At 49.5% G+C, this 70,790-nt stretch overlaps 3 protein-coding genes across 3 annotated transcripts; all 3 read left to right on the forward strand.

Annotated features, from left to right (window-relative positions):
- The first annotated feature begins 41,204 nt into the window (after positions 1–41,204).
- LOC135890961 (C-C motif chemokine 3-like 1) lies at positions 41,205–43,569 on the forward strand. The gene is made up of 4 exons (XM_065418442.1): positions 41,205–41,289; positions 41,411–41,416; positions 41,770–41,878; positions 43,488–43,569. The coding sequence occupies exons 1-4, from the start codon at positions 41,205–41,207 to the stop codon at positions 43,567–43,569; spliced, it is 282 nt and encodes a 93-aa protein (XP_065274514.1).
- Positions 43,570–45,032: 1,463 nt separating this feature from the next.
- LOC135891037 (uncharacterized protein T26G10.4-like) lies at positions 45,033–46,070 on the forward strand. The gene has a single exon (XM_065418526.1). The coding sequence runs from the start codon at positions 45,033–45,035 to the stop codon at positions 46,068–46,070; it is 1,038 nt and encodes a 345-aa protein (XP_065274598.1).
- A 6,062-nt stretch (positions 46,071–52,132) lies between these two features.
- Positions 52,133–56,245, forward strand: LOC135890957 (C-C motif chemokine 3-like). Its single transcript, XM_065418438.1, has 3 exons — positions 52,133–52,217; positions 52,698–52,812; positions 56,164–56,245. The coding sequence occupies exons 1-3, from the start codon at positions 52,133–52,135 to the stop codon at positions 56,243–56,245; spliced, it is 282 nt and encodes a 93-aa protein (XP_065274510.1).
- Positions 56,246–70,790: the final 14,545 nt, after the last annotated feature.

The raw sequence follows: 70,790 nt of genomic DNA on the forward strand, positions 1-70,790 counted from the left end.
AAATCATCCCAGCCCGGGCTTTGTCAAGCCTGACCTTAAAAACCTCTAAAGAAGGAGATTCCACCACCTCCCTAGGTAACCCATTCCAGTGCTTCACCACCCTCCTCGTGAAATAGTGTTTCCTAATATCCAACCTAAACCTCCCCCACTGCAACTTGAGACCATTACTCCTTGTTCTGTCATGAGGTACCACTGAGAACAGTCTAGATCCATCTTCTTTGGAACCCCCTTTCAGGTAGTTGAAAGCAGCTATCAAATCCCCCCTCATTCTTCTCTTCTGCAGACTAAACAATCCCAGTTCCCTCAGCCTCTCCTCATAAGTCATGTGCTCCAGCCCCCTAATCATTTTTGTTGCCCTCCGCTGGACTCTTTCCAATTTTTCCACATCCTTCTTGTAGTGGGGGGCCCAAAACTGGACACAGTACTCCAGATGAGGCCTCACCAATGTCGAATAGAGGGGAATGATCAGGTCCCTCAATCTGCCGGCAATGCTCCTACTTATACAGCCCAAAATACCGTTCGCCTTCTTGGCAACAAGGGCACACTATCGACTCATATCCAGCTTCTCATCCACTGTAACCCCTAGGTCCTTTTCTGCAGAACTGCTGCCTAGCCACTCGGTCCCCAGCCTGTAGCAGTGCATGGGATTCTTCCATCCTAAGTGCAGGACTCTGCACTTGTCCTTGTTGAACCTCATCAGATTTCTTTTGGCCCAATCCCCTAGATGGGATCCAATCAGGGGTCCCGCTAGCTCGGTATCCAATCTCCCACAGGGGGCAGCACCAGAGCCTTCAGAGACAGATGTAAGCCCAGCCCACCCTCATTGGCAATTGTGTAAGAACCTGCCCCAGGGGAAATTCTTTCCCGACCCTGGCAGTTAGAACGTAAGAACATAAGAACGGCCGTACCGGGTCAGACCAAAGGTCCGTCCAGCCCAGTATCCTGTCTGCCAACAGTGGCCAATGCCAGGTGCCCCAGAGGGAGTGAACCTAACAGGTAATGATCAAGTGATCTCTCTCCTGCCATCCATCTCCACCCTCTGACAAACAGAGGCTAGGGATACCATTCCTTACCCATCCTGGCTAATAGCCATTAATGGACTTAACCTCCATGAATTTATCTAGTTCTCTTTTAAACCCTGTTATAGTCCTAGCCTTCACCACCTCCTCGGGCAAGGAGTTCCACAGGTTGACTGTGCACTGGGTGAAGAAGAACTTCCTTTTATTTGTTTTAAATCTGCTGCCCATTAATTTCATTTGGTGGCCCCTAGTTCTTATATTATGGGGACAAGTAAATATCTTTTCCTTATTCACTTTCTCCACGCCACTCATGATTTTATAGACCTCTATCATATCCCCCCTTAGTCTCCTCTTTTCCAAGCTGAAAAGTCCTAGCCTTTTTAATCTCTCCTCATATGGGACCCGTTCCAAATGGGTTAGTGGCTGGTTTCTGCCCGGAAGCAGGAGGGTTTATCCTGTTTAAAAAATAAAATAAGCATTCGCCTACTTTAGGTAAGTGGGGCTAGTCTTATTATCCATGTAAATGTCTATGTGTTAAGTTCTTGCCTTCAGTTGATAGCTTGTGGCAAGAAGTTCTGCAAGCTACTTATGCCCCATGTACAAAACTTATGTCTTTCTATCTGTTTTAAATGTGTTGGCTTTAAGTTTCATTGACTGCTCCTTTGCTCTATTATTACATGGAAGGAAAAAATGGAGGGCCTCATTTACCTTCACGACGCTCTTCATTGTTTGAATTACCGCTACCATTTCCCTACTCGTCTGCTCTGTAAACTAAGCAGCGCCTGTCTTTTCAGTCTTTCCTCTCATGGAAATCACTAATCACTTTCACTGCCTGTCCCTGACCCCGTCTCTCTCTCGCTGCACCAGCCTTTCCTGAGACGGGGGGACCGGAGCTAGACACCATGGTCAGAGAACGTCACGCTGATTGACGGAATGGCATTATGATATTGTCAGTATTATTTTCTCTCCCATTCTTTATGCCACCTCGTAATCTGTTTCCTCTTCCGACCACTGCCGCACACTGAGGGAAGGTTTTCGCTGAGCTGCCCACGGTGATGCTCAGGGGTAACATGCCTCAGTGACTCGGGACTCTAAGCCCCTGGGGCAGGCCACTCGTTGCCATGGCACCCCCTTGCGTGTGGGTGCAGCGATGCAGCGAGTCATTTGCCTGCTGGTGGGTTCAATCCTTGCATGAGGGAAGCTAGTTCCAGAGGGTCAGATAGTGCCTTACCCCTCTCGGGAGAAGCAAAGAGCCAGCAGTCAACAGACCTAGGATCAGCCAAGGGGGTCTCCTGGCTTCCCGTGAGTCCATGTCTCGAGGTCCCTACTCAGCTTAGAGGTTGGTAGGGGAGTCCGGGCTCACCCTCTCCACTGGGTTCCAACCCCATGCCCTGTGGCAGACAAAGTGCTTTACCACCGCTTCCTCCCAGTCCCCTTCTCCAACACAGCCAGGGAAGGCATTAAAATAAATCAAAGGTAAATCACAGACCTTCTGAGTGTCCTGAGCCCTTTCTCCACAGCAGGCCTGGTACAGTCCCCGGAGCCACAGGTCCCAGGCAGCTGGATCTTCCATAGTGCTCCCTCCAAGGAACTAAGGGCGTAGGTCTACTCCTCTGCACTGGCTGCCTTCTGAGGAGTTCTGGTCCCCTTTCCACCTCCTTCTCCAGCCCCTACATGCTTTGCAGGTGCAGCGGGGTGGGGCTGCCTGAGCCCAAAGTCACTATTTAACCCCTTCCTTTCCAGTGCAGGGTTTTTACTCTCCATCACAGATCTGTTTTCTAGAGTGACCAGGGACAATTTTCAAAAATGCCTGAGTGCTTTAGTATCGTATGCCCCATTCTCTAAAGTAACACATAGGAACCTAAATGTCATTGAACATCAATGGGACGTAGGCACCCAAATCACTTAGGCTCAGCTCTACCAAGGTATTTAGGTGCCTAACACCCATGGGATCTGAGCCTTACGCTCTTTTGAAAATATTACTCCAGCTTTTTTCCTGAGCAGTGATAGTTCATTTACTATACAGCTGAGTAGTTCAAATATTTCCTTCCAGTGTGTACTTGCCAGCACTGGATTTCATCGACTATAGTGCTGCCCGTTCACCTAGCTCAGTTAGATCTCTCTGAACTTCTTCAGTCTTCTCCAGCCTTTATTAACCTAAATAATTTTGTGTCACTGGCAGATCTTTGCCCTTCACCATTCACTCTCTTTTTCAGATCACTGATAAATGTATCAAACCACAGGGGTCCTAGCATGGATTCTAGTGGCACCTGCTGTTAACCTTGTGCCATGTTAAAAATTATGATTTATTCCTAATCTTTGTTTTCTGTCTCCTAGCCAGTTTCTGATTTACAAATGAACTTTACCTCTCCCCTTCCCATGGCTACATTGTTCCCTTGTGAGCCTCTGCTGTACCCTGTTCTATGTAGGTGCTTATCCCGCATTCGTCACCAGAGTATCTGAGTGCCTTTCAGTCGCACATGAAGTGACATGGCTCACAACTGTCACATGTTTGTTCTCTTGGGAGGCCACTTGTCAAAGTCTTTCAAAAGTCCATTAAAGTATGTCTGCTCATTCCCCTGTATTCGCTGTTTTGTTGGCATGCTCAAAGAACCCTAGCAGATTAGAGAGGTGTGATTTTCCTTTTCAGAAGCCCAGCTAGTTAGTCCTTACAGTAGCATGTTCACACGGGTCCTTTAGAGTGCTACTTTCTAATGTTTCACCCAGTTTTCCTGGTAATGTACCAAGACTCACTGTTCTGTAATTCATGACATCACCCAAGCCCCTTTTTACAAGCTAGATTTAAACAGAAAGCTGGTTTTAACCTTAACTATACCAAACCCGGCACTCTGCTGTAATATAACATTTGCTGCCCTCCACTATGAAGAGGTGTGGTGACAGTGTGGTTAAGGTGCTTACCTACCTTCCTGAAGATTGTGGGGTTCAATCTCACACTGACAAAGGCCATGGCCAGTTCACCCAGCTGTAAAATGGACTCCTGGTCCCCCAGGCTAGGGCAGTTGAAAGCAGGCAGATGTGACGCTGGCCACAATACTCCCTTGTGTATGTTGGCTATGGAACTGATGAGCCATTGGCTGGGGGAACTTTGAATATAATAGCTGGGTTTAATGACTGCATGTTTTTGATACCTGCTCAGCCACTTAGTTCTGAAAGTCCTTCAAAACACTTGGGTGACCCCTTCAGTTTTGGGGACCTGTTGCTCTGTAGCTTATCGGTTTCCTCCACAACCTCACTCTCCGATAGCTTCTCTTCTTTACTACCAGAAAAGAGCAAGTCTCAGGAAGGTGTCTCCCAATGTCCTCCATGGTGAAGACAGATGGGAATAAATCACTCGTCTCTTTCGCAATGTGCGGACAATACTGCCTCCTAGCTCAGGGACCCACTGATTCTCTTGTGAAACTTTCTGCTTCTGATCTATATAAATCATTTCTGATTTGTTTTTGTGTCCTTGGCTCTTTGCTCTTCAAATTCCATCAGCCTTCCATATTTCCATCTCACATCTGACCAGTCACACTTTATTTTCCTTTCTATTGACTCCACTAGAGTAGGATCTCCATTTTTGAAGAGATACCTGGTTAGCTCGAATAATTTCTTGAATCCCCTTGCCTTCCTATTTCCTCTGTGTCAAGGCTCGCCTTGTGTGAGGCTGTCATGGTTGCTGTGGAGAACTTCAGGGATGTCTATATTCTTTTTATGAAGAATATGCGTGACTCAGTTTACCCACTCACCTTTGCATTGTGACCTACTAGGACTGGAAGGGTTAATTTAATCTCTACCTGCAGGAATGAGAGGTAGGTGCAGAAATGGCTGGGTTGGTATGAGTGAACTAGCAAGAACTGGCAATATATGGATGGAGCTACCTTAGAACACAATGAAGGATCAACGATCAGACAGTAACTGTAACACCTGGCAGCCAAGGGAGGGTGAACACAGTGGGAACAGAGGACTGAGGTGTCAGAACAGGTAATAGGAATTTGGCTGCCCAAGGCAGGGGGGATGGAATCCTGGACACTTTGGGTGAGAGAGGCGGGTACTGCTACCAGCATGGACATGTGGATAAGTTTTGCTTTTCCAGTGTAAGCTAACGACCTTACCCACTGCATCCCAGTTGGCTAAAAAATGCTGACTTGGTTTGGAAAGTCTGCCCTGGGGTCACTGCAAATGTCTGCTGGCTGCATTGCTCCCAGGAGAGGTAAGTCTCCACCGGAGGTTCTTTCTCTTTTGGACCCAGCTGAAGGAGCCATGCTGAGAAGCAGGGGGGCTAACGCCAGGGACCCAGTCTCAGAGCTCACCCTTATAAAGAGCGGAGCCCAGGGCCTAGCACTAAAGGGGTCCCCTCCCAAGGAGACTGTGTAAAGACGGGAGGCACAGCATGCCCTGTGGATCCATGCCAGCTGCCTAAGAAACGTCCATGCCGATTCTAATGTCATCACTTCACTTTAGGGTCTTTTGAATTAACTTCCTCCTTTTCTTGGAATCTCCCCTTCTGAATTTACTGACACAGTTCTGTGGTTTGGTATCCTTCCTCCAGCCGGGATGCTGAGCTGAATTATATTTTTGGTTCAGTATTACATACTGGTTCAACTGCAGTTTTTCCTGTGTTGCATGGGTCACTTTCAGTAATAGCCCTTCTCTTGTGAGCTAAACTTCCAAGAAGCGATCATTAAGCTGTTGCATAATTGCGTCTCTAAACCTTCCCCTTTTGTGAGATTATCCGTTTGTACACAGGCCGTTGATGTCCCCCCAGGATTATTGTGTTATTAGACTAAATTCCCCCTTTGATCTCTCTCAATATTGTTGTCTCTTTGGCACAAGCGTGTTAGCCAATATTTGGGGCCTTGAAGTGTTCTTTCCATTAGCGGAGAAATTGATGAGACGAGTCAGGTCTTGCCTTGGTGGAATCTTGTCCATTTACAAAGAATGTATCCAGAGCCCTGTTTCCACGGGCACAGTAGAAACAAATAGCAACAGGCAGTTTCTGTGCTCAGAACTCCTCAAGTCTAGCCCTACAGCCAGCTCTGTGCCCAAGAAGCCCAGTCTCTCTGCGTCTTCTCAGGGTTCTACTCACAACTTCTTCGGGCGTTCTGCTTCCAACACTCAGAGCCTGCAATCCCAAACTCCTAGCCCCTGCCCACATGGCTTAGCTCTGACCTGCCATACAGCCTGTCAAGGCTGTATCCCTACTTTGAACTTTAGGGTACAAATGTAGGGGCCTGCATGAAAACTGCTAAGCTTATCTACCAGCTTAGCTCTGGTCCCGCTGCCACCATTCTCGATGGATTCCCTCCCTGGGAAGCCTTGAGAAACCTTTCACCAATTCCCTGGTGAATGCAGATCCAAACTTCTTGGATCTTAAACAAGGAGAAATTGACCCTTCCCCCCTCCTTCCTTTCACCAACTCCTGGTGAATACAGATCCAAACCCCCTTTGGATCTTAAAACAAGGAGAAATCAATCAGGTTCTTAAAAAGAAGGCTTTTAATTAAAGAAAAAGGTAAAAATCATCTCTGCAAAATCAGTATGGAAAATAACTTTACAGGGTAATTAAACTTAAAGAGCTCAGAGGAATCCCCTCTGTCTTAGGTTCAAAGTATAGCAAAACAAGATAAGCACTCTGGTAAAAGGTACATTTACAAGTTGAGAAAACAAAGTAAATCTAAGACGCCTTGCCTGGCTTTTACTTACAATTTTGAAATAAGAGAGACTTGTTTAGAAAGATGGGGAGAACCTGGATTGATGTCTGGTCCCTCTCAGTCCCAAGAGCGAACAACCCCTTAAACAAAGGACACACACAAAAGCCTTTCCCCCCCCAAGATTTGAAAGTATCTTGTCCCCTTATTGGTCTTCTGGGTCAGGTGTCAGCCAGGTTACCCGAGCTTCTTAACCCTTTACAGGTAAAAGGATTTTAGAGTCTCTGACCAGGAGGGATTCCATAGCACTGTACACAGGGGAGCTGTCACCCTTCCCTTTATAGTTATGACACGCCCCCCAAATCACAGATAGTGTTGGACGTCCGGTTCCACACTGGCTGTGATTTCTTCCTGGAGCTTTAGGAGAAAACAGAGTTAATAAAACACATGTACCTTTAGACATACTACTGATTATATAAAAACTAACAATATGTTTCATTACAAGAACAAGTGTTAACCAGTTAACTCTGGGAAACTTTCCCGGGAGAGTGCATCAGCCACTTTGTTAGAAGCTCCCGAAATGTGTTGTATTTCAAAATCAAAATCTTGGAGAGCTAAACTCCACCGAAGAAGTTTTTTGTTATTTCCCTTGGCGGTATGAAGCCACTGTAGCGCAGCATGGTCTGTTTGTAGTTGGAACCGCCGTCCCCAAACATATGGGCGTAGCTTTTCCAGCGCGTACACAATGGCGTAGCATTCCTTTTCGCTGATTGACCAGTGGCTTTCCCTCTCAGACAGTTTCTTGCTGAGAAACACGACAGGATGGAATTCTTGATCCGGTCCTTCCTGCATTAAAACTGCTCCCATGCCTCGCTCGGAAGCATCTGTGGTTACTAGGAACGGTTTGTCAAAGTCTGGGGCCCTTAGCACAGGGTCAGACATGAGTGTTGCCTTAAGCTGGTTAAAGGCCTTTTGACACTTATCAGTCCACTGAACTGCATTTGGCTGTTTCTTTCTGGTTAGGTCTGTCAGCGGGGCGGCGATTTGGCTGTAGTGTGGTACAAATCGCCTATAATATCCGGCCAAGCCTAAGAAGGATTGGACCTGTTTCTTTGACTTTGGAACCGGCCACTTTTGGATAGCATCCACTTTGGCCTGTAGGGGATTTATAGTTCCTTGACCCACCTGGTGCCCCAGGTACGTCACTCTGTTTTGGCCTATTTGACACTTTTTAGCCTTAACAGTTAGTCCTGCCTGCCGGATGCGCTCGAAGACTTTTTTCAGGTGCTCCAGGTGTTCTGTCCATGAATCAGAAAAAATGGCCACATCATCGAGATAGGCAACGGCAGATTCTCCCAATCCCGCTAAGAGACCATCTACAAGTCTTTGGAAGGTGGCGGGTGCATTTCGCAACCCGAAAGGGAGTACATTGAATTCATACACTCCTGCCTGGGTGACGAAGGCGGACCTTTCCTTAGCGGGTTCATCTAGTGGTACTTGCCAGTACCCCTTGGTTAAGTCTAAAGTAGAGATGAATTGGGCATGTCCCAATTTCTCCAATAGCTCATCTGTGCGTGGCATTGGATAGTTGTCAGGACGAGTTACAGCATTTAGCTTACGGTAGTCCACGCAAAAGCGTATTTCCCCATCTGGTTTGGGAACTAGAACCACTGGAGATGCCCATGCACTGCTAGAGGGGCGGATTATACCCATCTGTAGCATGTCCTGGATCTCCCTTTGTATAGCCGCTTGGGCATGAGGTGACTCCCGGTAGGGTGGGGTTCTAATTGGGTGAGCATTACCTGTGTCAATGGAGTGGTATGCCCGTTCGGTCCGTCCTGGAGTGGCTGAGAAAATCGGTGCAAAGCTTGTGCACAGCTCCTTTATCTGCTGTCGCTGCAGACGTCCCAGGGTCGTGGAGAGGTTCACCTCTTCCACGCCACCATTCCTTTTTCCTTCATAGTAGACACCTGCAGGCCACTCCGCGTCATCAGTTTCCTGGGCTGTAAACTGGCAAACGTTTAATTCTCTAGAATAAAAGGGCTTAAGAGAATTAACATGGTATACCTTAGGCTTTATGTTGGAGGTGGGGGAGGCTATGAGATAGTTAACAGCTCCTAGGCGCTCCTGGACCGTGAATGGTCCTTCCCACGACGCTTCCATTTTATGGGCCTGGAGCGCCTTTAAGACCATGACTTGGTCTCCTACTTTGAAGGACCGTTCTCTGGAATGTTTATCATACCAGGCCTTTTGCTCTTCCTGAGCATCCTTTAGGTTTTCTTTAGCAAGGGCTAAAGAGTGTCGGAGGGTGTTTTGTAGGTTGCTTACAAAGTCTAGAATGTTAGTTCCTGGAGAAGGCGTAAACCCCTCCCATTGCTGCTTCACCAACTGTAATGGCCCCTTAACCTCGCGGCCATACACAAGTTCAAATGGTGAAAACCCTAAACTGGGATGTGGTACAGCCCTGTAGGCAAAAAGCAACTGCTGCAACACTAGGTCCCAATCATTGGAGTGTTCATTTACGAATTTACGTATCATGGCCCCCAAAGTTCCATTAAACCTCTCCACCAGACCATTGGTTTGATGGTGATGAGGGGTGGCAACCAAGTGATTCACCCCATGAGCTTTCCACAGGTTTTTCATGTTCCCTGCCAGGAAATTAGTTCCCGAATCTGTAAGTATGTCGGAGGGCCACCCTACCCTGGCAAAAATGTCTGCTAATGCCTGGCACACACTTTTAGTCTTGGTGTTGCTTAAGGGTACAGCTTCCGGCCATCGGGTAGCAAAATCCATGAAAGTCAGTACGTACTGCTTTCCTCTGGGTGTCTTCTTTGGGAAAGGACCCAGAATATCCACAGCTACTCGCTGAAATGGGACCTCAATTATGGGTAGTGGCTGGAGAGGGGCTTTAACCTGGTCTTGGGGCTTTCCCACTCGTTGGCACACCTCACAAGACCGGACATAATTAGCAACGTCCTTGCCCATTCCCTCCCAGTGGAAGGACTTCCCCAACCGGTCTTTGGTTCTGTTCACCCCAGAATGGCCACTGGGATGATCATGGGCTAAGCTCAAGAGTTTTACCCGATACTTAGTGGGAACTACCAGCTGTCTTTGAGGATGCCAGTCTTCTTGGTGCCCACCAGAAAGAGTCTCCTTGTATAAAAGTCCTTGTTCTACAACAAACCGGGATCGGTTAGAAGAGCTGAGAGGCGGTGGGGTGCTCCGTGCCGCCGCCCAAGCTTTTTGAAGGCTGTCATCTGCTTCCTGCTCGGCCTGGAACTGTTCCCTTGATGCTGGAGACATCAGTTCCTCCTTGGACTGTGGACTGGGGCTTGGTCCCTCTGGAAGCGATGCAGGTGCTGGGGCTTTTTCCATTGACTGTGAACCGCTGTCCGCTGGTGCACTATGTGGTATTTCAGGCTCTGGCTGAGCCTCTTGGGTAGGGTTATCTGCTGCTTCCGCCAGTTTAGGCTCGCTGGTGCCCTCTGGCATTGGAGTTGTAGACGGGGCTGCAAGCGCTGGACTCAGTGCTGGCAATGGTTCTGGTGCTGGTTGCGTTGCCAGTTCCGGTTCCGGGACGGGCTTTGGCTGGGTCTCTGGGATTGGATCCACTACGGCTGTTGCAGTCGTTGGCAGGGGATCCGGTTCCACCACCTGGTTTTGGGTCTCCGGTAACACAGACGGGGCCCTGGTGAACGGCTCAGGAACAGGGATGGGGGTGAAAGCTTGCTTAGCCTGGCTGCGGGTGACTATTCCCACCCTCTTGGCTAGCTTCACATGGTTAGCCAAGTCTTCCCCCAGTAGCATGGGAATGGGATAATTGTCATAGACTGCAAAAGTCCACATTCCTGACCAGCCCTTGTACTGGACATGCAACTTGGCTGTAGGCAAGGTTACAGACTGTGACACGAAGGGTTGAATTGTCACTGTAGCCTCCGGGTTGATGAGTTTGGGGTCCACTAGGGATTGGTGAATAGTTGACACTTGTGCCCCAGTGTCCCTCCAAGCGATAACCTTCTTTCCGCCCACTCTCAAGGTTTCCCTTCGCTCCGAGGGTATGAGAGAGGCATCTGGGTCTGGGGTTCTTTGGTGTGATTGGGGTGTAATGAACTGTAATCGGTTGGGGTTCTTGGGGCAGTGAGCCTTTATATGCCCCAGTTCATTACATTTAAAACATCGCCCTGCTAAGGTATCACCGGGGCGATGTTGGTTGATGGAGACTGGTGTGGTGGGGTGAGAAGGCGTCTGGGGTTTCCCTTGGGATGTGGGTGGGGCCTTGGGTTGTCCCCGGTGATAAGGTTTTGTTTCGGTTTGCCCCTTCTGATATTCGCTCCAACTGCTACTAGCTTTTTTCTTTTCTGTCACCTCCACCCATTTGGCTCCAATCTCCCCCGCCTCGGTTACAGTTTTGGGCTTCCCATCTAGGATGTACCTTTCTATTTCCTCAGGAACACCCTCTAAAAACTGCTCCATTTGCAATAGGAAGGGCAACTCTTCCGTAGATTTAACATTTGCTCCTGATATCCAGGCATCCCAATTTTTCCCAATGTGGTAGGCATGTCGGGTAAATGACACATCAGGTTTCCACCTTAGGGCTCGGAACCGCCGACGGGCATGCTCAGGTGTTAGCCCCATTCTGATTCTGGCCTTGTTTTTAAAAAGTTCATAACTGTTCATGTGTTCCTTAGGCATTTCAGCCGCCACCTCTGCTAAGGGTCCACTGAGCTGCGGCCTCAGCTCTACCATGTACTGGGTTGGAGGGATGTCGTATCCAAGGCAGGCCCTTTCAAAATTTTCTAAGAAGGCCTCAGTATCATCGCCTGCCTTGTAGGTGGGGAATTTCCTGGGATGGGAAGTGGTACCTGGAGAGGAGTTGTTAGGATGGTCTGATGCACCCTGCCTAGTCCTTGCTGCTTCCAGTTCCATCTCTTTTTCTTTCAGCTCCATCTCTCTTTTATGGGCCTCCTGTTTGGCTTTTTCTTCTCTTTCTCTCAGCTCCATCTCTCTTTTATGGGCCTCCTGTTTGGCTTTTTCCAGCTCCATTTCTCTCTTGTGGGCCTCCTCTTTGGCTTTCTCTTCTCTGTCTCTCAGCTCCATCTCTCTCTTGTGGGCCCCCTCTTTGGCTTTCTCTTCTCTGTCTCTCAGCTCTATCTCTTTTTCTTTCAGCTCCATAGCTCTCTTGTGGGCCTCCTCTTTAGCTTTTTCTTCTTTGGTAGTCATTTTCCTGGTTTTCTTGTGCTGGGTCACACCCCTCTGCAGTTGACTGAAACTGGGATGTACTTAGCTCAGGCTCCTGCTGAGTGCTGCTGAGTTAACAGAGACTTTCTAACAAGCTACTCCCGAGGATGTAAAAAGAAAAAAAAAAACAATTCACCTTGTAAATTCCTTTTACCAGTCGTTTGCTCATTAATTGAACCCTTCTCTTAACAAAGGACCTTGTTAAAAAAAACTTAACACCTCTGCCTTCAGGCAAGGAGAGATAAGATATGCATCTACCTTCAGCTCTGCTTTCCAAGCAGCTAGAAGGAAAAAAAAATCTTACTGGCTTTTGGGTTTAAAACGATCCCACCGCTGTGCCACCATGTCAAGGCTGTATCCCTACTTTGAACTTTAGGGTACAAATGTAGGGGCCTGCATGAAAACTGCTAAGCTTATCTACCAGCTTAGCTCTGGTCCCGCTGCCACCATTCTCGATGGATTCCCTCCCTGGGAAGCCTTGAGAAACCTTTCACCAATTCCCTGGTGAATGCAGATCCAAACTTCTTGGATCTTAAACAAGGAGAAATTGACCCTTCCCCCCTCCTTCCTTTCACCAACTCCTGGTGAATACAGATCCAAACCCCCTTTGGATCTTAAAACAAGGAGAAATCAATCAGGTTCTTAAAAAGAAGGCTTTTAATTAAAGAAAAAGGTAAAAATCATCTCTGCAAAATCAGTATGGAAAATAACTTTACAGGGTAATTAAACTTAAAGAGCTCAGAGGAATCCCCTCTGTCTTAGGTTCAAAGTATAGCAAAACAAGATAAGCACTCTGGTAAAAGGTACATTTACAAGTTGAGAAAACAAAGTAAATCTAAGACGCCTTGCCTGGCTTTTACTTACAATTTTGAAATAAGAGAGACTTGTTTAGAAAGATGGGGGGAACCTGGATTGATGTCTGGTCCCTCTCAGTCCCAAGAGCGAACAACCCCTTAAACAAAGGACACACACAAAAGCCTTTCCCCCCCCAAGATTTGAAAGTATCTTGTCCCCTTATTGGTCTTCTGGGTCAGGTGTCAGCCAGGTTACCCGAGCTTCTTAACCCTTTACAGGTAAAAGGATTTTAGAGTCTCTGACCAGGAGGGATTCCATAGCACTGTACACAGGGGAGCTGTCACCCTTCCCTTTATAGTTATGACACAGCCCTGTTGCCTTGGGCGATCGCACCCCGTTGTTTCCAACTACACCTCTACCTCAATATAACGCTGTCCTCGGGAGCCAAAAAATCTTACCGCGTTATAGGTGAAACCGCGTTATATTGAACTTGCTATGATCCACCGGAGTGCGCCGCACACCCCCCCCCCCCCTGAGCACTGCTTTACCGCGTTATATCCGAATTCGTGTTATATCGGGTCGCGTTATAGCGAGGTAGCGGTGTATCTTTACAAGACAAAGGAGCTTAATTGCTCCTTCCACTCAGCCTGAAAGAGAGCACCCTGCACAGCTTTGGCTTTAACGAGTTCTGTGTTTGGTTTGGATCAAAGACTCATTTGATGGCAGCCACCAGCACCTTCCGGCATAACGCTGTTGTACTCAGTAGCCAGTTCCTGATGTGGAGGCCAGTAGCATAACCCCACTTGTACACTGGGATTTCTTATGGCTCAGGATTTGTAACCATACAGATATTACAGTATGGGCCTTTCCGCCCCACATTATCCCCGCCATTTGAAGCTGCTCATATACTCAGCCCCCAACGTTTCCAGTAGTGCCTGCAAGGGAAGGAGGAGCGTGTGCGTGCTATTGAGGTGTTGGGCATCACTCACAGAGGGCAGAGGGGAGGGTGTGTAGTGGGGGTGGCATGTACCTCACCTCTTCATGCCCTGATTTTCAGAGGGTTACATGGAGCCATTCTCCACCTTCGGAAAGTGCAACCCGAGCTCTGCATTAACGATGTTTTGGAGCATTTAACATACTCGCATGGAGGCTAGGTGGGCTGCTGCAGGATTACTTGCAGCAGGTACCCATAGCTCATACTGCGATACGAGGCGAGGGACCTGCCCCCAAAGGACTCTGGGCCCCGCTGGCTCTGTCTGAGTTATGTGGGTAGTGCCGGCCGGGTGGGCGTAGCAGTCTGGTAGCAGACATGACAATGCCCTACAGGGCAGGGGGACGTGGGTGATGTCCCAGGGGGCTCCTTAGGACAAGGCTCCTGGGGTGATAACATCTGGTCACTCAGGGGTGGATGGAGCAGAGCAGATGAACTGGTTGTCTAGCCAGGCGTAGCCAGCTACCCTACATGGGACTAACTAAACCTACCCTACATGGGACTCTGCCTTAGTGAGGACGTGGCCTGAGAGTTTCTCCTGCTGTCCCCATGGGCTGTGTCCCAGCCGGGCTCTGAATCATCTAGGAGAGAGTGCTAGCATGTCTGTCAGGGGGCCAGGCTGGCATGTCACTCACAGCAAGCAGAGGGCAGGGTGTGGGTTAGGGCTGGCGTGAACCTTACCTCCATGATCCCCGGTTGTCAGAATACAGGTGTATTCGACGTTCTGGAAGGGCATAGGACAGCCCTGGGCAACTTTATCTCTGTGAGAACAAAGCTTTTGGGCAGTGAATAACCTGCGACCCAGAGGCAGGGACAGAGTCAAGGGACTCAAGCAGGGAGTTATGGGGGTGTGGGGAAAGAGGGCCGGGCCATGGCAATAATCATAAAGGACCCAGCATGTAACTGTGGGTATGTCCACACTGCAGTAAAACACCCGCAACTGGCCCATGGCAGCTGCCTCAGGCAACAGGGCTATCACATTGTAATGTAGACTTGGAGGCTCAGGTGAGCGGCTGGGCTCTGGATCCCCCAAGGGGGAGGGTCCCGGAGCCCGGCCGCCAGCCTGAGCCCAGACATCTCCGTTGCAATTCTATAGCCTTGCAGCCTGAGCCCTGTGAGCCCGAGTCAGCTGACATGGGCCAGTTGCGGGTGCTTTACTGCAGCGAAGCCTTATTGAGGGCGCAGGAACAAGCCATCCCGATGTGCAGAAAGAAGAGCAAATATGGCAGGCGACCAGACAGTGAAATCTTCGGTGAGCTTAAACTCAAAAAGGAAGCTTACAAGAAGTGGAAATATGGACAGATGATTAGGGAGGAGTATAAAAATATTGCTAGAGCGTGCAGGGGTGTAATCAGGAAGGCCAAAGCACAATTGGAGTTGCAGCTAGCAAGGGATGTGAAGAGTAATAAGAAGGGTTTCTACAGGTATGTTAGCAACAAGAAGGTCAGGGAAAGTGTGGGACTCTTACTGAATGAGGGAGGCAACCTAGTGAGAGATGATGTGGAAAAAGCTGAAGTACGCAATGCTTTTTTTGCCTCGGTCTTCACAGACAAGGTCAGCTCCCAGACTGCTGCACTGGGCAGCACAGTATGGGGAGGAGGTGAGAAGCCCTCAGTGGTGAAAGAACAGGTTAAGGACTATTTAGAAAAGCTGGACATGCACAGGTCCATGGGTCCAGATCTAATGCATATGAGGGTGCTGGTCCAAGGGGCCGGATGCAATGCTTCCAAGGGATGGTGAGGGAGTTGGCGGATGTGATTGCAGAGCCATTGGCCATTATCTTTGAAAATTCATGGCGATCAGGGGAGGTCCCGGACGATTGGAAAAAAGCAAATATAGTGCCCATATTTTAAAAAGGGAAGAAGGAGAACCCGGGGAACTACAGACCGGTCAGCTCACTTCAGTCCCGGGGAAATTCATGGAGCAGGTCCTCAAGAAATCCATTTTGAATCATTTGGAGGAGAGGAAGGTGATCAGGAACAGTCAACATGGATTCACCAAGGGCAAGTCATGCCTGTCCAATCTGATTGCCTTCTATGATAAGATAACTGGCATTGTGGATATGGGGAAAGTGGTGGATGTGATATATCTTGACTTTAGCAAAGCTTTTGATACAGTCTCCCACAGTATTCTTTTCAGCAAGTTAAAGAAGTATGGATTGGATGAATGGACTATAAGGTGGATAGAAAGCTGGCTAGATTGTCGGGCTCAATGGGTAGTGATCAACGGCTCCATGTCTAGTTGGCAGCCAGCATCAAGCGGAGTGCCTCAGAGGTCGGTCCTGGGGCCGGTTTTGTTCAACATCTTCATTAATAATCTGGATGATGGGATGGATTGCACCCTCAGCAAGTTCGCAGATGACACTAAGCTGGGGGGAGAGGTAGATACGCTGGAGGGTAGGGATAGGATCCAGAGTGACCTAGACAAATTGGAGGACTGGGCCAAAAGAAATCTGATGAGGTTCAACAAGGACAAGTGCAGAGTCCTGCACTTAGGAAGGAAGAATCCCATGCACTGCTACAGGCTGGGGACCGAGTGGCTAGGCAGCAGTTTAGCAGAAAAGGACCTGGGGATTACAGTGGACGAGAAGCTGGATATGAGTCAGCAGTGTGCCCTTGTTGCCAAGAAGGCCAACAGCATATTGGGCTGTATTAGTAGGAGTATTGCCAGCAGATCGAGGGAAGTGATTATTCCCCTCTATTCGGCACTGGTGAGGGCACATCTGGAGTATTGCATCCAGTTTTGGGCCCCCCACTACAGAAAGGATGTGGACAAATTGGAGAGAGTCCAGCGGAGGGCAAGAAAAATTATTAGGGGGCTGGAGCACATGACTTATGAGGAGAGGCTGAGGGAACTGGGATTGTTTAGTCTGCAGAAGAGAAGAGTGAGGTGCATGGATTCCTTTGTGCGTTCAGAGTTAGCCTGGACTGACTCTCTCCTGAGGCCTTGCCTTACATTAGCGCTTTAGCCACCCAGGCAGCTACATCACCGCAGCTATGCTGATCCAAACCCCTACTACTGATGGAAAAAGTGCCTTGCATCAGTGCTGCTTACCCTTGTTTTAAGCCCTACATGTACAGCCCACATGTGTCCTGTGACCGTATAGCTCTCTCTCCATGCTACATATATTTACACCGGGCTCTGTGATCCTGGAAGGACTGTAGTTGTAGGGGCCCCATGGAGCAAGGCACGCATATCGTCACTCTGTCACCAGCAGGCCCCTACGCTCATCCCGTGCACTGGTTATTCTGTTTATTAGCCGGTTGCTTCCACTGCAGGGGGTTGTGCCTTTCAGAGACCCAGCAGTGGCACACAGCAGGGGCACACACCTGTGCCACTCCCATTGTCTTGATGTTCTGTCCTCAGTCACACCTGTGGTGCCCTGAGAGCCGCGGGGTCAGTGTTTCCCCCAGAGATTGAAATTAGGGGGGTGTTCAAAAATATGGGGAAGGGGGGTGAGGACCAATGAGGGGTGAGACCGTGAGGGCGAAGGGGGGTGGTGTACGGCACCATCGAAACAACTAAAAAATGTTTCACAACCACTTGATTAGTTTTAACTCATGTTTGTAAATCATCACAGATATTAAAGTTGGCTACACAAGCCTACTATGAAGCACTATATCTACATCTTTCTTGTTGTAATTTTGCACAACTCTGTTAATGAACTTCTTGAATGCAGTGCGTTCATTTTTGGTGGCTTCTCATGCATCCGATACTTCCAGTCCTTCATGACATGCTCATGATCAGGCAGAAGGCGACTTCTTTCAGAACATAAAATTCTATTCAATGAGGAAAAAGAACACTCAACTGTAGCTGTTGTGACTGAGTCTAGAAAGAGATGAATTCCTACTTCTTTCATCCCAGGAGATATAGCACAAAAATTGGGTCAAACCACTAGTGATGATAAAGAAGAAGTTGAAGTCAAATCTTCATTCGTTCATCATATGATATTCCATTCTGTGTTCAAATTCTCTATTCTGTCCAGATCACATGGCAGCCCCAATGCTGGTAGTGCCTCACTCCACTCAACTGTAGGTGTGACGTTGCACCCCATAATGCTTTATGGAAATATGATTATGAATGTATATATGACATAACTGGAATATGATTTATGCTACATATGCCATGTAACATATCTCTGCAAAGGTTATGATCTACTGAATGGATTCATCCTATTTGTATGCATGTGTCATTTTTGTACTAAAAGTTATGAATATTGGCTGTATACTCGTTTAATTTTAAATAGCCTCAGTGAAGCAGTTGGTCAGCTTCCTGAGAAAAGACTATTCTCAGTAAGTGCCCAATCAAGAAGCCCTTAAGCCAACAATGAACTTTGTGATGCCAATCCACATCTGAGCTTTCCCAGGAATGTGGCTTGGCTGGTAAGGAACTCAGGCATGCATGGACAGGTGACTTGCCCATGTGACTCCAAAACTCCATTTTGTAGCTGGATTCTACACAGGGGTAGGGAGGGGTGTCCACCCACAAGAGAAAGTCTATTTAAACCCCTGGGAGACCCCTCCATTTTGGTCTTCAGCTGGCTCAAGAAATAGCCTCTCCACTCCCCAAGGATATCTGAAAGAAACTGGAACAAAGGACAGTAACTACAGGGGGTGTGAGTGATTGCTGGACCCAGACTAGAAGGAGACTAGTCTGTAAAAGGAAGCTTCCTGGAACACCTCTGAGGGTGAGGTTTTATCTGTATTCAGTTTTCTTACTGTATTAGGCATAGATTTGCGTGTTCTATTTTATTTTGCTTGGTAATTCACTTTGTTCTGTCTGTTATTACTCGGAACCACTTAAATCCCACTTTTTGCATTTAATAAAATCACTTTTTACTTATTATTTAACCCAGAGTATGTATTAATACCTGGGGGGCAAATAGCTGTGCATTTCTCTCTATCACTGTTATAGAGGGTGAACAATTTATGAGTTTACCCTGCATAAACTTTATACAGGGTAAAACAGATTTATTTGGGGTTTGGACCCCATTGGGAGTTGGGCATCTGAGTGTTAGAGACAGGAACACTTCTTAAACTGCTTTCAGTTAAGCTCGCAGTTTGTGGGATGTGGTTCAGACCTGGGACTGTGTTTGTGGCCGGCAAGCGTGTCTGGCACAACCAGGCAGGGTTCTGGAGTCCCAAGCTTAGAGAAAGTATTATGTGATAGCCATGTTTGTTTTAATAAACTGTGTTGTGTCTCCAGCATTTGTAAAAGCCTCTTTTAAAATTGGCTTTGACAATGACTGGCTTATAAGGCTTTCTGCATGTCTATGCAGTCCAGAGGATTAGTGTTTTGCAGCCTTTTTACATAGTTTGTCAGTACAGTAACTCCTCACTTAAAGTCGACCCGGTTAACGTTGTTTCGTTGTTATGTTGCTGATCAATTAGAGAACATGCTCGTTTAAAGTTGTGCAATGCTCCCTTATAATGTTGTTTGGCAGCCGTCTGCTTTGTCCACTGCTTGCAGAAAGAGCAGCCCGTTGGAGCTAGCTGGTGGGGGCTAGGAACCAGGGTGGGCCGGCAGCCCCCTATCAGCTCCCCGCTCCCCTAAGTTCCCTGTGCAGCAGCCGCCCAGCAGGCTATCAATTGCCGGCAGTTCAGATATCCCCCCCCCCCCCCCCACTGCCATGTGCTGCTCCTGCCCTCTGCCTTGGAACTGCTCCCGGGAGCCTCCTGCTTGCTGTGTGTGGGGGGAAAGGGGTGCTAATGTCAGGGTGTCCTCCTCCACCCTGTTCCTGCCCCCCACTTACCCCATCTCCATAGAGCAGGGTGGGGGGGGACACGACAGGGCTCAGGATGGAGGGAGCTCGTTGGCAACAGCTGCTGTCTCAACTTGCTGATCTACTTAAAAAGGCAATGTACTTAGAGAGGGGTCAGCGTACTTAAAGGGGCAATGCGCATCTCTCTCTCTCTCTCACACACACACACACACACACACACGGTGTGTGTCTCTGTCTGCCATACTATCTCCCCTCCCTCCATTTGTGGTGCCTTGTAGAGTGTGAGGCTACATTAACAATGTGTTAATCCTGGAGGGCTCAGCTGATAACTAGTTCATCATTTAGCAGTAAGGCATTCCCTGGGAAATATCCCTCCCTCTAACTTCACCACCTCAACCAAGCTTCACAATCATCATTGCTGTGTACAGTATTAAATTGTTTGTTTAAAACGTATACTGTGTGTGTGTGTATGTATATATATAATATTGTCTTTTGTCTGGTGAAAAAAATTTCCCTGGAATCTAACCCCCCCTATTTACATTAATTCTTATGGGGAAATTGGATTCGCTTAACATCGTTATGCTTAAAGTCACATTTTTCAGGAACATAACTACAACGTTAAGCGAGGAGTTACTGTATTGGCTTTGCTGATCTGTCTGGCAAACCAAGCTCCTCCACTTTTACTATATAAATCCATGGTACGCTCACGTCTTGAATACTGTGTGCAATTCTGGTCGCCCCATCTCAAAAAAGATATATTGGAGTTGGAAAAGGTTCAGAAAAGGGCAACTAAAATGACTAGGGGTATGGAACAGCTTCCATATGAGGAAAGATTAAAAAGACTGGGACTTTTCAGCTTAGAAAAGAGAGGACTAAGAGGGGATAGGATAGAGGTCTGTTAGGATATAGATATTCAGGCCTGTCTGCAAAGGCCTATGCTTTAAGAATGTAGGTGTATTCTTATTACTTAGCTAGTTATAGAGGTATAAAAGAAAGAATCAAAATCACTGTCTGTCTGTGTAAGGGCCTTCTCTCACTGTGACAGTCTGGGGCCCTGTTCTTTGGCTAAGTAGCAGAGGCAGCCATAAGCTGGGAAGTGTAGGGTCACATCCTCACATCCCAAACTAGTCACATGGAAATAAGGTGCTATTGGGCTGTTAGGAATACAATCCTGTCCTGATATTGCTATCACCTCCAGAGAAAGGGAAGAGCCTAGAAGATGTAAAAGGAAACTTAGTTTGATAGCATCCTGTCTGGCAAGAACTCACTTATCAATAGCTGGGATGTGAAATCCTCATTTCTGTATTGTTCTATCACTGTAGTCTTCACTTCCCTGTTGTTTTGTCTGTATAATCTCTGTCTGGTTCTGTAATTGTCTTTGTCTGCTGTATAATTAATTTTGTTGGGTGTAAACCAATTAAGGTGGTGGGACACTGAGGAAGGAAACTGGAATCATGCTTGCTGGAAGTTCACCCCAATAAACATCGAATTGTTTGTGCCTTTGGATTTTGGGTATTGTTGCTCTCTGTTCATTGTGAGAAGGACCAGGGAAGTGAGAGGGCAAAGGAATAAGCCCCCTAACAAGGTCTATAAAATCTTGACTGGTGTGGAGAAAGTGAATATGCTCCTTCACATAACACAAGAACTAGGGGTCACCCAATGAAATTAATAGGCAGCAGGTTTAAAACAAACAAAAGGAAGTGTTTCTTCACACAATGCACTGTCAATCTGTGGAAATTTTTGCCAGGGGATGTTGTGAAGGCCAAACTATAACAGGGTTCAAAAAAGAACTAGATAAGTTCATGGAGGATAGGTCCATCAATGGCTATTAGCCAGGATGGGCAGGGATGCAACACCATGCTCTGAGAGCCTCTGCCTGCCAGAAGCTGGGAATGGGCAACAGGGGATGGATCACTTGATGGTTACCTGTTCTGTTCATTCCCTCTGGGGCACCTGGCACTGGCCACTGTCAGAGGACAGGACACTGGGCTAGATGGACCATTGGTCTGACCCAATATGGCCATTCTTATGTTCTTATGTAAAAATTAATTATAATATAATAAAAATGTTTAGTACAGAAACTCCCCAATGACCTCTTGAGATAGCAACAATGTGAGATAATGACCTTGGCAGATAATGAGTTTTTAAAATCTTGGCCTATTAGGAAATGTATATTTTTATAAGTTTCTTAGTCACAAATCTAGCATTCTGGAGCAAAGTCACTAAAATGTAGTCCAACAAACACATGTTCCTTTAATGTGCCCCTCCCTTCTCCCTCCACTGCACCCCACTCATAGTTGTTGGCCTTGGTCAGTGAAGACACAGAGTTCAAAGGTGCTTTTGCATGAGTTCACCTTCCACCCTGGGGGCGTGGGGGAGAAGGCACCTTGCTCATTTCTCCAGCTGCTTGCCACTCGCTCCAGCCGCACTCTCTGGCCACTGTTGTTTGTCGTGCCACCATTCACTCCACAACTCCATCGCCGATGGCCCTGCACCATCACCTTCTGCTGCCACCTGCCACTGTGACCTCTGCGAGTCGGTCTCTTGAGGTTCCACCAGCTCCCAGTGATTTCAGCTTGCAGTGGGGGAACCTCACAGCGAGTGCAGGCTGGGCCGTCTCTTCCACAGAAACACTGTCCCACAGCAGGTCTAAGCACTTAGACCTGCTTAGCAGTGATTTCAGCTCTAGTGGTCACTTAACAAACCAAAAGACTCTCTATGGAGCCTAGTAAGCTCTATTTTTAAACAGGGGAGGGGGCAGGTCAAATAGTGCCTGTGACCACACCACCAAGCAAAACCCCTGTCCCCCCCACCCCTCCACTGGGATCTGCCATCCAAACCCCTTGCTTAGCAAGTGCAGTTCAGTTGAGGGAGACCAGCGCTTAAGTTGTAATGAAAGAGGTGCCGGGGCTCAAGCAAGTTTGTTACTTTCATAACAGATGTGGCAAGCCCAGAGGTCCCAGGGCTATGAACTGCCAAGCCTAGATATGCCGGGGCTCAGCCCTGGCAAAAAATAAGCCTTGAGAGTGACCCCCCTCAAGCAGGCAGGCTAAGCACAGTTCTGCTGTCCTTTACTCATACCATAAGGAGAACAACGGCATGACCCCCACATTCGCTACTAAAGTGATTTGTCTGTCTGCGGGATACCTAGGCAGAGTAGGTGAGTTCATGTAAATACAGTCTGGCCCTGAAGCCTTCCCCCAGCCCCTGGCTCATCACTAGCTGTCATGGGAGAGCTCATTCAGCCCTTGCTTACAAATCCTCATGTGAAATTGCCAACGTTGCTGAAACGAATGTGCCAACATTGTCAGGAAAAAACAACAGCTGTGTGAAGAAGCTAGTCTTTGTTCAGACTTTTCACACCTATTGTACTTTTTCAGGTACAAGTATTTTCTCATACACTGTCTATGCTTTTAAAGAGTGTATTAATGTTTCAATTTCAATTCAACTTTCCAACCCATGACTAAATTGGCAACACTGCATGTAATTAGCTGACCACTGGGGGGTGTTGGGGAAATTCGGGGGGGGGGGGGAGGGTTGGGAAATCCCTGCACGGGGTAGAAAGGTGTCACTCCAAGAAGCACTTGGCAATTGGAGCTTAGCTAACACGTCAGTTGCTGAGTTATGAACCAGAAGGGAATCCAGCTGATGCCCTCTGAGCTGGGTTGGCACCACTGGTAGCAGGAGCAAAACCCAGGGAAAGCTTGGCTATTTTCACTACTGTCAGAAGCTCTGACTCATGCAGGGAGTGGCTCTGCCGAGTAATCCAAGGCACATTTACAGAGTCACTTTGGCGAGGGGAATTTCTGGGGAAGGAAAAGCCTCCAGGAGCTGGGATAGCATCAGTGCTGTAGAGTATTGGTATCCATTTTAGACCCCAGCGGGTAACCAAAGTTTGGGGTCTAGGAGGTTGTATCAGTTTGGAGGAGAAATTGGTCATGGAGTCAGGTATTTCTTTGATGCAGTCCTGTTTATTTACAAACAATGGACAACGTCCTGTTTCCTGAATGCAGCTAGAAAAAAACCCAGCAGGAGATAGTTCCTTTGCACGCAGTTGCAAGCCCCTTTCCAGCCAGCACTCTGCCCAAAAAATTCTCTATCTAGGCTTTTTCTTAAGCCCATGCTCCCAGTGCCTGACCAGGCTATATTCTTTGTCTTTCTGCTCCTTCTTGGTATCTCTTTGTTGTCTATTTTTCTCTCTTTCACACATACCCCTACTAAAACAATACCTAGCAAAGCCATCTCCCCACATAGTTCAAATTGCTGAGTTGCCTTGCATGTCTCTGTTTTGGCTGGTGACAAGTGCCTGCCTTTTGGTTGGGGCCCCCTTTTGTTTCATCTACCTGCTTCTATAAAGGCGCATACTGGCTTCTTACAACTAGCTTAGATGAAGGCTGGCAATTATACCTCCCTTCCTCCCCCCCCCCCCCCCCCCCCCGCATTTTCAACTGGTTTTAACCCAACTATGACAGAGTGCAGGGAGCTAGCAGGCAAGCCAGCACGCTGCTCACTGAGGCAGCTCTCAGCTCCCCTGGAGAAGGCTGAGGCGGGGATATGCAGCTAACTAGCTTATGAGGCTGGGAGGGTGGATGAACAGCTGAGGGGTATAAGAAAGACGAGGAGAGGGAGGAGTGGGCTAGCGTGTTCAGAGCTCTCAAGGGAGGAGGCCTCTGGCCCTGTGGGAAAGTTAGAGAAGTGCTGTAAATGCCTGGCTGCATGACCCTGCATTGGTGTTAGTGATGGGGGTAACACGGAGGCCCATCGGTGAGTCACTGCTGTGTCAGCAACTCTTGTCGGGCCTGACACACTCACTACACCTAACACACTGGGGTCATGAGGGGACAGGCCAGTGAAGATGACAGTGTGAAGGCGGCCATGTTAGACCGAATGGGCCTGTCTACCAAAAATACAGGCAGACATTCCAGGCTGCCAGGTGGCGGGAGTTGTATGGCCCAGGACGTTCGCCCAAAGATTGGGCTACCCGCTGGTTAAAGCCTGATATGCAGAGTGTGGGTGAAACCACGGACTCCATAATGCTGGAGCAATTTCTGCAAGGCCTCCCCGAGAACACCCTGTGGCACTGGCAGACTAGGTGCCAGCTTGTGCCCACGCCCAAGGCTTCACTGAACATTGACAAATGCAGAGCCGGAAACCGGCTCACCTGTGGGTTAGTGTCGTGAAAACAGATACTAATGTTGATAAGAATGTGTTTAGTGTTTAGATTTTATGGAATGCTTGTGGGATGCTGCATGTATTAATCTTACTTCTAATATCTGCAGCCAATGGTCTAAAGTTACATTGAGTGTTTGTTTGCATTGTAAACCTCTGTAACGGTGTAACTCACCAAACAGGCGAAGAAGCATTAATTAAGGTAAAGTGCTTGTCCTGCACACGAGATGGCCCATTGAAGGCAAATGTGGCGTTGTAGCATTTTAAGTGTAGCCATATCCTTAGTTATGTAGTATCCTAACAGCGTCAACAGCTTGTTTACCATAGTTAAGATTAACTAGTACAGGAGTTCTCAAACTGGGGGTCGGGACCCCTCGGGGGGTCGTGAGCTGTCAGCCTCCACCCCAAACCACGCTTTGCTTCCAGCATTTATGGTGGTGTTAAATATATAAAAAGTGTTTTTAATTTATGAGGGGGGGGGTCGCACTCAGAGGTGTGCTATGTGAAAGGGGCCACCAGTACAAAAGTTTGAGAACTACTGAACTAGTAGCTAAATGCTAACACAATTCAACAGCTAAAATGAAAGAAATTGTATCATATAATTTAGTATAAACGGAATGAAGTTTATAGATATAGATTAAAACAACTAAAATTCAACTTGACAGAAAAACTTTTAAACTAAAGAACAATTGAGAATGCAACTAGATAGGACAATGTAATTGAAATTAGTCAACTTAAAACAAGAAGGAGCAAAAAACCATTGCTACTTTTGACTTGTGATGTAAGAAGACAGTATGCTTTGCTGAGGCAAAGCATGAGTCTTAAGGCCAGTTCACAGTCATATGACTAGCACAGTTAAAATTAAGCAGCGTTAAGTTACACGTGCCTAGCTGAAGTGTGTTACTATAACAACATGGAAAGCAAAGAGCAACACATGCTGTGACTGTGATGGTGGAGTTAATAGGTTAAAGTTTGGAAAATTGTGAAAGATAGTAACAGTTTAAGCAAGTAGTGTCTAAGGTTGCAGCTTGAATTCTAGGTAAGGTGAACAGTATAGAAAAGTTGAGTCAGATGTGAGGGGAGGTGCTTTTGTCTTCCAGTTACTTGCATAAGAGAGTTTTTAGATACAGATGGTCACAGACAAATATATCCATATAAGGTATAACGCACAAGATTCATATGCACCCCACACAACAAGGGAAATGAGGCTGTTTTGGAGTCATATTTGATGACTCTGTAACTAAAACACACAACACAATCAGAGTCAGCGTAAAAGTATTCAAAAGTTAGCTTTTCTCATGCGCGCACAGAGTATTACAATCTTCCCTCACAGGTCATGTTTTCTAGACCTTTCATCGTTTTTGTTGCTCTTCTCTGGACTTTCTCCAAATTGTCCACATCTTTCCTGAAATGTGGTGCCCAGAACTGGACACAATAGTCCAGCTGAGGCCGTATCATCGCCAAGTAGAGCAGAAGAATTACGTCTCGTGTCTTGCTTACAACACTCCTGCTAATACATCCCAGAATGATGTGTGCTTTTTTTGCAACAGTTACACCACTGACTCATAACACATGTTATGCATGTTTCCCTCCGCTCCACTCTTTCACCACGTGTTTGTCACTAGAGCTGGGCAAATAATAGATTTTTTGGATCACTGGCAATTCAAAAAAAACGGTGTATAAGCTACACCAGCGGTTGTCAGGCTGGGGGTCGGGACCCCAAAGTGGGTTGCAACCCCATTTTAATGGGGTCACCAGGGCTGGCATAAGACTTGCTGGGCCCAGGGCTGAAGCCCGATCCCCACCACTCCAGGGCTGAGGGCTTCAACCCTGGCTGGCAAGGCTCAGTTTACAGGCCCCCCCTTGGGCTTCAGCTTTGGCCCCCCCACCTGGGGCCGGGTAGTAATTTTTGTTGTCAGAAGGTGGTCACGGTGCAATAAGGGTTGAGAGTCCCTGAGCTACACAGTTATTGGAGAAGGGATTGGAATCTCCCACATTCTAGGGGAACACCCTAACTAGTAAGCTATGGAGAGTCTTACTTGCAGTCCATGGCCCAATGACTGTCCATTCTCATTGGCAGTGGCAATTCTCAGGTATTCATAGACTCAAGGCACCTAGGCACTCTTCAAGATCCCATTAAGGGCCGATATGCAACTTTAGGAGCCTAATACCTTTGAAAATCCGGCCCTACAGGCACCCCGCACAATGGAGCTCTGGTCCCAACGGCAGCCTTGAGGGGCTGTTGTAATATAAATCATTAATAAGAAAAAGGGACTGTCGAGAAACGGCCTCTTCGCCACCTCACCTGCTCCCCATGTGATCAGTCACAGCTGCAGACCACAGGGGCTCAAATAAGCCTTTACTGCTCTTTACTCAGTCTCTGCAAGAGGCAGCTGGATTCTGGTCCTTCTTGGCCACCAGCAGCAGAATGTCTGACCATGGTCCAATGCAGATTCCTGGGGAGGCAGTTGGGGCTATGCCGATGTCACTGAGGAGCTGATGTGACCAGTGATTTGGCTGCTGGTAGAAGGAAAGATGCCAGCGTGATTCCCAGATCTGAGGGTGAGTTTGCAGGGCCAGCCGTTCAACGGGACGCCTTTTCGCTTGTGCAGAGTGCAATTGCTCCGGCATCTGTAAGAATTGTAAAGGTATTTAGAATCATAGAATCATAGATTATCAGGGTTGGAAGGGACCTCAGGAGGTCATCTAGTCCAACCCCCTGCTCAACGCAGGACCAATCCCCAACTAAATCATCCCAGCCAGGGCATTGTCAAGCCTGACCTTAAAAACCGCTAAGGACGGAGATTCCACCACCTCCCTAGGGAACCCATTCCAGTGCTTCACCATCCTCCTAGTGAAATAGTGTTTCCTAATATCCAACCTAAACCTCCCCCACTGCAACTTGAGACCATTGCTCCTTGTTCTGTCATCTGCCACCACTGAGAACAGCCGAGCTCCATCCTCTTTGAAATCCCTGCTTCAGGTAGTGGAAGGCTGCTATCAAATCCCCCCTCGCTCTTGTTTTCTGCAGACTAAATAACCCCAGTTCCCTCAGCCTCTCCTCGTAAATCATATGCCCCAGACCCCTAATCATTTTCGTTGCCCTCCGCTGGACTCTCTCCAATTTGTCCACATCCTTTCTGTAGTGGGGGGCCCAAAACTGGAAGCAATACTGCAGATGTGGCCTCACCAGTGCTGAATAAAGAGGAATAATCACTTCCCTCTATCTGCTGGCAACGCTTCTACTAATGTAGCCCGATATGCTATTAGCCTTCTTGGCAACGAGCTTACACTGATGAATCATATTCAGCTTCTCTTCCACTGTAATCCCTAGGTCCTTTTTTGCAGAACTGCTGCTTAGCCAGTCTTCTGTCTTAAGTGCAGGACTCTGCACTTGTCCTTGTTGAATCTCATCAGATTTCTTTTGGCCCAATCATCCAATTTGTCTAGGTCACTCTGGACCCTATCCCTACCCTCCAGCGTATCTACCTCTCCCTCCAGCTTAGTGCCATCTGCAAACTTGCTGAGGGTGCAATCCATCCCATCATCCAGATCATTAATGAAGATGTTGAACAAAACCAGCCCCAGGACCGACCCCTGGGGCACTCCGCTTGATACTGGCTGCCAACTAGACATGGAGCCATTGATCACTACCCATTGAGCCCAACGATCTAGCCAGCTTTCTATCCACCTTATAGTCCATTCATCTAATCCATACTTCTTTAATTTGCTGGCAAGAATACTGTGGAAGACCGTATCAAAAGCTTTGCTAAAGTCAAGGTATATCACGTCCACCGCTTTCCCCATATCCACAGAGCCAGTTATCTCATCATAGAAGGCAATCAGGTTGGTCAGGCATGACTTGCCCTTGGTGAATCCATGTTGACTGTTCCTGATCACTTTCCTCTCCTCCAAGTGCTTCAAAATGGATTCCTTGAGGACTTGCTCCATGATTTTGCCAGGGACTGAAGTGAGACTGACCCGTCTGTAGTTCCCCGGGTTCTCTTTCTTCCCTTTTTTAAAGATGGGCACTATATTTGCCTTTTTCTAATCATCTGGGACCTCCCCCGATCGCCACGAGTTTTCAAAGATAATGGCCAATGGCTCTGCAATCACATCAGCCAACTCCCTCACCATCCCTCGGAAGCATTGCATCCGGCCCCTTGGACTTGTGCATGTCCAGCTTTTCTAAATAGTCCTTAACATGTTCTTTCACCACTGAGGGCTGCTCACCTCCTCCCCATACTGTGTGGTCCTGTGCAGCAGTCTGGGAGCTGACCGTGTCTGTGAAGACTGAGGCAAAAAAAGCATTGAGTACTTCAGCTTTTTCCACATCGTCTGTCACTAGGTTGCCTCCCTCATTCAGTAAGGGGCCCACACTTTCCCTGACCTTCTTCTTGTTGCTAACATACCTATAGAAACCCTTCTTGTTACCCTTCACATCCCTTGCTAGCTGCAACTCCAACTGTGCCTTGACCTTCCCGATTACACCCCTGCATGCTCAAGCAATATTTTTATACTCCTCCCTAGTCATCTGTCCACATTTCCACTTCTTTTAAGCTTCATTTTTGTATTTAAGCTCACCGAAGATTTCACTGTTAAGCCAAGCTGGTCACCTGCCATATTTGCTATTCTTTCTGCACATCGGGATGGTTTGTTCCTGCATCCTCAATAAGGCTTCTTGAAAATACAGCCAGCTCTCCTGGACTCCTTTCCCCCTCATATTAGCCTCCCAGGGGATCCTGCCCATCAGTTCCCTGAGGGAGTCCAAGTCTGCTTTTCTGAAGTCCAGGGTCCGTATTCTGCTGCTCTCCTTTCTTCCTTGTGTCAGGATCCTGAACTCGACCATCTCAGGTCACTGCTGCCCAGGTTGCCACCCACTTCTCCTTCCCCTACTAATTCTTCCCTGTTTGGGCACCTAACTCCCATTGAAAAATCTTCAATTGGGCTCTAAGACCAAACCTGGAACCCCCGATGCTACTTTCCTAGGGCCGTTTTTCAGATCAAAGCTGCAAAACGTGACTTTTACAACAATCCACCTGAAAGAAACTCTTCCATTGGACATGCAGGGCTAGAAGGTCTGGGAACTCAGATAGGTTTGGGGAACAGACATGTCAGCAAAGCTTCCCAAACCCAGCGCCAGGGTTCTCCATCTAGAGCAAAAATCTATTAGTCAGATAGTACTTCAGCACAGTCTCAATTCCCCTTGCCCGCGTTGGGTATGATACAGCGCCACCTGCTGGCTGCTCTCTGCAGCATGTCGTGGCTTTGTAATCGCTTTAGTGTTAGCAGTATTCCAGGCATCCTCAGGGCTCCAAAAATCCCGAGCTAGGCCCTGAAAAAAATCATGATTGCTTAAAAATCGTGACATATTTTAAAAATAAACTTGAGTCCTTTCTATTTAGCGTCTGGTGTTGTAGCAGGCACCAGGCTCACTTTTTCTCTGCAAGCAGGAGGGCTAGAAACCCCCAAACATTGCGAGACCCATGAAAAAAAATCATGACTGAAATATGACAAAACATTTCCTGTGACTACTCAGTTGCGGTCAGAAACACATCTGATTTGTCTGCATCCCTCTTTTGTGGTCACAGTCGGAACACATTCAGCAAACGCATGTCCTGGCAGGATTCCCCGAGGCACAAGTACATTTGAAGCAACTAGTGCTGAAAACCACGTTTGTCACTGCAGGTATTTCGATCGCTTGGGTACCCTTATGACCCCATTACTGGGGTGTCCTGACACGTCACATTCTTTATCCTCTTCACCGCTCTGTGTTATCCCTGTACAGATGGGGAGCGGAGCCTGAGGGCATGCATGCTGCTGCGTCACATCAGGCATCTGCACTCCTATCTCATGCCTGACTCGGGGAAGACAAGCAGTCCGTTGCCTGTCATCTCTGCAGGGCCCGAGCCAGGAGGCATGCTCTGAGCACTAACTATACACATCTCCCTTATCAGCATTAGCCCAATGGTTACAGCACTCACCTAGGCTGTGAGAGAGGCAGGTTCGATTCCCCTCTCTACCTGATGAGGAAACAGGATTGAGGGACAGAGGCATCCCACGGTTCAGCTGGCCTCTCTAGCCACTGAGCAATGGGGTGTTTGAACGTGATCTCTCTCAGTGTCTCCTATTGAAGTTGTTCCACTTAATTAAATAATTGGGCCAAAAGTGAGACGAATTCTAGAGGTGAACTAGGGGGCTCCCACCGGCTGGGTGAGTACCCTAACCACTGGGCCAAAGGTTCTGTGTGGAGCGAGGTGGGTACCTAATATGTGCTCCTAGGTACCTGAGCCACCTGCCTCCAGGAGAGGGGTTCCCAGCTGTGGAGCACAAGCAGAGACGGGCACCTCCCTGCAGCCTGGACTTAGGTGCTGACCTCTGTGCCAAGATGGGGCCTAACGCACACCCCTCTTGTCAGCACCTCCCATTGGCTGGCTTGGGCAGCTCCCCACAGCGAAGTGGTGTTTGGAGAGCCTATTCTAAAGCAGTGGTTTTCAAACTGTGGGTCGTGACCCAGTACTGGGTTGCAGAATGTGAGGCATTGGGTCAAGGTGGCTCTGGTCAGCATCACTGACGGAGCTGTTAAAAGTCATAGGATTAGAAGGGACCTCAGGAGGTCATTGAGTCCAACCCCCTGCTCAAAGCAGAACCAACACCCAACTCCCCCCCCTTAAGGATTGAACTTACAACCCTGGGTTTAGAAGGCCAATGCTCATACCACTGAGCTATCCCTCCCCACCAATCTGGTCAGTGGTGCTGCCCGGCTAAGGCAGGCTAGTCTCTACCTGTTCTGACACCGCGCTGCGCCTCAGAAACGACCAGCAGCAGGTCTATCTCGTAGACAGGGGGGGGGGCACGGGGCTCCACGCGCTGCCCCCACTCCGAATGGGAGCTGAGGGGGTGGTGCCTGTGAGTGAGAGCCACGCGCCTCCACCTAGGAGCCGGAATTGCTGCTGCCTGCTTCCGGGGCGCAGCACGGTCCGCGGTGCCAGCACCCCCACTACACCGCTGACCGGGAGCCGCCCGAGGTAAGCCCACACCCCAACTCCGTGCCCCAATCCCCTGCCCCAGCCCTGAGCCCCCCCCAAACCCCTCATCCCCGGCCCCACCCCACAGCCTGTACCCCCAGCCCAGAGCCCTGACCCCCTTCTGCACCCCAACCCCCTGCCCCAGCCCTGAGCCCCTCCCACACCCCAAACCCCTCATCCCCAGCTCCGTTGGGTCACGAGCATCAACAATTTTCTTCAACTGGGTCGCCAGAAAACAAGTTTGAAAACCCCTGTTCTAAGGTGCCCGTCTCTCCCCATTCATTGTACGGGGGCCTCGGCACCTCCTCAGGTTTTGTGTCTGCCACTGCTGTGCCAGTGGTTTTTCTAGGCACCTAGGTGTGGGCACTGCAATGTGTAATTCTCTTTACGGAGCCAGGCCCCAGTGACTTACTCATGGCCACATACCCAGGGCTCCAGAACAGGGAGAACCCGGGGGGCATCGTCCCAGCACTTTTTATCTGCCTTAAGGGCAAGCAACAGGGGGGAGGGAGCGGAGAGGAGCAAGCGGAGGTGGGGCCTCAGGGAGAAGAGGTGGGACATGGGCGGGGCCTTGAGGGAAAGAGGTGGACCGTGGGCAGGGCAGAGTCTGTGGCACGGCAGGGAATTCAACCCAGGTCCCAGGCTAGCACAATAACCACTGGACAATCCCAATCTAAAAGCACTGGCACCTGAACCCTGGCGCCTCAGATTGAAATGCTGATGGTCAACACCCTAAGCCATCCAGGACGACTCACACCTGCAAACTCCTCCCTTTCAATCAAGGAGCAGGAGCCGGGGGGACCAATGCATCCGAACCAATGAGCTCAAATTTCTTCACATCTTCTCAGTGAGCTACAGACCAAGAATTATTGGTGTGTGGCAAATAATGACACAACGGAGGAAATCCCCATCTGTTCACCGACATTTCGGGAGCAGAAAATGAGGTGAAATGCATTGACTAATGGATGGCCCCAATTCAGCAAGTAGTTAAGCCGAGGTACTTATGCTTTGAGTGGGAGCCATAAAGATTTCAGGAGGACATTAGCACATGGTCTAAGTGCTTTGCTGAATAGGGATAGATGTAAGTGTGTAATTAGAGATAAGCATGTGCTCCAAGTGTTTTTCTCCATGGTAGGCTCAATTATCTGTTGCACTATTCACTCAACCCTAATTGCCCGACAGCGCATGCGACATTAGCTGGTGACAGTGTAGATCTGAAATGTAAGCGATGCTGCCAGGGGTGAATAATCAGGTGACAGGACAAGGTATTAGCAGAGATAAAGCCATTGGCAGAGATGGGACACTCACGGGCGCAGCATACGTAATAAGCCATTGTGAATACATTGCAATCACTTGCCTGTTTAATGGGCTGCACAAGGAACTGGATCTTGTGTGACGGGATAGCTCAGGGTGCTCTCTGCTTTCCAATGCCTGGGGAGAGCAGGCAAGCTCCTGGCATACGGAGGGATGAATTTATCATAAACAATTCCCAATACAGGTCAGCAGGGACACAACCGGGCACCTTCCACTCCCAAAACACAGGTCTCCAGCCCTTCAGCTAAAGGACCTCCACTGGCTAATGTCTGACAAATGCCTTATCACACTGGGGTGGTGAGAGGAAATCCTGAGACCCCCGTATATGACAGTAACCAAGCACAAAAGTACCTTGGATACATACAAATCTCTGCAAGTACACATTCAAAACTGACTTTCTGCAAATGTTCTATAATAATAATATTTCCACCTAGCTATTTTGACCACCCTTTCCATCCGTAGAACTCAAAGCACTTTACAAAGCAGGTCAGTGCCATTATCTCCATTGTAAGATGGGGAAACTGAGGCCCAGAGGGAGGCTGTGATTGCCCAAGGTCACCCAGCAGGCCGGGGGCAGAGCGAGGCTCAGACACTGTCCTCTGGTTTTTATTTTTTTATAATTGTGGTTGATAATATTGGTGTTTTGTTTTAAGCTTTTTTTAAATCAATGTAAATGTTGTAGAAAATGATTGGGGGGGGGGGGGAGATCAGACAATTATTTAATGACCGTAGACATTTCTAGTCAAGAAGTTAAAGCTTTAACAACCTTAAACTACAAATGGTCAATGTCACATGTCGAAATATACAAAGGACATCTCCTTAAATCAAATGACAGAACAAGGAGTAATGGTCTCAAGTTGCAGTAGGGGAGGTTTAGGTTGGATATTAGGAAACACTATTTCACTAGGAGGGTGGTGGAGCACTGGAATGGGTTCCCTAGGGAGGTGGTGGAATCTCCATCCTTAGAGGTTTTTTAGGCCCGGCTTGACAAAGCCCCGGCTGGGATGATTTAGTTGGGGTTGGTCCTGCTTTGAGCAGGGGGTTGGACTAGATGACCTCCTGAGGTCCCTTTCAACCCTGATATTCTATGGTTTTCCTTCCTTTGCCTGTCTGTCAATTTCAATGATCAATGGAACCCATTTTCTGTCAGTTTGTGCATGTGAGTGAAATCGACATTGCCTGACATTCTATGAATAAGTTCTTCCTTCCAAGCCTATCCTTCCACTCCGCTGCATAATGTGCTTTAAATTTGCTGCTTCCTTCAAGAATCCCGCCAAGCTGCTCATTCATTGAATATTTGCAGACAGTGACCGCAAAAGGAAGATGCATACTCAGACAAAGCACATTTTTAAAACCACAACGGAACATTGACAGTCACTGGTTTTTTCCATTGTGACAGGGCAATACTCTTGAAAAACTTTATTGAATGAAGTATAGCTTTGCAATCCAGTGTATTAAAAATACAAAATGTATGTATCATTGTGGGATTGTATGTAACTTCTCAAAGGGGGAGACATGACCATTGTGAACTCTGGGAAGTGTCATGAGCGTCATAGGGCTATTTTAAACAATGTGCCAGAAGAGAATGACCTTTTGGGACAATGTTAAGTGGGTTTCCTAGGAAATATTTGGGGGCAGGGGAGTGCAAAATTCCACCTCTGGTTATGCAAAGATGCAACCTTTCGCAGCTATGCCCTGAGGTGAGAAACATTATCTGCTCATCACCTAGTCCAGGATTCTGACGATCAAAGCCCTCAGCTTGATAAAGAAGAGAACAAACTTATTCATGGTTGCACTTGTTTGGAGCAAAAGCTGTTATGAACATGTAACCACAGAAAAACTCTTTGGCGGGGTTGGAAGGACTGACTCCTCCCAAAGCCGTTGCTGGAGCTAGGGGTGATGTCTGATAAGCTTATTAGCATACATGTAGGTTCTTTTATTGCTTTAATGTTTTCTCTGTAATGATGTTGCATTAAGAATAAATGTGCTTGCTTAGAAAGAACTGTGGTACCTTATAACTGGACAATTACAGCTGTTCATCGCCTTGAAAGAGTAAGCAAAGCACAGACGCTGAGCCCAGTTAGGCAGCCTGGGAATATCACAGTGTAGGCAGGGAGCTGTGCACCCTGGAAAACCCCTGGTCAGGCGGGAACAACGTGGGTCTCCATCCAAGAGAGGTGATGGCTGGAGAGGTAGGAGCCTAGTGTGGATGTCCTTGAGGGACCCCAGAGGGGAAATACAGGTGCAGTTGCCCTGAACGGTGACAGTTGTATTTCAGCATTCCCAGAGTAACCCATGCCTGCTTGGCGTGGCACTCTATCCCCATCTAGTGGCAGCGAGGCCAGCTAGCTACAGCGTGGGCTGAGACATGTCTTTTAGCTCATACAGTAAGAAATCATAGAGTACCAGGGTTGGAAGGGACCTCAGCAGGTCATCTAGTTTAATCCCCTGCTCAAAGCAGGCACTATCTCCAATTAAATCATCCAACAGATTTTTGCCCCAGATCCCTAAATGGCCCCCTCAAGGATTGAACTCACAACCCTGAGTTTAGCAGGCCAATGCTCAAACCACTGAGCTATCCCTCCTCCTCATGCATTAAGCTCCAGACGTCCCTGCCACTGACCAGGTTCTGTCAGCATTACACCAGCTCTCGTGATTATTTTTTTCACAAGTCTCTTGGTGTTTTTTCTTAAAGCCCCAGCTTTCTTTTTTTTTTTAAAGGGCATTTCTAACCCTCAGTGATGAAAATGTGACCCCCCTAAACACTACGACACCAGCTGGCAAATAGAAAGAAGCCAGATCTGTTGTTTTTTAAATGCCATGTTTTTAAGCCAATCTCACGATTATTTTGGGGGCTGACTCATGATTTTTGAGCGTTTTAAGATTGGCAATACTGCCAACACTGAAACTCTGACAAAGTCTCTGAGCAGCCAGCAAGGGGTGCTGTGGAGTGGCTCACTAAAAAACACAGCTCCTACAAGGGGAATTGGGACCGGTTTTGAAGTGCTAAGTTCTGAAATCTCCACCCGTTTGTCTGTTCCCCAAACTCCTCTGAATTCTCAGAACTTCTATTCCTGTATTTTAAGCCACAGAGCTTCTTCGGGGGTGATTCAGTTATAAAATTCATGTGTTTGCAGCTGTTGGGTCATAGGGCCAGATTTTTAAAGGTATTTAGCCACTAATTTTAATGGGAATTAGATTTCTAAGAACCTTTAAAAATCTGACCCTTAGAGACTCTGGAGCAATTGCACTCAGTGAAGAAGCAAAAAGATGGTTCTGCTAACTCCTGGCCCTGCAAACTCCTCCTCAGAGCTAGGAGTCACTCTGGGCTCTTTTCTTCTACCACAGCAACAGTAATACGGGTTCAATAGGCCAAATCAGTCGCTTTGGGCAGCCCCGCTGTCTCCCTAGGAATCTGTGCACGGGCAGCTCATTGGAACACGGTCAGCCACTCTGCTGCTGAAAGGTGCCGGAAGTCACCTCCCTCGCATGCAGGGGGAGTAAGGGGCAGTAAACGCTTCTCTGAGCGCCTACAGTCTGCAGCTGTGGGGCATGCAAGGGGCCGGTGAAGTGACTAAGAAAGGCCATTTCTCTACGGTCACTTTTGATTATTAACCATGTAGGTCATGGTAGCATAGGGTGACCAGACAGCAAGTGTGAAAAATCAGGACAGGGGGTGGGGGGTGATAGGCACCTATATAAGAAAAAGCCCCAAATCTCAGGACTGTCCCTATAAAATCAGGACATCTGGTCACCCTATGTAGCACTTCAAGGCACGCAGCAGGCCCCAGGCCCCATGGAGCTGGAAGCTGTACAAACACTCCTTGCCCCCAAAGAATTTAGGGCCAGGTTTTCAAAGGTATTTAGGCACCTAGCACCTAAGGTGCTTTTTGCAAATGCCCCCAGGTGCCTATCTGCATCTAAGGAGCCTAAATACCTTTGAAAGCCTGGCCCTTGCAGTCCAGCTGGACAAAGGCTGGGAGGAGAACTAAGGGGAAAGTCGCACAGCAGGCCAGGAGTAGAGCCAGACTCAGAACCCACATCTACTTTTTCAGAAGAACATAATTTCCAGAGAGGAATAGCAGGCGGCAGGATCGGAGTCACCCCAGGAAGGATTTGGATTTCAGACTTGTGGCCTGCCATGCTCCAGCCCTGATCCGTTATCCTCTCGCCTGCTGTTCCTGGACATTAAAAACAACGCAACTGCTTTCCATCGGGAAAGCCATTGAGTCCAGGGGCTGTGACAAAGACCATCAGCAAACAAACAAACAAACCCTCCCTCGACCTACTGGACATATGTACTGGACATAAATGGAATGAAATAACAATAGATAAGGTCTCTCTGCAGCCCAGGGTTCGGAGCCGCTTCTCCCACCCAGCTCCCCAAGAAGCTGTCAGAGGGGAGAGGTGCCATCTTCCCAGGGGCCAAGCAGAAGCTGGGAAGACCCCTGATGCTTCTCTTAGTCTGCACCCCTGTATCCTAACGGAGCATCCTCCCGTCCCAGCCCTGACCTCCAGCCCGAGTCAGGCTTTACTGGAAAGCGTCTTCCCAGAGACACAGGTTACATTTTAACCCGGAGCAGCAGCTCTGAATCCCAGTGACTCAAACCTGTGAACTGGGTTTGGGTAGTTCTAGGAAACGCCTGCAGAGCCCCGCTCACTTCCCATCTTCTAGGAGACTCAAGCTCTGACTGTGTGCAGCAGCTGCTCTCTGGGAAAAGGTCTCTGCATATTCTCTGGCCACCTGCCCAAATTGCTGGCCCTCCACAGCTGGTGCCATAGGAGCATCAGACACGCGGCGCTGACACTGACCAGCGAGGAGCAGGGACGGGCAGGCTCACGGGGGATCTGCTCAGACATCTAATCCAAATCAAAGGGATTATCATGGGGCCACGTTCCCTTTAGGGGCGACTGTGGCGGAAGGAGGCAAGAAGGGCAAAGGGAGTGGCTCGAGGAAATGGAGCAGAGAGCGCTGATAGTGACATGTGCCTTGGGAAAGAAAGGATCAGAGAGGGGCGGCGGGGGGAACACACGCCTGACTACGCACAGCCTGCAGCCCTGCTCAAGCATCCATCCAGCTGTAAAGGGGGGAATGGTCCCGCTTTTGTGGGGAACTCTCCTGGCTTCTGCACTACTCCGGTGAAGTGGGCTAGCGAAAGGATCTGAGTCCTCGCTCCCACTTCCTTTACCGAGAGGCCTCCCTGCCCTTGAGGACTCCCCTTCCACTCTCCTGTCTGGCAGAGTCCTCGTAACCCCAACAAGGCTGGGCCTGGGGGGCTCGACTCCCAACCCTGCTGTGGTCACCCAGGACAGGGGCTAGGGTGTCCCCACTCCGGGGTACCCTCTTTGCACTGGGCACCTCCCTGACCCACTGATCCTTTCATACAACTTAAAGCAAATACAAGTTATTTAATCAACAATTAATTAAAAAAAGAAGAAGGAAAAGTGGGAAAGGTTAAAGGAAAACACATCACCCCGCTCTGTGGCAGGGGACATCACTGGAACGTCAGGGCACTTCACAGTCTGTTCCTTGTAGGTCCCAGGCCTTCTTCTCAGGCCCTGGCTATGCTGCAGGGATGCTGCGAGTTGGACACTGCTCTGGTGGTGGCCACACACCTCTGGGCTTTGGGCGGTGGGACACTTCTTCCCAGCGTCAGCCCCTCGTCAGGTTAATAAACAATAGTAATGACCAAAGGGCCCTCCATCTGCCTGCCCTCCCAGTCTGGCCTGCAAGGACCCTTGGCTGGGGGTGTCTTTCTGCGCTGGGCCCTTTGCCCAGGGTTCCCCCTTGGCTGGCCCCACTTGCTCACCACACCTGGCTCCAGACTGCTCCAGCTCCAGCCCCAGTTCTAGCTCCGGCTCCACTTGGCCTCAGCACTGATGCTGCTGCTCTGCCTCCAGCCCCCTGGGCTGCTTCTCTGCCCCCCCCCCCCCCCCCCCCGGCTCTGTGGCTGCAGCTCTGCTCCCAGCACCGGATCTGCTCTCCCTGCGCTGGGTCTCTGGGTCTGGGGCTGCAGCTCTGCTCCCCAGCTCAGCTTGGGCCCCCCTGCTCTCTCCTTAGCTCGGCCCCACTCTGTCTGACCCAGGCCATTCCAGCTCACACGGGACCCCCCTGGCCTCCTGACTCCCTGATTAGCCTGCCCGCCCTGTCAATCAGGCTGACCTGGAGCATTGGCCTCTCCCCATTGCCCCTGGGGCCTGTCAGTCTCAGGCTCCTGATTTCCCATCGACTCTTCCCCTTTCTTTTGGTACTGGGAGCTAGCAACCAACCCCCCCCCCACACACACACACACACTGAGTCTTAGTAAGGGGCCAACACTCCCCTAACACAGCTCTGCTCCCTCGCTGCAGCACAGCTGGCCTGTGAACGCAGCAGGGCTATGTAGTGTGAACGGTCACTCACCCCTGGATCCCTTCCAGTTTCTCTACATCCGTTCTACACATTGGTGACCAAGACTGGACACAGACCTCCAGCTGAGGCCTAACCAGCGCTGAGTAGAGCGGTACTATCACCTCCCATGACTTGCATGCTCTGCCTCTCTTAATGCAACCTGAAATTGCGTGTACTTTTTTTTGCAACAGTATGGCATTGCTGACAGTCCCACATAACATTCTGATAAGTAAGATGGAGAAACGTGGGCTCGGCAGAACTACCATTAAGTGGTTAAACAGTCGCAAAAAGTCACTCTGAATGGAATGACGTCAGATTGGAGGGACGTCTCAAGTGGGGTTCCACGGGGATCTGTTCTGGGTCTGATGTTTAACATCTTTATTAATGGCCTGGCTGTAGGAATAGAGAGCACGCTGATCAAATCTGCAGATGACACAAAGTTAGTGGGGGCCGCTAACACTTTAGAGCAGGGGTGGGCAAACTTTTTGGGCCGAGGGCACATCTGGGTGGGGAAATTGTATGCAGGGCCGGGGTAGGGGGTTGGGGTGTGTGAGGGGATGCAGGGTGCAGCAGGGGGCTCAGGGCAGGGGGTTGGGGTGCAGGAGGGGTGCGGGGTGTATGAGGGGCTCAGGGCAAGGAGTTGGGGTGCACGGGTGCAGGGTGCAGCAAGGAGCTCGGCAGGGGGTTGGGGTGCAGGAGGGGTGCGGGGTGTATGAGAGGGCTCAGGGCAGGAAGTTGGGGTGCACATGGGGTGCAGGGGGCTCAGGGCAGGGGGTTGGGGTGCACGGGGTGCAGGGTGCAGCAGGGAGCTCAGGGCAGGGAGTTGGGGTGCGGGTGTACAAGTGGGCTCAGGGCAGGGGGTTGGGGTGCAGGAGGGGTGTCGGGTGTATGAGGGGGCTCAGGGCAGGGGGTTGGGGTGCACGGGGTGCAGGGTGCAGCAGGGAGCTCAGGGCAGGGAGTTGGGGTGCGGGTGTACAAGTGGGCTCAGGGCAGGGGGTTAGGGTGCAGGAGGGGTGTCGGGTGTATGAGGGGGCTCAGGGCAGGGGGTTGGGGTGCACAGGGGTGCAGGGGGCAGCAGGGAGCTGGGGTGCAGGAGGGGTGCAAGGTGCAGGCAGGGGGCTTAGGGCAGGGAGTTGGGGGGCAGGCGGGGTTCGGGCTCAGGGGTGGCAGCGAAAGGATAAGGGGAATTCCTGAGTGTGTGACGGACAGATGTGCCAATACAGGAGTGTCTGAGGTCACCCTTACAATTAAGGGCTGGAGGAGGGCACAGAGATTTCTTGTTAGGCAGAGGTCAGGTGATGTGATGGCCCCACTTCCTATGGTCATCCCTGTGCAGGTAGGTTTAGGGATGTGTTGTGCTTGAAGGGTCACTGAACACTACCTAACCCAGGCTGGTTGCTTCTCAGACATCCCCAGAGAGCTCAGGGCAATGACTTTTGCTCACTCCTGACCTGGATTTGAACCAGGGATTTGCAGGTGAAAGGCTCCTGAGTCCATTATCAGTCCTGTCTCACCTACTCCACTGGCCGCTCTCCATTCAAAGGCAGGTTAGTTCAAACAAAACGAGCCAGCCACCCAGAACAGAATGGGCTCTTCCCTCCCGTCCTCTGATTGTTTCTAGAATCCACACCGGTCATCACAAACAACAGGCTTTGGCCTTCCTCCATCGATTTCTGGGAAGGCGTTTGGATGTCTCAGTTCAGAAGAATTTGGGCCACCGTCATCACTGCTCTGGAGTGAAATCTGATCTTACTTTCCCGAAAAACTATCCCTTCCCTGCATCGCCCTGTACCGAGAGAGGGGACAGGTTCAGAGTCAGACGGAGAAGGGTTTCAAGGAGTCCTGCTCTGCCTCTGCTCCTGCAGCTCGTCCCCAGCTGACAGCAACATGAAGGTCTCTGTGGCTGCCATCGTCTTTGTCCTCAGCATGGCCTGCTGCTCCCAGGCCTCCATCGAAGAAAAGAATTTTGAAAGTGAGTCTCTGTGTTTCCTTTTGGGGGTGGAAGGAGAAAGGTCGTAGCTGTGAGGTGGCTTTTCACACCAGCTCTTCCCAGCCTTTGGGCTCCCTTCCCATGTCAGATCCGTAGCCAGCAGCTTCTTGTTGGTCCGGGCAGGATGGGGGGTCTCTCTCCTGCGGAGGGGAGAGCCTTCGGGGTGCAACCAGTAGCCCGCAAGGTGCCAAATATCTGAGTAGAACTTTCAAACCTGGGTGTGTTGCCCTGAGCACCAGGGATGAGAAAAGGATGGAAGGAATCAATGGAGGAAGAAGAGCTCTCCCTGCCTGTTCCCTTCCTCCTTCTCCTCCTCCCCCCATCCCAACAGCCCACTGCCGGAGGTCTCCTCTCCCTGCCCCGTCTCAGTGCCTAAAGTATGCAGAGGCAGGCGGTGCTTGTCTTTACCTACCTTGTGTTCAGTGCACAGAACTGTACATTGGTTCCTTCCTTCTCTTTCAGGGAGCTCGAATATCGCCTGCTGCTTCACCTACACATCCCGGCAGATCCCCCGCCGCTTCGTGGTTGACTATTTTGTCACCAGCAGCCCGTGCTCCCTGCCAGCTGTAATGTAAGTACAGAATTATGAGCCTGAGAGAGAGGGAGATTTTTGTGTCTCCAGTTGCTGGCCTTGGAGGTTTCTTAAGGCCCATTTGTTGCAGCAATCCCTGGATGGCGTTCTCTGGCCTGTGCGAGGCTGGAGGTCAGAGCAGGTGATCAAAGTGGGCCTCGCTGGTATATTGCTCAGATCCTCAGCAGCTGTAAATCAGAGAAGTTCTATTGTCTGCGCGGGGGCAAGGCGGGCTCACCCCACTGGGAATGCAGGCCTCTTCACTGGAGAGGGGTCAGAGAAGAGCCACGAGAATGATGAAAGGATTAGAAAACCTGCCTTCTAGTGAGAGACTCAAGGAGCTCAGTCTATTTAGCTTAACAAAGAGAAGGTTAAGGGGTGACTTGATCACAGTCTGTAAGTATCCACATGGGGAACAAATATTTACTAATGGGCTCTACAGTCTAGCAGATACAGGTCTAACATGATCCAGTGGCTGGAAATTGAAGCCAGAAAATGCAGTTTCCACAAAAATGGAAATGTTCTGTGGGAAAACTTCAACTTTGCTCCAAATTTTTGGTTCTCTGTCTGGAAAATCGAAATAAAATGTTTCATTTTGGGTGGGTTTGACCCTAATTGAACTATTACGGTTTTTTACCTCACCTGAAACATTTTGTTTTGAATCAGTTCAACAAAACATTAAACTGTATTTGCCGAACAGAGTATTGCCTCATGGGACTTGAGGTTCAAGCTTCCATTCTATCTCATGGGCTGGAATCCCTGGAGGACTACATCTCCCATAATACAATGTTGATTTCCCTCTCACCAAGTTCTGCAGAGTGCAACCTGACTCTGGCTCCATCATGAGAAATGTGGTCCTGCCAAGGGCTCTGGTCTCTAGGGGAGTGAATGAGGGCATCAGGTTCCTGAACTACAAATCCCATGAGGCAACACGCCACAATGAGAAAACGAAAACCGAATTGTTTAGGATCAGTTCAAGGAACTGAAATGAAACATCTCAATTGCGGGAATGTTGAATTCTTTTGTTTCATTCAATGTTGAAACAAACCATTTCGATATTTGCAAATGGAGTTTTTTCGGAATTTCCGTTCCGTGAAAAACTTTGAAATTTCAACTTTTCGTTCCGATTTTGGATGAAAACAAATGTTGGAATTTCACATGGGCTGAAAATCCCCACTTTCACTCAGTTCCTCACCCAGCTTTCCTTGCCCAGAGGGAGCTCCAGGTGGGGCAGGTGAGGTTATGGAGGGAAACAAATGCAGCCCCTCGACTCTGAGCAGAAAAACTGTTGAAAAAGGATTGAGAGTCCAGCAGCGTTCCTGTCACGGGCTGTGAGGTGGGGTCAGGAAGTGAGGCTGGGGCAAAGGAGCTCTCAGGACAGGTGGGCACCTATATGTGGGACATGTAGCCAAAGGAGGCATTACAGAAGATTGGGGTGGGGAGGCTCTGACAGAGAATCCTTCAAGGAGAGAGACCAAAATGGAGTAAATCTACTGGGATCTGGCAGCGACTGGAATTAAGCAGGGGGAAGATTTGGGAGAAAGGGCATTTGGTTCTCTCCACATCCAAAGTTCCTCTCTTTCTAACCCATCTGTTTTACATTCTGCAGATTTATCACGACAAAAGGTCGTCAAGTTTGCACCAACCCCAAAGATGCCTGGGTTCAGCAGTATATGAAAGACCTGAAATAGAGCGTCTCCGGGGACAGACAGCGATGAAAGCCACTCTCCGTTCCCACTGGTGCACCAAGAGAATCGCCGCTGACTGCCTTAGAGCACCGAACAATCAGCAATGTTTGAAATGTCATTTACAACTATTAAAGCAACGTTGCTTGTATAGAAACCTGAGCCGAGCTGGGTTATTTACGGGCTGTTTTCTGGGGCAGGAGGAGGCAGGTGACCTGGCCCCGTTCCCCATAACACATGTGAGATTTAATTAATGCGACCCCCTCTTGCACTCCCGGGAGCAGAGCCCCGCTCACTTCCCATCTTCTAGGAGACTCAAGCTCTGACTATGTGCAGCAGCTGCTCCCTGGGAAAAGGTCTCTGCATATTCTCTGGCCACCTGCCCTAATTGCTGGCCCTCCACAGCGGGTGCCACAAAAGCATCAGACACGCGGCGCTGACACTGACCAGCGAGGAGCAGGGACGGGCAGGCTCACGGGGGATCTGCTCAGACATCTAATCCGAATCAAAGGGATTATCATGGGGCCACGTTCCCTTTAGGGGCGACTGTGGCGGAAGGAGGCAAGAAGGGCAAAGGGAGTGGATCGAGGCAATGGAGCAGAGAGCGCTGAGAGTGACATGTGCCTTGGGAAAGAAAGGATCAGAGAGGGGTGGCAGGGGGAACACATGCCTGACTATGCATAGCCTGCAGCCTTGCTCAAGCGCCCATCCAGCTCTGCTCCCTCGCTGCAGCACAACTGGCCTGTGAACGCAGCAGGGCTATGGAGTGTGGAACGGTCACTCACCCCTGGATCCCTTCCAGTTTCTCTACATCCGTTCTACACATTGGTGACCAAGACTGGACACAGGCCTCCAGCTGAGGCCTAACCAGGGCTGAGTAGAGCAGTGGGGGAGCCGTCAGCTCAGTGCAGAAGGGTTTCATGTCCTGCGAGGGATGCTACGAGCACAACTTCCTTCTTCAGACGGCTATCCAGGAGGTCCAGGAGGCAGTGCGCCGTAGCATGGCTCGACCTGACCAACGCCTTCGGGTCCATACCCCACCATCACATTTTCACCACCCTGGGAGAATTTGGGATGCCAGAGACCTTCATCCTCTACAAGGACTGCACCACTACCATCCGCGCCACGGACAGAGAGACGGATGCCATCCCCATCCGCTGCGGCGTGAAACAAGGATGCCCCCTCAGCCCCATCATCTTCAACCTGGCCATGGAACCAGTCATCCGAGCCATCTCCAGTGGCCCGACCAGCTTCGACCTGCACGGCAAGAGAATCAGCATCCTGACCTATGCGGACGATCTGGCCCTGGTCGCCGACAGCTCGGAAAGCCTCCAGCGGATGCTCGACGTCGCCAGCAGAGCGGCCGAGTGGATGGGCCTTCGCTTCAACCCCAAAAAGTGCGCCTCCCTCCACCTCGAAGGTGGCACCAGAGGATCCAGGCGACACGGTTCCTGATCCAGGGCGAGCCCATGACCTCCCTCGAGGAGGGAGAGGTATACCAACACCTGGGCATGCCCACAGGAGTCCGCGTCAGACAGACCCCCGGAGACACCATTGCAGAAATCCTGTGGGACGCGGGCCAAATTGACTCCTCCCTGCTCACCCCCTGGCAAAAGATCAACGCCCTCAATACCTTCCTGATCCCCCGCATCTCCTTTCTCCTCAGGGGATCGGCCGTAGCCAAGGTGCCCCTGAACACGGCCGATAGCACCATCAGGCAGCTAGTGAAGAAATGGCTCTACCTTCCCCAATGGGCCAGCACCGACATCATCTACATCTCCCACAGGCAGGGCGGCGCCAACGTACCTTGGATGGGTGACCTGTGCAACGTGGCGGTGATGATCCACGCCTTCCGCCTCCTGACGTGCCCGGACCCGATGGTGAGGAGCATCGTGGAGGAAGCCGTACAGGACGTGGTCAGAAAACGCATCGCCAGGACCCCCTCAGAGCAGGATGTTGCCACTTACCTCAGCAGCTCCCTGGAGGCTGAGTTCGGGAGAGAGGGGGGAGACCTGTCCTCTCTCTGGTCCCGCGCCCGCAACGCCTCGAGACGCCTAGGAAAGAGGATCAGCTGCCGCTGGAAGTGGTGCGAGGAGCACCGGGAGCCGGGAATACTGGTGCCATGTATAAAGACCCCGGACCACACCATCGTCACCCCGACCGCCAGAACAATGCTGGAAAGGACCCTGAAAGACGCCATCCGCTGCCACTACGCCAAGAACCTCAAGTGGAAGCCGGACCAGGGCAAGGTGTTCGAGGTGTCCAGTAAGTGGGACGCCAGCAACCACTTCCTCCCCGGGGGCAGCTTCACCAGGTTCGCCGACTGGCGGTTCGTCCACCAGGCCCGACTCAACTGTGTTCCCCTCAACGGAGCCGTCCGCCACGGCAACCGGGACAAGCGCTGCAGGAAGTGCGACTACGCCAACGAGACCCTGTCCCACGTCCTGTGTGGATGCAAACAGCACTCTGGAGCCTGGCGGCACTGCCACAATGCCATCCAGAACTGACTGGTGAAAGCCATCCCGCCGTCCCTGGGGAAGATCACCGTCGACTCCACCACCCCCGGGACAGACAGCCGACTGCGACCCGACATCGTCGTGACCGACATGGAAAAGAAGAAGGTAGACATCACGGTGCTATTTGAAAACAGGTCACCGGCCTTCCACGAGGCCCGAGCACGGAAGGCATTGAAGTACACCCCGCTGGCCAACACCCTGAGAGCCCAGGGCTATGAGGTCCAGATACACGCCCTGATCGTGGGAGCCCTGGGCTCGTGGGACCCCCACTATGAGCCGGTACTGAGAGTGTGCGGAGTCGGTCAACACTATGCCCGGCTCATGAGACAGCTCATGGTTTCTGACACCATCAGGTGGTCCAGAGACATCTACACGGAACACATCACGGGACACCGACAGTACCAGGTCGAGTAACCGAGACCACCGACCAGGGAAATAACCCACTTCCTTCCCTGACGAACCGAGGGACGCACCCCACCCATGTACTTATTCTCTACGCCAATATTGACTTGGACGCTTAATGCATTCCATGGGTGGCGTACCCGAGCCCACCTATCCACTGACGCTTTAAAAACTCCCACACCCCAATCTGGATCTATGCTGGTTATGTGATATGTATGTACCTCATGAACCTTGTAACCGATACTCGCAATCCCCCATAACCCAAGCCCGACCCCAGATGTACAGTACCTTCCCTCTTAACTTCTGTAAATTTGATTTTAAACATTAACTTTAATAAAAATTTTAAATCACATTCCGTGACTTGCATGTTGTGCCTCTATTAATGCAACCTGAAATTGCATGTACTTTTTTTTTTGCAACAGCATCGCATGGCTGACAGTCCCACATAACATTCTGATAAGTAAGATGGAGAAACGTGGGCTCGGCAGAACTACCATTAAGTGGTTAAACAATCGCAAAAAGTCACTCTGAATGGAATGACGTCGGATTGGAGGGAGGTCTCAAGTGGGATTCCACTGGGATCTGTTCTGGGTCAGATGTTTAACATTTTTATTAATGACCTGGCTGTAGGAATAGAGAGCACACTGATCAAGTTTGCACATGACACAAAGCTGGAGGGGGGACTGCCAACACTTTGGAGGATGGAGCTAAAATTCAGAGGGATGGTGATAAATTGGAGAATTGGGCTGGAGATGACAAAATGAAATTCAACAATGACAAATGGAAGGTGCTACACTTAGGGAAGACAAACCAAATGCACAAATACAGAATTGGGGGGAACTGGCTTGGCAGCACTGCTGAGAAGGATCTGGGAGTTGGAGTGGATCACAACCTCGACATGCGTCAGCAATGCAATGCAGTTGCAAAAAAAGCAAATGCAATTTCAGGTTGCATTAAGAGAGGCAGAGCATGCAAGTCACGGAGGTGATAGTACCGCTCTACTCAGCGCTGGTTAGGCCTCAGCTGGAGTCCTGTGTCCAGTTTTGGTCACCAATGTGTAGAAAGGATGTGGAGCAACTGGAAGGGATACAGAGGTGAGCGACAAAGGTGATCAAAGGGAGGGAACACAAGCCATATGAGCAAAGGCTGAAGGACCCAGGTATGTTTAGTTTGGAAAAGAGGAGATTGAGGGGGGCCATGATAGCGATCTTCAAATACTTGAAAAGTTGCCATTAACAGATGGAGAAAAGCTGTTCTCTCTTGCCATGGAGGCAGGACAAGAGGCGGCGGGTTCAAACTACAGCACAGCAGATTTAGATTATATCTCAGGAAAAACTGCCAAGCTGTAAGAGCAGGAGGCCAATGGAACAGATTGCACTAGGGAGGCACCAAAAAACAATGTGTGCCCAACTCCATCAAACTCACAGTCCTGTGCAACGCCCTGACAGAGACCTCAGTGTTATGGCAGAATGACTTCCCGGGTGTGTGACTGACAGATGTGCCAGTACAGGAGTGTCTGAGGTCACCCTTACAATTAAGGCCTGGAGAAGGGCACAGAGACAATGGGATTTCTTGTTAGGCAGAGGTCAGGTGATGTGATGGCCCCACTTCCTATTGCCATCCCTGTGCAGGTAGGTTTAGGGGTGTGTGGAAGCAGAATTAAAGCAGGGTAAATGTTTTAGTCAGGTTTAAGGATAGAGTGAAATGTAACCCTAACCCTAACAACGGCGAGAGTTGTAAGAGATGCTGCGTCAAGCCTCACTTTTCTGCTCGCTTTTGTTGATAAGAATGGAATGCTGATTTAAGCAGAAACCTTGAGATAAGATAGTGTCTGGAGGGAGTTTGTATAAACAAAGGGTAACTGTTAGCCCTTGGTGTATGTAATGGGAAGGTATAAATACTTGTCTTATGCTGCTTGTAGGGGGAAGGTCTGCCTAAGGTCAGCCCCCCCCCGTCTGACCGCAGTCTTCCCTTGCAATTGCTCGTAATAAACTGTCTCTGAACTTGTTGCGAACAAACACAGAGGGAGGGCTTGTTTTCTTCCACAGTTGTGTTTGAAGGGTCACTGAACAGCACCTAACCCAGGCGGGCTGCTTCTCAGACATGTCAGGAGACAGGGACATCCCCAGAGAGCTCAGGGCAATGACTTTTGCTCACTCCTGACCCACTCTGGGCTGTGCCTCTGGCTTTGGGGCTGCAGCTCTGCTCCCAGCTCTCTCTGGACTGCTTTTCAGTGTGGCAGGGAAGTGTCCAGTGCAAAGAGAGCACCCCGGAGTGGGGACACCCTAGCCCTTGTTCTAGGTGACCTCAGCAAGGTTGGGGGTCGAGCCCCCCAGGAATCCTGGGCTCAGCCTTGTTGGGGTTACGAGGACTCTGCCAGACAGGAGAGTGGAAGGGGAGCCCTCAAAGTCAGGCAGGACTCTGGGTAAATGGAGTGGGAGCGAGGACTCAGATCCTTTTGCTATCCCACTTCACCGGGGTAGTGCAGAAGCCAGGAAAGTTCCCCACAATAGTGGGACCATTCCCCCGCTTACATAATTGGCGTCACAAACAGGATCCTATCCACAGGGTCCACCCCACTGGTTTAGTGGTGGAGTTCTAGTAGCACTGTCCAGGCCTGGTCGAGAACCCTACCATGGCTGGAATTGAAGAACTACGGGCTCAGTTTGCTGAACTTCAGCGCAGATTATCAGACCAAGCTGAGGCATTACAACAAGCTAGAACTGAACAGAGAGAAGTCTTATCGCTGGCCAAGGCAGTAATAGACCAACAGACAGCAGAAGCTAAGAAACCCCCTACTATTTATGTTCCACGGGAGCGGAAGGTCATGGAGTTTGGTGGCTTCCCAACAAGACCAAAAAACATTACAGTAGAGCAGTGGGTCAAGTCTGTGAAGGCGGCTCTGCGTGTGCTAATTGTACCTGCAGAAGATCGTGTAGACTCCATAGAGGAACACCTGAAGGGCCAGGCCAAGGCCACAGTAAAGTTCATGGCAATGGCGGACAAGAAAGATGTGGAAAAGGTATTTGAACTACTTCTAGAAGTGTATGGAGAGAAGGTACCTATTGGAACCTGACTAAAGGAGTTCTTTGAGAGAAAGCAGGAGCCTGGTGAAACTGTCCGGGCATACGCATATGACCTCCAGGAGAGAATGAGCAAAGTGGAGCAGCGAGACCCTCAGTGAGTTCCAGACCCAGATACGGTTCTGAAAGAGCAGTTGGTGCTGGGGCTCCGTGACGACTCCCTCCGAAGTGAAATGAAAAGGAGGTTGAAGGAAGAGCCCAGTACGAAGTTCCATGAACTCATGCAGGCTGCCATTATGTGGTCAGAAGAAGAGGAAGTTCCTGTGGCAGAGGCGGCCAAGCCTAACCCCCATACACGAAGTGGGGGCCTAGTGAATGCAACTACTGGGGAAAAGACCCTGCCCCAAACACAGTTAACACTGGGAAGTTTAAGTGAAGCTGTCCAAAAACTGGCGGTCCAACAGGAGGAGATGCTAAAAGTGATGACTGAGTTGATGAAAGAAAAAAATCCCATTAGTATGTCAAAGTATCCAAGGGCACCGGGATCCCGAAGAGCCCCACTGAAGGACGAGCTGGGAAGATACATTTGTTACACTTGTGAAAGGCCAGGACATACTAGCCGAGAATGTCCACTGAGAAGGAGAACAGAGTCCCAGGCACTCGAAACCAATGGGGCACCAGGAGCGAGTGGTCCATCGACAGTAGAGGCCAAGCAGTGGCAGAAGGATTCCTGGGCCTGTCCTTGGTGGAAAATCCCTCTGCATACAGTGTTGAGAGGAACGTGGGCAGCGCCAGTGTATCTAGCGACTTCTGTAAGCGAGCATTTGGAGACTGTCTAACTGCTGAAGTATGTATAGCGGGGTGAAGACCAGATGTTTGTTAGATACTGGCTCAGAAGTCACCACCGTTACTGAGTCGTATTTTCAAAAATATTTGAAAGACATGGAGCTGACCATGCACAGCACACAGTTTGTACGTCTAACAGCAGTTAATGAACTGGCAATCCCAGTGGTGGAATGCCTCGAAGCAGACAGACTACATGAGTCAGACACTGCCAGGGAAATGCATCTTCATCCTGAAAGACAAAGCCTCTGAAGGGAGCCATATGGGAGAAGGAGTCCCAGGGATTCTAGGAATGAATCATTAGTGAGCTGAAGGAGCTACTGTTGCCAGTAGAAGGAACCAGGAGGATGAACCGTCATGGGCACTCTAAGAAGAATGCTGTTCTGAGTAGAGTACTGGTTCGAGCGCAGAGACAAAACCATTCATTGGGCCCCGCAGGGCAGATTGGAAATGTTAAAGTGGGCAGAAAACAGAACACTGTTATTCCTCCTCGGAGAGGGAAGATCCTTGACGAACACTGTTGTGTACCAGGGCTGATTCCTGCATTCCTGCACAGGTGGCTAACTTAAGGGTGTTGCAAGACAAGCATCAAGAAGCCTTTTCTAAGGATGAGGTGACCAATTTCGATAACTGGGTCAAAGGTGTCCATGACAGGCCAAAGACAACCAGCAAAGTTGCTCTCAGTACAACTAAAGACACAACCCAAAGTAGGAAAAGGACTTATAATCACAAGTCCACTGGGGCTCTCATCAGACCTGGTGACTGTGTACCAGTTCATAGCCACAGACGCCGGAGACGTAATTAAATACAGGACAAATGGGAGCCAAATCCCACACTGTGGTCACCCACAACAATCCCGAACTGCCAGTGTACGCTATCCAGCCTGAACAAGGAGGTCCTGAGAGAGTAGTACATAGGGACCAGCTAAAACGTTGGACTTTTAGTCTGACCAGGGCTTGTAGGAGGCATAGAGCAGCATTTCCAGAGGAGACTGAAACCAATGGGGTAAACCCAAACCCTAACAAGAATGGCCAGATCCCTCAAACTGACCCAGTATTACCCGAGGACAGGGAAATAGACAATATGGGTAACGAACCACCAGTCTTAAGAAGGTCCCAGAGGGCTAATAAGGGTGTACTGCCTGTTAAATTTAGAGATTATTATGTTATTGATTCTATGTAGTGTTTTAATGAATATTGTCATGTATAGTATGAAGAAGTAGATGTGGAATGTTTAATATGTTAAATGTTCTTTTCACAAATGTTAATGGGTTTTTGATATGACATGATGTGGGTATATGTTGTTAATATGGCGCCTGGATGGACTGGTGTGAATATTGTGGTTGGGGCAGAATATTAGCAAGGGGATTTGCAGGTGAAAGGCTCCTGAGTCCATTATCAGTCCTGTCTCGCCTACTCCACTGGCCGCTCTCCATTCAAAGGCAGGTTAGTTCAAACAAAACGAGCCAGCCACCCAGAACAGAATGGGCTCTTCCCTCCCGTCCTCTGGTTGTTTCTAGGATCCACACCGGTCATCACAAACAACCGGCTTTGGCCTTCCTCCATCGATTTCTGGGAAGGCATTTCGATGTCTCAGTTCAGAAGAATTTGGGCCACCGTCATCACTGCTCTGGAATGAAATCTGATCTTACTTCCCCAAAAAGCTAACCCTTCCCTGCATCGCCCTGTACCGAGAGAGGGGACAGGTTCAGAGCCAGACGGAGAAGGGTTTCAAGGAGTCCTGCTCTGGCTCTGCTCCAGCAGCTCGTCCCCAGCTGACAGCAACATGAAGGTCTCTGTGGCTGCCCTCGTCTTTGTCCTCAGCATGGCCTGCTGCTCCCAGGCCTCCATCGAAGAAAAGAGTTTTGCAAGTGAGTCTCTGTGTTTCCTTTTGGGGGTGGAAGGAGAAAGGTTGTAGCTGTGAGGTGGCTTTTCCTGCCAGCTCCTCCCAGCCTTTGGGCTCCCTTCTCATGTCAGATCCATAGCCAGCAGCTTCTCGTTGGTCTGGGCAGGATGGGGGGTCTCTCTCCTGCAGAGGGGAGAGCCTTCGGGGTGCAACCAGCAGCCCGCAAGGTGCCAAACATCTGAGTAGAACTTACATACCTGGGTGTGTTACCCTGAGCACCAGGGATGAGAAAAGGATGGAGGGAATCAATGGAGGAGGAATAGCTCTCCCTGTCTATTCCCTTCCTCCTTCTCCTCCTCCCCCCATCCCAACACCCCACTGCTGGAGGTCTCCTCTCCCTGCCCCCTCCCAGTGTCCAAGGGGTGTAGGGGCAGGCGGTGCTTGTCTTTACCTACATTGTGTTCAGAGCACAGAACTGTACATTGGTCCCTTCCTTCTCTTTCAGTGAGCTGGGGTATGATGTCCGACTGCTGCATAAGATACACATCCCGACAGATCCCACGCCACATAGTGACTGCCTATTTTGTCACCAGCAGCATGTGCTCCCAGCCAGCTGTAGTGTAAGTACAGAATTATGAGCCTGAGAGAGAGGGAGATTTTTGTGTCTCCAGTTGCTGGCCTTGGAGGTTTCTTAAGGCCCATTTGTTGCAGCAATCCCTGGATGGCGTTCTCTGGCCTGTGTGAGGCTGGAGGTCAGAGCAGGTGATCAAAGTGGGCCTCGCTGGTATATTGCTCAGATCCTCAGCAGCTGTAAATCAGAGAAGCCCTATTGCCTGCGTGGGGGCAAGGCGGGCTCACACCCACTGGGAATGCAGGCCCCTTCACTGGAGAGGGGTCAGAGAAGAGCCATGAGAATGATGAAAGGATTAGAAAACCTGCCTTCTAGTGAGAGACTCAAGGAGCTCAGTCTATTTAGCTTAACAAAGAGAAGATTAATGGGGGGCTTGATCACAGTCTGTAAGTATCCTCATGGGGAACAAATATTTACTAATGGGCTCTACAGTCTAGCAGATACAGGTCTAACATGATCCAGTGGCTGGAAATTGAAACCAGACAAATTCAGACTGGAAATAAGGTGTAAATTTTTAACCACAGGTGAAATTAACCACTGGAACTACTTGCCAAAGGCCATGGTGGATTCTCCGTCCCTGACAATTTTTAAATCGAGGATGGATGTTTTTCTAAAAGATCTGCTCTAGAAATGCTTTCAGGGACGTTCTCTGGGCTGTGCTATACAGGGGAGCCAACTAGATGATCACAGTGGACCCTTCTGGCCTGGAATCTATAAGTTCTATTACTTCATCGAGTCTCGCTGCAGAGCATGGAACTGCCCCAGAGCAGGGATAGAAAGAGGAACATCAGACATGCATTTATTGAAAACAGTGTATTCATGTCATATTACCTCTAAGGTTCCATATATCGGGAGCTGGTGCTGGGTGCATGAGCTTCTGGGTTAAGAACATCCAGTGTTTTATCAGTTTAGTGTCTGATGCATCCTCTCGCTTAGACGTCTGTGTCCTTCTCTTGTAGGGCCAAGGATTGACTCTGTGATCTAATAGGTTTCTGCCATTCTGACCCCTACGATACCATGAGCAAAGGTGTGTCAGTGTTTGTGGTCGTGGCTCCCTGGGCACCCCATGCTGACAGACCTATAGGGGGAGAAGTTGAGCCAGGGCTGATGGGAGAAAAGGGTACAGGACTGCCTCTCTTTCCTGTGTAGAAACCCTCTTCCAGCCATGGTCAAGAAAATCACAACCGGCTAAAGCTGGTCAGGAATGTTCCTGCGGAATGATTTTCCAGCAGAAAATACAGTTTCCACAAAAATTGAAATTTTCTCTGGAAAACTTCAACTTTGCTCCAAATTTTTGGTTCTCTGTCTGGAAAATCGAAATAAAATATTTCATTTTGGGTGGGTTTGACCCTAATTGAACTATTACGGTTTTTTACCTCACCTGAAATATTTTGTTTTGAATCAGTTCAACAAAACATTAAACTGTATTTGAACATAAGAATGGCCCTACTGGGTCAGACCAAAGGTCCATCTAGCCCAGTATCCTGTCTTCCAGCAGTGGCCAGTGCCAGATGCCCCAGAGGGAATGAACAGAACAGGTAATCATCAAGTGATCCATCCCCTGTCACCCATTCCCAGCTTCTGGCAAACAGAGGCTAGGGACACCATTCCTGCCCATCCTGGCTAGTAGGCATTGATGGACCTATCCTCCATGAACTTATCTCGTTTTTTTTGTTTGGTCTTTGCTTTCACAACATCCTCTGGCAAGGAGTTCCATAGGTTTACTGTGTGTTGCGTGAAGAAATACGTCCTTTTATTTGTTTTAAACCTGCTGCCTATTAATTTTATTTGGTAACCTCTAGTTCTTGTGTTATGAGAAATAGTAAACAACACTTCCTTATCTACTTTCTCTACACCAGTCATGATTTTATAAACCTCATTCATATCTTCCCTTAGCCGTCTATTTTCTAAGCTGAAAAGTCCCAGTCTTATTAATCTCTCCTCATACAAAAGCCGTTCCATACCCCTAATCATGTTTGTTGCCCTTTTCTGAACCTTTACTAATTCCAGTATATCCTTTTTGAGATGGGGCAACCACATCTGCACACAGTATTCAAGATGTGGGCATACCATGCATTTATATAGAGGCCACATGATATTTTCTGTCCTATTTTCTATCCCTTTCTTAATTATTCCCAGAATTCTGTTCGCTTTTTGATGCGGCTGCACATTGAGTGGATGTTTTCAGAGAACTATCCACAATGACTCCAAGATCTCCTTCTTGAGTCGTAAGAGCTAATTTAGACCCCATCATTTTATATCTATAGTTGGGATTATGCTTTCCACTATGCATTACTTTGTATTTATCAACTTTAAATTTCATCTGCCATTTTGTTGCCCAGTCACCCAGTTTTGAGAGATCCTTTTCTAGTTCTTCACAGTCTGCCTGGGTCTTAACTATCTTTAGTAATTTTGTATCATCTCCAAATTTTGCCTATCAGAGTGTTGCCTCATGGGACTTGTAGTTCAAGCTTCCATTCTATCTCATGGGCTGGACTCCCTGAAGGACTACATCTCCCATAGCGCAATGCTGATTTCCCTCTCACCAAGTTCTGCCTAGTGCAACCTGACTCTGGCTCCATCATGAGAAATGTGGTCCAGCCAAGAACTCTGGTCTGTAGGGGAGTGAATGAGGTTCCTGAACTACAAATCCCATGAGGCAACATGCCACAATGAGAAAACGAAAACCGAAATGTTTAGGATCAGTTCAAGGAACTGAAATGAAACATCTCAATTGCGGGAATATTGAATTCTTTTGTTTCATTCAATATTGAAACAAACCAACTCGATATTTGCAAATAGAGTTTTTTTGGAATTTCCGTTCCATGAAAAACTTTGAAATTTCAACTTTTCGTTCCGATTTTGGATGAAAACAAATGTTGGAATTTCACATGGGCTGAAAATCCCCAGTTTCACTCAGGTCCTCACCCAGCTTTCCTTGCCCAGAGGGAGCTCCAGGTGGGGCAGGTGAGGTTATGGAGGGAAACAAATGCAGCCCCTCGACTCTGAGCAGAAAAACTGTTGCAAAAAGTATTGAGATTCCAGCAACGTTCCTGTCACGGGCTGTGAGGTGGGGTCAGGAAGTGAGGCTGGGGCAAAGGAGCTGTCAGGACAGATGGGCACCTCTATGTGGGACCTGTAGCCAAAGGAGGCACTACAGAAGATTGCGGGGGGGAGCTCTGAAAGGATCCTTCAAGGAGAGAGACCAAAATGGAGTAAATCTACTGGGGTCTGGCAGCGGCTGGAGTTAAGCAGGGGGAAGATTTGGGAGAAAGGGCATTTGGTTCTCTCCACACCCAAAGTTCCTCTCATTCTAACCCATCTGTTTCACACTCTGCAGATTTATCACAAAGAAAGATCATAAAATTTGCACCAACCCCAAAGATGCCTGGGTTCAACAGTATGTGAACGACCTGAAATAGAGCGTCTCCGGGGACAGACAGCGATGAAAGCCACTCTCCGTTCCCACTGGTGCACCCAGAGCAATCGCCGCTGACTGCCTTAGAGCACCGAACGATCAGCAATGTTTGAAATGTCATTTACAACTATTAAAGCAACTTTGCTTGTACAGAAACCTGAGCCGAGCTGGGTTATTTAGGGTCTGTTTTCTGGGGCAGGAGGAGGCAGGTGACCTGGCCCCGTTCCCATCACACATGTGAAGATTTAATTAATGAGACCCCCTCTTGCACCGTCCTAGCTCCCGGGGGCTTTTCCTTCCCTCACTCAAAGCTCAGGCTTCCCTCTGAGCAACTGAGCCAACCTGTCTCATGCTCCCCCTGCCCTCCGCCTCTACTCATGCTGCGACTGGGCTTCCAGCCCAGGGGTGGGAGGACCTGGGCAGCAGAGAGAGCACAGGAGGCCAGTGCCCGGGATTGGGATTCTCCAGGGTCAGTCTACAGCTGCCTTTTGTCCCTGGAGTGAACTTGGTGCATCAGAGAATCCATCCCAGAGATTTAAAGCCCAGAAAGGACCATTCTGATCATCTCGCCTGACCTCCTGCGTCACCCAGGCTGGAGATGGTCATGCAGCACATGCAGTGGAGGGAGTTACCCTTCCCTGCAACGCATGGACACTATCATGCCCAGCAGCGTGTGGCTGCACTATAACATCTCGTTTAGAGCAGCAGTTCTCACCCGGGGGTCTGCGGCCCTCTGGGGGTCCGCGAGACCTTTCAGGGGGGCTGCAGGGCGCCCCGGCTGAAACCTAGTGCCCTGAGCTCTGGCACCCCCACCCCCCCGCCCCGAAGCCTGCAACAGCACAGGGCAGAGGCTGGGAGCCCCAGTGCTCCCCCAACCCCCAGTCTGAAGCCTGCAGTAGCTCAGAGCTGAAGCTGGGAGCCTCCCCCCAAGGGCTGAAGCTGGGAACAGCAGGGGAGCCGCGCCCCGCCCCATGCTGAAGCTGGGAGCAGTGGGGGATCCCCAGCGTCCCACCTCTCAGGGCACCTCCCACGCTGAAGCTGGGAGCAGCGGGGGAGCCCCAGTGCCCACCCCTCAGGGCGCCCCCCCGGGCTGAAGCCGGGACCAGTGCAGGGCTGAAGGCCCGAGCTGCGGCACTCACTGCACGCAGTGTTTTCCCCAGAAATTCAAAAGTGGGGGGGGGGGTGTTTGAATATACGGGGGGGGAGGGTGATGGCTGATGAGGGGTGAGACCAGGAGGTCGAAGGTGGACTGTATCGCATGATAGTAAAAACTGAAAAAGTTTCATGACCATTTTATTACATTTAACTCATATTTAAAAATCCTCATACAAATTAAAGTTGGCTACTCACGCGTACTATGCAGCACTACATGGTACATCTACATCCTTCTTGGCGTAATTTTGCACAACTCTGTTAATGAACTTCTCGAATACAGTGCGTTCATCTTTGTTGGTTTCTCGTGTGTCCGGTACTTTCAGTCCTTCATGACATGCTCATGATCAGGCAGAAGGCGACTCCTTTCAGAATACATGTGTAGAAAGGTTCTGTCGGGCTCGTCCCTCTCCGGGGCGGTGGGCAACCACACCGCCTCGCTACGTCCGTCGGGTTATTTCGGGGGAGCTAGCCTGGCCGCGGGCTTTCACGCCGCGGCAACGGGAGAGACCAACGAACAGCTTTATTCCGCCGACCCAGGCCCTAGTTCAGGGCGGGGCAGTCGAGAGTCTCTGGTTCAGACCCTTAGGCAGGGGCTGAGCAAACAAATGAATTCAGGAGGCCTAGGCCCTGGCTCCGAAGGGCCTGGGAGAGGTGGAGACTACCACCCGCACGTTGGGTGGCAGGGGGGACGCAGACCCACCCACTCCACTGCATCCCAGCCCCGGGCCCTAGCACGGCAAGAGACCCGCTGCTGTGTCAGTGGGGATCCTGGTCGCAACACACTGACATCAGCTCTGGGTGTGTTGCAGCCAGACTAGGGTCGGCTGCCCCCAGGCTACTTCCTACCTCCCCCTCTAGAGGTACCTGCGTCTGGACGGTGTCCTCCAAGGGGTCAAGCACCATGGGCTCCTCAGGGTACCTGGCGAGCGGTTGGCTTGGTAGTTCTTCTGGGTAGCTTGCCGCAGACAGGCTTAACAGCTTCCCCGGGGTCTGGTCGGCATCAGGCCTCGGCTGGTCTGGCCAGTCCTCGGGTCAGTCGCAGACTGCAGGAGTCTCCCCACCGGGAGCTCAGCCACAGGTGTCTGGCGTCTCCAGCAGCCACGTCTCTAATGAGCTCTGGGGTTGGGCTTTTATACTTCCTGTCCTGCACCTTGACCTCTGGGGGGCGGGCGCAGGCTCCACTGGCTCCGCCCACTTTGGCGTCCGGAGGGGCTCGTCCCTCTCCAGGGCGGCGGGGAGCCAGACCGCCTCGTTACAACATGTAACCCCCAAGGAGATGACCTAGATTCCCGGGGCTCTGTCTGCCGGCAGCTCAGGGAGAGGCGCACTGTCCCTGGGGGAGGGGGAGACAAGGCAGGCTCAGAGTCTGCCCAGCAACCAATAGGGAGTGAGAGGCCCTTCCCAGGGAGCTCAGGAAAGGGGAGAAGCCATTTTTTGAGTCAGTCTGGAGCCAGCCAGGGCAAGGGCAGGACTGGCTGTGTGGGGAGCTGGTGAGTCCCAGGCCTGCGTGCAGGATTGCCCCTGAGAACTGGCCTCTAGAGACCTGACAGCAAGATCCCTCAGCTGGGCTTTTCCTTCTCCACTGATGATTCCCAGTTTGTAGAGTTTTGCTGGGAAACTTCCCCAGCCAGGCTGAGTTCGCCCTCCAGCTCCCTAGGGGAGACCAGTCCCCACATGGTCAGCTCTGCTCTGGCTGCTAGTCCAGGGCTGCTGCCTGCTGGGAGTGTGTCTGGACGCTGGGCTAGGAGACGCTGGGCTAGGAGACCAAAGTTTGGATTTTAGTGCAGTTGTGTAATCTGCACCTTGAGCCCTGCACCCCTTTGTGGTGAGGGGATATCCTGGGACCGAAGCAGCCTGACTCCTGCCTGGAGAGGATCCCGGCCAGCACAGATCAGCCCCTCTGCAGTGACCGAGGAGTCCAAAGTCAGCTCTGAACCTGAGGATCATTCATGGAGTTTGTGAGTGCCCCATCCTTTAGTTAGTCAGGGAAATTGTTTTGGGGACCCCCTACTCCCTGAACTGTGTCCTCAAGCCAGGGAGTGAGGGTTTGGGGATTTTATAACCTGCTGCATATTAAACTTGTGGAGGACTTACCACCTCCTCCCACTTGTGAGTCCTTTGGGCTGTACTGAACCCAGCCAGACACACTGCTAAACCACTCCAGAGAAGATCTCGTGGTCATAGGTCATCAAGGGCCCCAACAAAGTACGTGTACCAATGGGACACTAATCTTACATTTGCTACATCAGGTCCTGTGACTGGGGAAAGTCACAGGTATTATCAGCGTGGGCACCGGTGACCCTAAGAATAGTGTTTCACCCTGTTAGGTTATATTTGTCTCCTGTTTAATATAATTACTGTGTTGAATATATTGTATGTGTTTGTGTTATTTCTTGGGCATCTCCAACTATCTGGCAAGTAAGTGGGGATTACCCTGTGGTTAGAATTTTCCTCCCAAGCTGCCCTGGGGACCCTGCCAGGAAGGAGCGAGGGGGGTGGAGGCACCGCCAAATAAATTCATGGGGAAAAATAAAGAAGATACACCCTGCTGGGTGGGTGGCGGGATCTAGAAGAACCCAGGCCTGTCTATCGAAACCTGTCAGCAGATTGGCATTAAAGAAGGTAACCGGGTGGAGAGGGGGCGCTACACACAAAATTCTATTCAGTGAGGAAAAAGAACGCTCAACTGTAGCTGTTGTGACTGGGAGTAGCAAGAGATGAATTCCTACTTCTTTCATCCCTGGAAACAGCACAAAGATCGGGCTGAACCACTAGTGATGATAAAGAAGTTGAAGTCAAATCTTCCTTTGTTCGTCATATGATATTCCATTCTGTGTTCAAATTCTCTATTCTGTCCAGATCACATGGCAGCCCCAATGCTGGTAGTGCCTCACTCCACTCAACTGTTGGTGTTTTATAGGACAGGGATCTGTAAAAGCTACGTAAAGGTTGAATAGAATCCAGAAATCGCTGTTGTAGATTTGTAAGAATCAAGTCTGTGTACTTTTTCAGCTGGCTTAACAAGCACTTCTTGTCCTCTTCACTTAAGTAGTCAATATAAGTGCCCTAATTAGTCAACTTCTGAATGAAGTCTTTGCTTCTTCCAGTACATTTTCAATGGATATCTTTCTGATTGATCCAAGTGTAACTTCTATTGCTGGACAAAGATCTACTACTGTTGTAGAAGATACCTGGATGACATTGTTTAATGACCCAAGTGGTTTCAACAGTAGAGAGAGAATGGCAATAATCTTCTCTGAACTTAGTAGCAAAGGTAGTCCACCAGCCTCATTACTTAGATCTGTCCTATCTTGTTAGATACTTTCCAAAGCCAATAATAATGGTTGCAGTAATTTTAAGACAACAGCCAAGAATTGCTCATGAGAAGGCCAGTGGGTTTTCCCAGGTTGGACTCATTTGAATTTCAGTCCTAGTGTATTTTCTATTTGTTTCCAAGGCATTCAGTCCTTTTGGACTCTTGCTGGAAAAAAAGAGTATAACGAAGACATTAAATGTATGGCTTTTTTAATGTCTTTTAAAGATTCTGCAGCTCGTACTAGCGCTATTTGGAGTAGATGGCCTCTGCAGTGTGTATAGGAGAGATTAGGGTTACACTTTTCTCTGAGCAAAGCTTGTGCTCCACCATGTCTTCCAGAGAAGTTTGCAGCTCCGTCAAATGCACAAGCAGCCATCTGTTTGGGGTTCAATTGACAAGCATTTAACTCTTCTAAGATGTCACAGATGCAGCTGATGTGTCTTCTATAACCTGACCATCTAGAATGCATCTACTGGCCTACCACTGACATCAAGATAACATATGCAATGGCTTAATACTTGACACCCATTTGTATCAGTGCATTCATCAGCCATGTATGCACATTTTCTGAATGCGGTGAGAGTTCTTCACTTTTTCAACTGCTGAGTCTTTCACTGTTGCACCACATGTTCTAACCAGTCAGTCCAACTTCAGGATTAACGAGTGACAATGCACTTAACATTGGCCTCCAGTTTGTAGTGTGTGGTGTCTCTTGCTTAATAGAAAGTATGATTCAACGACCATATTGGTTTGCATAAACTGTGTTGTGTCTCCAGCATTCTTAACAGCCTCATTAAGTTCTTCTAAAATTGGCTTTGACAGTGACTGGCTTATAAGGCTTTCTGCATGTTGATGCAGTCCAGAGGCTTGGTGTTTTGCAGCCTTTTCACATAGGTTGTCAGCATTGGTTTGCTGATCAGTCTGGCAAACCAAGCTCCTCCACTTTTACTATATAAATCCATGGTATGCTCACATCTTGAATACTACGTGCAGTTCTGGTCACCCCATCTCTAAAAAGATATATTGGAGTTAGAAAAGAGAAGGGCAAAAAAAAAGATTAGGGGTATGGAACAGCTTCCGTATGAGGAGAGATTAATAAGACTGGGACTTTTCAGCTTGGAAAGGACTAAGAGGGGATATGACAGAAGTCTATAAAATCTTGACTGGTGTGGAGAAAGTGAATACGGAAATGTTATTTACTCCTTCACATAACACAAGAACTTGGGTTCACCCAATGAAATTAATAGGCAGCAGGTTTAAAACAAACAAAAGGAAATGTTTCTTCATAGAATGCACAGTCAACCTGTGGAACTCCTTGCCAGAGGATGTTGAGAAGCCCAAAACTGTAACAGGGCTCAAAAAGAACTAGATAAGTTCGTGGAGTGTAGGTCCATCAGTGGCTATAAGCAGGATGGGCAGGGATGCTGCCACCTGCCACTGTGACCTCTGTGAATTGGTCTCTTGAGGTTCCACCAGTTCTCAGTGATTTCAGCTCTCAGTGGGGGAACCTCACAGCGAGTGCAGGCTGGGCCGTCTCTTCCACAGAAACACTGTCCCACAGCAGATCTAAGCACTTAGACCTGATTATCAATTATTTCAGCTCTAGTGGTCACTTAACAAAACAAAAACCTACACCTCTACCCTGATATAACGCTGCCCTCGGGAGCCAAAAAATCTTACCGCGTTATAGGTGAAGCCGCGTTATATCGAACTTGCTTTGATCCGCGGGAGCGCGCAGCCCCGCCCCCCGGAGCACTGCTTTACCGCATTATATCCGAATTCGTGTTCTATCAGGGTAGAGGTGTATCAGTGGAGCCTAATCAGCTCTCTCTAAACAGGGGAGGGGACAGGTCAAATAGTGCGTGTGACTCTTAGGCAGAGCCCACACCACCACGCAAAAACACCAGTCCCCACCCCCTACCCCCCCCTCTCTCTCTCCCCACTGGGATCTGCTATCCAAACCCCTTGCTTAGCGAGTGCAGTTCAGTTGAGGGAGACCAGTGCTTAATTTGTAATGAAAGAGGTGCCGGGGCTCAAGCAAGTTTTTTACTTTCATAACGGATGTGGCAAGCCCAGACGTCCCGGAGCTGTGAATTGCCGAGCCTAGATATGCCAGGGCTCAGACTTGGCAAAATATAAGCCTTGAGGGTGACTCCCCTCATTCAGTCAGGCTGAGCAGAGTTCTGCTGCCCTTTACTCATACAACAAGGATAACTACGTGTCATTACCCCGCATTCAATACTACTATGATTTGTAGCCCAACACCAGCCAAAACTGATCACTGGGGCAGCGCGGCTCTGTCTGCTGGATACCTAGGCAGAGTAGGTGAGTTCATGTAACTACAGTCTGGTCCTGAAGCCTTTTGGGGAGAACTCATTCAGACCTTGCTTACAAATCATAATTTAAAATTATTAGGTTGGCCAACATTGCCGAAACGAATGAGCCGACATTGTCAGAAAAAACAACAGCTATGTGAGCAAGTTAGTCTTTGTTCAGACTTTTCAAACCTTTTATGCTTTCTCGGGTACAAGTATTTTCTCATATACTGTGTATGCTTTCTTGAGGAACATTGGAGCCAGTTGAAAGCAGTAATCATCAATGCCTGTGAGGAAACCATAGGCTACCAAACCAGAAAACATCAGGACTGGTTTGACGAGAATGATGCCAAAATTGAGCAACTCATCAATGAGAAGAGAATGGCATTTCGTGCTTGGCAGAATGACATAAATTGTAATATAAAGAGAGAAGCCCATGCCAAGGCGAGGGCGGAAGTACAACGTAAAACCAGAGAACTCAAGAACAAATGGTAGACTGAGAAAGCGCAAGAACTCCAACATCTCCCGGACATCCACAATACATGTGGTTTCTTTAGTGCCACCAAGGCTGTTTATGGGCCAATTGGTCATGGTATGAATCCTTTTCGCTCTAAGGACCGAACCACACTCTGAAGGACAACAAAGCCATCAATTCTCGCTGGAAAGAACATTTTGAAGATCTCCTTAACCGTAATTCTGTGGTTGCAGATGCAGTCCTTGAGCAAATCCCTCAACCACCATTTAGGAATAAGCTCGGAGACTCTCCCAATTTGTATGAGGTACACGATGCCACCAAGCAGATAAAGAACAACAAGGCAGCAGGTCTAGATGGGATCCCTGCTGAAATCTTTTAAAACAGTGGACCAGAGCTAATTCGGCAGCTTTACCTGCTTGTCCTTAAAATCTGGATAAAGGAGGAGATACCCAGTGAAATGAGGGATGCCCTGATTGTCACCCTCTTCGAGAAAGGGGATAAAGTGGATTGTGGAAATTATCATGGTATCTCCCTCCTAGCCATTGCAGGCAAAGTTCTGGTGCGGATCCTTGCAACCCGCCTTCTGCCCCTGTCAGAAGAAATTTTACTGGAGTCACAGAGTGGTTTCCGACCATGTCGTGGAACTGCGGATATGATCTTCACAGCACGGCAGCTGCAAGAAAAGTGTTGGGAGCAAAACCGACCACTGTGCATGGCTTTTATTGATCTAACTAAAGCCTTTGACTCAGTGAATCGCCGTGCCCTCTGGACTGGACTTTCTAAGGCTGGATGTCCTGGTAACTACATCAATGTCCTAAAATTGCTTCATGATAACATGAAAGCGACTGTTCTGAGCAGCACTGGCTCCCAGAGTGAACCTTTCAAAGTACAACAGGGGTCAAACAGGGCTGTATCATCACTCCAACCATGTTTGCGGTTTTTATTGCCGTCATTCTTTACCTAATTGCTGGGAAGTTTTCAGCTGGCGTTGAAATAATTTACAGAATGGACCGAAAGCTGTTCAGGCTTAGCAGGCTAAAAGCCAAGAGTAAGTTCTCCACAACATCTAGTGTGGAACTTCAATCTGCTCATGACAACGCAATCTTTGCCCACTCTGAGAAAGATCGTCAAACTATCTTGAATGTGTTTGCCGACGCTTACGCATGTCTTGGTTTCACTCTTAATATCAAGAGTGGGTGGTGTTCTGCCAGTGTTCTGGTGCCCTTTGGGGGGTTGTTTTGCTGTGGGTGGTGGTGTTTTGGTTTGGTTTGTGTTTCCCAGACTGCCAGGTTTTAGGTGGGAAGGCTATGACAGATACAGAGGCAGCAGTGGAAGACACAATGAAGATGACTGGATGTGGAAGCTGTGGCATGTACAGGATCCTGGAGGGGGTACCTGAAAAGAGTTTTGTCTGCATGAAGTGCCGCCTGATACAGCTGATGGAAGAAAAGATCCGAGGACTGGCGATGCAGGTGGAAACTCTGGTTGAGTTTAGAAGGGGGTTTGAGCAGATGATGGAGCAAAGACATGAGGAGGCTGAAGGGAAAAGCTCAGACTTGCAGATGGAAGCAGGACCAAAGAACTCTGAGGGGAGACTGCTGGGTGAGGAAAGTGGACAGTGGAAGCCTGTGACTAAGAGAACCAGGCAAAGGAAAAGACGGGCTAGTGAAGGAGAAATAGAGCTCAGGAACAGGTCTGCAGAGTTGGAAAATGAAGAAGGGGCACAGCAGGTGGTCACTGAAGGTGGGAGGGCAAGGAAAAAGAGAAGAGCAGCTAGTCCTATAGGAAGAGGGGAAGGGTCAATGGAGATACTGTAACAACACCAAATATGAGCTCCAGGAGGATACAGGATGGGTTGCAGAGGATTGCAAGGGACAATAGGAATCGAGAGGACTTGCAGCCAGAGGGAACAGGGGATAGACCGGAGAATCACACTGTCACCAGGAAAAGGCAGGTCTACATGATTGGGGACTCCTTACTGAGAAGAATAGACAGGCCTGTAACCAGAGCTGATCCGGAGAACAGAAGGGTGTGCTGTCTGCCGAGTGCTAAGATACAGGATGTGGACCTGAGGCTGAAGAGGATCCTAACAGGAGCAGGAAAGAATCCACTGATTGTCCTTCATGTGGGAACAAATGATACGGCTAGATTCTCGCTGGAACGTATCAAGGGAGACTATGCCAGGCTGGGGAAGACGCTTAAGGAAATTTAGGCTCAGGTGATCTTCAGTGGGATTCTGCCTGTTCCTAGAGAAGGGCAATAAAGGTGTGAAAAGATTATGATGATCAACAGATGGCTCAGGCAGTGGTGCTATAAGGAGGGCTTTGGGATGTATGGCCACTGGGAAGCATTCATGGTCAGAGGACTGTTATCTCGGGATGGACTTCACCTGAGTAAGGCAGGAAATAGACTTCTAGGATGGAGGCTGGCACAACTGATTAAGAGAGCTTTAAACTAGGAATTTGGGGGAGATGGTTGGGAGATGTCCAGGTAATCTCCACGCCGGATTTTAACATTGAGAGGGAAGAAAACGAAGTAAGAAAGGATACAGCCGTAGGTAGGAGACTGGACATAAGGAGGAAGGGTAGTGTAGATACCAGTCTAATAGGTGATACTGGTGGTAGACTGTCTCTGCCTAATCGGGTAAAGAATGTCAGTGAAGCCAAACAGCAAAAATTAAGATGTTTGTACACTAATGCGAGGAGCCTAGGTAACAAAATGGAGGAACTAGAGCTACTGGTGCAGGAAGTGAAACCAGATATTATAGGGATAACAGAAACATGGTGGAATAGTAGTCATGACTAGAGTACAGGTATTGAAGGGTATGTGCTGTTTAGAAAAGACAGAAATAAAGGCAAAGGTGGTGGAGTAGCATTGTATATCAATGATGAGGTAGACTGTAGGGAAATAAGAAGTGATGGAATGGATAAGACAGAGTTTGTCTGGGCAAAAATCACATTGGGAAAGAAAGCTACTAGAGCCTCCCCTGGGATAGTGCTTGGGGTGTGCTACAGACCGCCGGGATCCGATTTGGATATGGATAGAAACCTCTTTAGTGTTTTTAATGAAGTAAATACTAATGGGAATTGTGTGATCATGGGAGACTTTAACTTCCCAGATATAGACTGGAGGACAAGTGCTAGTAATATAATAGGGCTCAGATTTTCCTGGATGCAATAGCTGATGGATTCCTTCACCAAGTAGTTTGCTGAACCAGCAAGAGGGGATGCCATTTTAGATTTGGTTTTGGTGAGTAGTGAGGACCTCATAGAAGACATAGTTGTAGGGGACAACCTTGGTTCGAGTGATCATGAGCTAATTCAGTTCAAACTAGATGGAAGGGTAAACAAAAATAGATCTGGGACTAGGGTTTTTGATTTCAAAAGGGCTAACTTTAAAAAATTAAGGAAATTAGTTAGGGAAGTGGATTGGACTGAAGAACTTGTGGATCTAAAGGCAGAGAAGGCCTGGAATTACTTCAAGTCAAAGTTGCAGAAACTATCAGAAGCCTGCATCCCAAGAAAGGGGGGGAAATTCATAGTCAGGAGTTGTAGACCAAGCTGGATGAGCAAGCATCTCAGAGAGATGATTAAGAAAAAGCAGAAAGCCTACAAGGAGTGGAAGATGGGAGTGATCAGCAAGGAAAGCTTCCTTACTAAGGTCAGAACATGTAGGGACAAAGTGAGAAAGGCCAAAAGCCATGTAGAGTTGGACCTTGCAAAGGGAATTAAAACCAATAGTAAAAGGTTCTATAGCCATATAAATAAGAAGAAAACAAAGAAAGAAGTGGAACCGCTAAACACTGAGGATGGAGTGGAGGTTAAGGATAATATAGGCATGGCCCAATATCTAAACAAATACTTTGCCTCAGTCTTTAATGAGGCTAATGAGGAGCTAGGGATAATGGTAGTATGACAAATGGGAATGAGGATATGGAGGTAGATATTACCACATCTGAGGTAGAAGCCAAACTCAAACAGCTTAATGGGACTAAATCGGGGGGCCCAGATAATCTTCATCCAAGAATATTAAAGGAACTGGCACATGAAATTGCAAGCCCATTAGCAAGAATTTTTAATGAATCTGTAAACTCAGGGGTTGTACCGTATGACTGGAGAGTTACTCAGGGGAGTAGTGGAGTCAAAAGATATATCTGGCTTCAAGACTAAGCTTGATAAGTTTATGGAGGGGATGGTATGATGGGATAGCCTAATTTTGGCAATTAATTGATCTTTGATTATTAGCTGTAAATATGCCCAATGGCCTGTGATGGGATGTTAGATGGGGTGGGATCTGAGTTACTACAGAGAATTCTTTCCTGGGAGTCTGGCTGGTGAGTCTTGCCCACATGCTCAGGATTTAGCTGATTGCCATATTTGGGGTCGGGAAGGAATTTTCCTCCAGGACAGATTGGCAGAGGCTTGGAGGTTTTTCGTCTTCCTCTGCAGCGTGGGGCACGGGTCACTTGCTGGAGGATTCTCTGCACCTTGAGGTCTTTAAACCACGATTTGAGGACTTCAATAACTCAGACATAGATTAGGGGTTTATTACAGGGGGTTGGACTAGATGACCTCCTGAGGTCCCTTCCAACCCTGATATTCTATGATTCTATGATACAGGAGTGGGTGGGTGAGATTCTGTGGCCTGCGTTGTGCAGGAGGTCAGACTAGATGATCATAATGGTCCCTTCTGACCTTAAGTCTATGAGTCTATGAGTCTAAGAAGACTAAAGTGCTCTATCAGCACTCTCCAAATGAGGTATTCATGCCCCATCTATCAAAATCAATGGAGTGGCACTGGAGAATGTCGATCATTTCCTCTACCTTGGCAGTCATCTCTCATCCAAGGCAGATATTGATGCAGAAATTCAACATCTCCTGAGCTGTGCCAGTGTAGCTGTTTCTCATTTACGGCACAGGGTTTTTGAAGATCACGACATTCGAACAGACACCAAGCTTCTTGTTTATCAAGCCGTTATTCTCCCAACACCGTTGTGTGGGTCCGAAACTTGGACAACCTATAGACACCACTTGAAAGTCCTTGAGAGGCACCATCAACGCTGCCTTCATAAGATTCTGAAGATCAAATGGGAAGACAGGTGCACCAATATTAGTGTTCTGGAAGAGGCAAAGACCACCAGTATCACGGCAATGATCATTCGTCAACAATTCCGCTGGACTGGTCACGTTGTCCGGATGGCAGACCATCGCCTCCCAAAACAGGTCCTGTTCTCTCAGCTGAAAGAAGGGTACCATAATGTGGGTGGACAAGGAAGCATTATAAGGACTTGCTGAAGGACAACTTAAAAAAGTGTAATATTGACATTGACACTTGGGAGACACTTGCCCAGGATCGCTTAAAATGGGGTGAAGTCCTACGTGATGGTCCCCTGCATTCTGAACTTACTCGCCAAAAGGGACAAGAGGCGCAGGAGGAAGGAGAGATTGGCTTCCAGTCATGATCAACAGCCTCCTGCTGAGCCTGAAAACATCTGCGCTCATTGTAATAGAACTTGTGGTTCAAGGATTGGCCTCATTAGCCACCTGAGGACCCATAACGCCCATGGAAGATGATCATACTCGGTAACGAGTGATCGCCCATCATCATCATGTTTTTAAAGTGTGTATTAATGTTTCGATTTCAATTCAAATTTCCAACTAAATGACTAAATTGGCAGCAATGTAACTAGTTGACAGCTGGGGGGTGTTGGGGAAATTCAGAGGAGTGTAGGGAAATCCCTGCTTGTGGGCAGAAGCCCTGAGCCCATCGGCAGAGTTGGGGGGGGGGACACAAGGGTGTTGCCCCCCCAAACTACAGAGCTTTACCCAGAATGGGGTAGCCACGGGGGCAGCTCCAGTCCCCCTCCCTCTCATCTCCCCCAGTTCCCCTCAGGCCCCGCCCTCTGGCCAGGTTGTAGGTGGGAAGCCAGATACAGGCAGTGGAGGGCAGCTACTGCTTTGGCAAATGGTGCCATGGAGCAGCAGCTGGGGCATTCCCCCGTCGGCTGCTGGTGCCCAGGGTTGCAGCTGCTACCCATCTCCCAGCCCCCTTTGACTGCTCACGCAGCCGGTAAGAGCTGCCAGGGTGGGGAGACCCAGCACCGGGCGGCAGAGCCCTCGGGGAGCAGCCACCGCAGGGGGAGCCCTCCTGGCACACAGCCCCTAGCTACCCCCCTCCCTGCACCCTGAGCTACCCCCCGTCCACACACAGCCCCTAGCTACCCCCTCCCTCCACCCTGAGCTACCACCATGTCTTCACACAGCCCCTAGCTACCCCCTCCCTACACCCTGAGCTACCCCCCTGCTGCACACAGCCCCTAGCTACCCCCTCCCTACACCCTGAGCTACCCCCGTCCACACACAGCCCCTAGCTACCCCCTCCCTGCACCCTAGATACCTCCCTGCCGCACACAGCCCCTAGCTACCCCCTCCCTCCACCCTGAGCTACCACCATATCTTCACACAGCCCCTAGCTACCCCCCTCCCTGCACCCTGAGCTACCCCCCTGCTGCACACAGCCCCTAGCTACCCCCTCCCTACACCCTGAGCTACCCCCTGCCCCCACACATCCCCTAGCTACCCCCTCCCTGCACCTGAGCTACACCCCTGCCAGCACACAGCCCCCAGGTACCCTCCTCCCTGCACCTGAGCTACCCCCTACCCCCATACAGCCCCTAGATACCCTCCTCCCTGCACCCTGAGCTACCCCCCCTACCCCCACACAGCCCCTAGATACCCTCCTCCCTGCACCCTGAGCTCCCCCCTGCCCCCACACAGCCACTAGCTGCCCCCTCCCTGCACCCTGAGCTACCCCCATGTCTGCACACAGCCCCTAGCTACCCCCTCCCTACACCCTGAGCTACCTCCTGCCCCCACACAGCCCCTAGATACCCTCCTCCCTGCACCTGAGCTACCACCATGTCTGCACACAGCCCCTAGCTACCCCCTGCCTGCACCCTGAGCTACCCCCTGCCCCAACACAGCCCCAAGCTACCTCCTGCCTCCACCCTGCGCTACCCCCCTACCCCCACACAGCCCCTAGCTACCCCCTCCCTACACCCTGAGCTACCCCCCTACCCCCACACAGCCCCTAGCTACCCACCTCCCTGCACCCTGAGCTACCCCCCATCCACACACAGCCCCTAGATACCCCCTCCCTCCACCCTGAGCTCCCCCCTGCCCCCACACAGCCCCTAGCTACTCCCTCCCTGCACCCTGAGCTACCCCTCTGCCAGCACACAGCCCCTAGGCACCCCCCTCCCTGCATCCTGAGCTACCCCCTGCCGCAC

The sequence above is a fragment of the Emys orbicularis genome, chromosome 17 (assembly GCF_028017835.1).
Source record: "Emys orbicularis isolate rEmyOrb1 chromosome 17, rEmyOrb1.hap1, whole genome shotgun sequence".
NCBI lineage: Eukaryota > Metazoa > Chordata > Testudines > Emydidae > Emys > Emys orbicularis.

Coding starts and splice junctions, on each gene's coding strand:
- LOC135890957 (XM_065418438.1), top strand. CDS start 52,133: ATGAAGGTCTCTGTGGCTGCCCTCGTCTTTGTCCTCAGCATGGCCTGC. Junction 52,218..52,697: donor CGAAGAAAAGAGTTTTGCAA/GTGAGTCTCTGT, acceptor CTTCTCTTTCAG/TGAGCTGGGGTATGATGTCC. Junction 52,813..56,163: donor TGCTCCCAGCCAGCTGTAGT/GTAAGTACAGAA, acceptor CACACTCTGCAG/ATTTATCACAAAGAAAGATC.
- LOC135890961 (XM_065418442.1), top strand. CDS start 41,205: ATGAAGGTCTCTGTGGCTGCCATCGTCTTTGTCCTCAGCATGGCCTGC. Junction 41,879..43,487: donor TGCTCCCTGCCAGCTGTAAT/GTAAGTACAGAA, acceptor TACATTCTGCAG/ATTTATCACGACAAAAGGTC.
- LOC135891037 (XM_065418526.1), top strand. CDS start 45,033: ATGACCTCCCTCGAGGAGGGAGAGGTATACCAACACCTGGGCATGCCC.